The sequence below is a fragment of the Babylonia areolata genome, chromosome 29 (genome assembly GCF_041734735.1).
Source record: "Babylonia areolata isolate BAREFJ2019XMU chromosome 29, ASM4173473v1, whole genome shotgun sequence".
NCBI lineage: Eukaryota > Metazoa > Mollusca > Gastropoda > Neogastropoda > Buccinidae > Babylonia > Babylonia areolata.
The window spans coordinates 32338970-32405062 of NC_134904.1; the positions used below are offsets into that span (position 1 = coordinate 32338970).

General features: G+C 41.6%; 3 protein-coding genes across 3 annotated transcripts; 1 reads left to right on the forward strand and 2 right to left on the reverse strand.

The window, feature by feature from the left end:
• Positions 1-12547: 12547 nt before the first annotated feature.
• Positions 12548-20696, reverse strand: LOC143274648 (uncharacterized). The gene is made up of 7 exons (XM_076578521.1): positions 20539-20696; positions 19219-19259; positions 17395-18257; positions 16733-16831; positions 14914-15065; positions 13455-13500; positions 12548-12736 (listed from the first exon to the last, which is right to left on the reverse strand). Exons 1-7 carry the CDS (start codon positions 20694-20696, stop codon positions 12548-12550), a joined length of 1548 nt encoding a protein of 515 aa, XP_076434636.1.
• A 286-nt stretch (positions 20697-20982) lies between these two features.
• LOC143274803 (uncharacterized) lies at positions 20983-26783 on the forward strand. Its single transcript, XM_076578731.1, has 4 exons — positions 20983-21369; positions 23315-23468; positions 24238-24324; positions 25905-26783. Exons 1-4 carry the CDS (start codon positions 21207-21209, stop codon positions 26416-26418), a joined length of 918 nt encoding a protein of 305 aa, XP_076434846.1. The 5' UTR covers positions 20983-21206; the 3' UTR covers positions 26419-26783.
• Positions 26784-28652: 1869 nt separating this feature from the next.
• LOC143274649 (phosphorylase b kinase gamma catalytic chain, liver/testis isoform-like) lies at positions 28653-60720 on the reverse strand. The gene is made up of 10 exons (XM_076578522.1): positions 60685-60720; positions 56558-56595; positions 54275-54364; positions 42597-42669; positions 41431-41518; positions 38311-38398; positions 34798-34921; positions 33553-33630; positions 30704-30810; positions 28653-28656 (listed from the first exon to the last, which is right to left on the reverse strand). Exons 1-10 carry the CDS (start codon positions 60718-60720, stop codon positions 28653-28655), a joined length of 726 nt encoding a protein of 241 aa, XP_076434637.1.
• Positions 60721-66093: the final 5373 nt, after the last annotated feature.

The window sequence follows — 66093 nt, forward strand, 5'->3', positions numbered from 1 at the left end:
AGAATACCTGGCCACAGCTCAACTGAAGCCCTCATCATGAGCTACGGCATGGACACCCATGACAAATGATGAGATGAAAACATTTCTCTTTTTGATGGGGATTGTAAAAAAGCCAGACATCACCAGTTTCTGGAGTCAGGATCCTCTGATCCGTACACCAGCTTTTCCTGCTGCCATGCCACGTGACAGATTTCTGCTGCTGTTGAAATTCTGGCACATGGCTGATAACGATGATCTGCCCACCAGGAAACGCACCCAACAGAGAGACATGCTGTTCAAACTGCGGCCTGTATTGGATCACCTATTCGAACAGTTCCAAACTGTGTTTGAGCCAGGCAGAGATATTGACATCGATGAGTCTTTGCTTCTGTGGAAAGGTTGCTTGGTGTTGAGTCTTTGCTTCTGTGGAAAGGTCGCTTGGTGTTCAAGCAGTTCACCCCACTGAAGTGGTCACATTTTGGCATAAAAATCTTCCTGTTGTGTGACAGCACCGGCTACACCTACAGGTTCAGGGTGTATGCAGGGAAGGATGAGAGCACAGCAGAGATCGACCGCCAGTTGCCACCTGAAGCAGCCAGCCTGGGACGTAGAATAACCTGAACCTGAACTCTGGTGAACCTCCATATAGTGCTGCTGTTGCACAAACTGTAGAATATTCTGAGAACTTAACTCATTGTGACAATACTTTTACCTTTGTTTTATTATTTCCCCTTCATTATTATAACTCTTGTAGCCAAGCGCTTAACTGGCTACAAATAAACTTAGTACTTAATTGGCTACAAATAACCTTAGTTCAATTCACAGCGCAAGCCGAAAGCTGAGCTGTAGCAGACGCCATTTTTGTAGTCACAGCGTACCTGCTGTCTTTCAATGACTCAGGCATAAAGCACGACGCCATTCCAAATTTGAATAACCCATGCCCATTCTAAACTGCTCTGAACATGTATTAATTTGAGTGTAGGTATCGTTTACTGTAATGTTATATTTGTTGTGCTTACACACACCCTCAAAGCAGTTAGATGCGTGTTTGATTTCAGTTAATCGTTCGTCAGTCTAAAGATTTCAGCTGACGCTAAGCTTACGTCATTCTGTCCTTCTCACCATACACTCGTCGTTCGACCAGTGTCATGGTACGCTATTGGCTGAGCTGAAATCTGTGTTTCTGCACCACGGTATTTAATTAATATATCTTTTGTCGGATCAGTAAACTACAAGTATTATATACTGGCAGAATCGTCGCGATTCCATCTTTAAGTCTATTCCATTTGTGTTTGCCTACGTTAAACTGATTTAACGCAGTTTGTAATTTTCAGCGACGAGCTCACTGAGAAGTTCCGGCATTATCTCCTAGGTGCCCCCTTTGTTGTCCTCACCGACAACAACCCATTAGTTCACTTCAAGACTGCAGCCCTTGGCGCCTTGGAACAAAGATGGGCATCCCAGCTAGCCCAATTCAACTTTGAGGTGAAGTACCGGCCAGGTAGAGCCAACCCTGCCGACGCCCTGTCCCGATTGCCTTTTGTTTCCCATCCCCCATCCATATCCACTCCGATGCCCCCGGAAGTTGCACTTACAGAAAGTGCCCATTGCAACCGCCAGAGCATCAGCACAGCAGTTGTCATACCCCCTGATGGTGACGTGCCACCAGCTCCGTCCCCAACTCAGGAGACTCTGCTGCCACGACTAAGCAGACACGAACTACAACAGCTCCAGCTGGAAGATGTCATCATTGGACCCATGCTGACAGCCTGGCCATCCAAGCCAAAGTCCAGCCAAGACCGTCAGGTACGCACACTGTTACAGCAGCATGCCAGACTGGTCTGCGAAGACGGCGTCCTGCTCAGGCAGATAATGGATCCCAAACTTGAATTTTATGTAACCAAGCGCTATGCTTGCTTCAAAACTTGATTCACACACAAGCTGTATTAGCAGACGACAGTTTTCGCAACTAACCCGCGCGCAAAATATGTGTGACGCCACTCCCGGTTTGAATGCAAAGCCGCTTACGTCATTTTGTCCTCCTCGCCAGACAGCCCCTGTAGTGTGTTTGTTTTGTTCTCCTTTTTAATAATAAGCCGGAATCTGGGCTTCCGGTTTTTCGAACTAGGCAAAATGGAGTCTGTGTATCTTTCCACGTCTGTTCAAGAATCCCTTTAGATCTTACCTGTCTCAGTCCATCCGACACAATAGATGGTGTCAGAACCTAAAGGACTCTATTCCACATCATGGCAGGCCATTTCTACGTTCGATCGCCCAACTCATTTAGCGTTGGCGGCGGTAATCCCAGTGCAGCATGGGAAAAGTGGAAGTTGTGGTTTGATATTTTCCTACAAGCCATAGGAGCAGCAGAGAAGATGGACAGTATCAAGGTAGGCCTATTGCTTCATCATGCTGGCGATGACGGCCTCGAAATATACTCTAACTTTGTTTTCTTGGGAGAGAGACCCAACCTGGATGATGCTGACAATCCTCTACCGGCAGAGGACAGGTCAAACTATACAACAGTGCTGAGCAAATTCAACCAGTATTTCAACCAGCGAGATCCCCAGCTGATGCTCAGGGAGCTCAGGTAACGTCGTCAAGAAGTGCGCACGATGTGTGAAACGAGGCGCGCCTGCCCACAAAGCACCGATGCAAACCATCACCACCAGCTACCCCCTTGAGCTGCTCAGCATAAATTTTCTCACCATCGAGTCCAAGGGGAAGAAGCAGGACATTTTAGTGATTCTAGACCACTTCACTAAGTTTGCCAGTGCCATCCCCACACCCAATCAGTCAGCAAAGCAAGTTGCCAGAGTGCTCTGGGAAAAGTTCTTCTTAATCTACAGATTCCCCAGTCGCATCCTCTCAGACCAGGGACGGGATTTTGAGGCAAATCTGATCCAAGAGCTCTGCAAAGTAGCAGGGATCACGAAATGTCGCACTACCCCATACCATCCGGCTGGAAATCCCGTAGAACGGTGGAACAGGACCCTTTTGAATATGCTGAGGAGTCTGGATGGAGCGGCAAAGGAAAACTGGAGAGCCCACCTCCCGTCGGTAGTCCATGCATACAACTGCTGTGTGCACTCAAGCACGGGCTACAGCCCATACTATTTGTTCTTTGGCCGCCACCCTCGCCTCCCCATTGATATCGCGTTCGGCCTAGATCGTGATGGAAAGGAGACGCCTGTGAAATACGTGAGGAATCTCAAGTCAGGCCTGAAGACAGCCTATGAACAAGCGAGGAAGAACATGGACACCAGGGCAAGCAGGAACAAGGCCCGCTATGACCCCTCAGCCCACGCTGCAGAGTTGGAGGTTGGTGACCAGGTTCTGGTACGACGTCTAGGACATCGAGTGGCAGGGAAACTTTCTGGTAAGTGGGAGGAAGAGGTCTATACTGTCACGGCCAAGAACCCCAGTGTACCAGTTTACACTGTTGCAGATAGAGAAGGGAGGACTCGCACGCTCCACAGGAATCTGCTGTTGCCTGTTGGGTTCTTGAGTAGTGAAGAGGACGTCAGACCGGCCAAGGACAAAGCAAGGGAGAAAGCGCCCAAAACCACTGTAGCAGAGGAAGAGGATCACACACCGCCGACATTCACCCTTATTTTGCCGGGTGACACTGACAGGAAGAAACCAGGACAGCCTGTGCCCGACTGCAACGATAGGGAAGAAGAATCCTCAGAGGACGAAGATGAGGATGAGGCTGCTGAAGTAGGAAAGGCAGTAGAGACTGCTGAAGAAGCAGAGGTCTCCGGTGTAGAACCGGAAGAAGAAAATGAGACCCCAGATGTAGGGGACTCGGATGGGGAAGAAGAGGGTGCCCCAGGCGTTGAGCTCCAGCCACAGCTTGATGCAGGACACCAAGCCCCAAGACCTCCCATACACTCGCCGGAGCCTCCTCCTCCTCACAACGATACCCCAGAGCCGGTGGTATCCATCTCCCCAAATTCTTCTCCTGTATGAACCCCTCCTGTTCCAGCACACCGGAGATCTTTAAGGCAAAGACGGCCAGTAGACAGGCTCAACCTGGCACTGATGGCAGACCCAGTATGGGTGTAGGTAGTAGTAGAGATCACTGTTTTCTAGAAGCCCAACAATTTACACACATTAGGATCAACCAGCTGTTAACCCTCAGGGAACTAATAGTATTTTAGACATAGTGCTAGTTCAGGGGTGCTCAGTGCAACTGGGGGCTTTAAACACCTCACCACACAGAGTTTTAGACACTTTTCAGGGTAATCTGGGGCTACTTGGTAATAAGTTGGTCTGTGTGGACAGAGACAAGGCAAAAGCTGGCTCTCGGGAAACTCTAGTAGTAGGCATATATATTTACCTAATTCTCAGGAGGCCATCTTTTGGCATCACATACGGGTATATTGGTTACCTGATGACTTTGTCTTGTAAGCATTGTCGTATTATTGGACAGGCATGAAGCCTCATTTTTTCTACTCAGTACGGTATGTCTCAGATTTTTTATCATTTTTTGTTGTTGTCACTTTTGTGTAAAATAGCCTCATAGCCAAAATTTTTGGTTGACATGTATATATACTTTTCTTTTTTTGCTCATGTATGTTTGCACATTAAAAAAAAAAAAAAAAAAAAAAAAATCCCAAATTAAGTTCAGAGATGAACCAAGTGGGTTAATTCCAGCTATTTTTTTGTTCTGCCTGGAGAACAATAGGGCTGGGGCTGATTCTTGAAATGGTTTCTGCTGGGAAGCAGCTAATTCATTTTGTTGCTGGTGCTCAGACCAACAAGTAAAATGCAAGTGTTCATTATTACAAAATGTGGGGAAATGTTTCAAATATTTTGGACAATATTGGTGGAAACATTTGTCTTTGAGGGGGTAAATGTAGCATCGTGCATGTTAATGCTACTATATTGGAGCAAGTTGGGTAGGGTAAACCCTGTTTGACTACCAGCCTTGTTATGGTTCTTTTTCATTGTGCTGTTAATGAAAAGTATATGATTATCATGCAATGTGTGTAGAGTTTGTTCGTAAAGACTAAAAGAGGATGCTTGAATGTGTAAAGATGAAATGTCAGGGGTGAAGTCACAGTGCATTCGTTGTCCTAGATTTCAACAGACCCAATCTTCTGTCTTATGCTCTCTCTCTCTCTCTCTTTCCCTCCATCTACACCTCTCTGCGGGAGGGTCTTTATGACCGGTTCCCTTTCCACCTAGGCCTACTTTTAGAACGCCAGTGCCAACATGGCATTCTGGAACCATACTGGCAGGCAGGCAGGACCGCATCTCTTTCCATATACTAGCGCTAGGGAAATAGTCCCTGAAATAAATAAAGTAATCTAGCAGTATTCTATGGGTTTCGGTAACAATTATTTTTGCATATATTTAGTTAAGTCGAAGTTAAAATAAGTCCAGTTGTGCAGCCTAGTGGTGTAAAACTAAAGACGTAGTTTATTGTTCTGGATGGCGTAGTACCACACTGTAGCAGTAGCTAGGTTGTGCACAGATCATGATTTGCGCCACTTTCAGCAGAACTTTGTTGGGATGCAGACGTAACATTTAATCACTCTCTATTAGATCCATTGTGACTTGTGCCCCTACGAACTCGAAATGTAAAAGGTATGTTGTAGGGCTGTGGGATGATTGAATGGAGATTTTGCAATTTGATTTGATTGATTTCTCTGTTGATGTTTTTTTCCTTTTTGTCGCTGTTCTACGTGGAGGATTCTTGTGGACTTCTCGACTGCTTCTCGAACTATAAGTGTTATGTGAACTGTACAGGATTCTTTGGACTTTCTCAACTGCTCTTCGGACTAAAGGTACTTGCTGTTGTGTGAGTGATAGACGGTGTATCCTTCTAATAACTGTTAAATTGTGAAGACTGTGAATAAAAGAAAAACAGTTAGAATAAATCTGTAAATTAATGTGAGTATTATGACATGAACCAATTTGTATTATCAGTATTTTTATGTGTTAATAAAAATTGGTGGCAGATAACAGGAGTTAGATCTATTATATTTGTGTAAAGTCCCTGGTTAAGAACGCGCGAGTCTGAGCGAGAATTGTGTTATATTGTGTGTTGTCACATAGCCTTTTCTCCCTCAACTATCTCTTCACAGCCCCCCAACTTTTGCAGCCCTGTCTGACTGGAAAGACTCAGAATTCTAATGAGTCTTTCCATTCCATGGTGTGGAGGACATGTCTGAAGGAGCGGTGGGCTGGCCTACGTACAGTCCACTCCGCTGTAGCGGTCTGCGTTCAGCGATATAACAAAGGATCTACCGCCCTTCTGGATGTGCTTGCTGAACTGGAACTTGTGGCTGGGAGCAATGCAGAGGTGTTTGTAGAGAAATCTGACTTGCTCAAGGTCAAAACAGCAACCAGAAAACCCACAGCCATCTACCTCCGGTGCCGCCCACCCAGACACAGGAGCAGGCATGGGGAGACTTGAGGCCAGGCAGTCACTGGCCTGCTGACATTCCACCCAACAAGGAGCAGCAGACCAGGAAAACACAGAGAGGGTGCAAGGTGTGTTACGCCAAACTGAAAGCACAAGCTTTCAACAATTGAAAAAAAGATGTCAAAAAATCCACCACAATTATGTGGAAACAGTGTAAAGTGCCCCTCTGTGCTGGTCTATGCTTTGAAGTGTTTCACATAGTCAAGGGCTGCAGCAAGTAATGATTTCACTGCAGCAGAATTGTGTAAATAGGTTTTTTTCTTCTTTTCTTCAAGTGATGAATTGGCAGAGTTTTGCATTTTCTGTCTTTTCAGTGTTGTGATCTTTAATTTTTTAAAAATTTTTTAACAGTTTGTTGTGCAACATATGACTTCAAACTGATTCATGAGAATCAGGGAACCTTACTGTGTGAAAAAAATCATCTTATTCTTCTGTGTCAATTAGCTGATGGATATGACGTGCCTGGTGAGTACAGTATACCTTTCAATTTTTTCAGTTTTTCTCAGTATTTAGTGACACATTAAAAAAAAAAAAAAAAAAAAAAAAAATCATTTAGCAGCATATAATGAGAAAACTGGCTTAAAATGTTAAAAAAAGAGATAGTAAACTTTCTAGTGATATATAATTTGTATGTCTTTGTTTCTGTGTGAAAGTGTGTTGAATTTTTCAAATATGACCAAAATAGTCTGTCGCAGCCAAACCTCATGAACTATTTCACTACGTCTCCATAGAGTTAACATTGATTCCAGCCTCGGTTCAGTCGAGAAGCTCCATTTTGCCCGGGCCAAGATTGACCAGATCCGACAACCTGGACACTTTAACTCTGAGGCCAATGACATCCTGCCCTTGGTGTTGGCTGAGTACTCAAAGAGTTAAAATCTTCACCAGCAGGAGCAAGCAGACAGTAATCAACATAAAACCCAGCGCAAACCACCAATGCAGTGTTTTTCACCCTATTTGTGTCACTGCCAAAAGGTGGGCACATTGATGGTTGTGTATTTTCAATGTCAATAAAATCACATCCGTTTATGCTGTGTTTGTTTTACTTTGCAAGAATGTTGAAAAATGCCCAAAGACACACTAGAGACAATATAATCCACCAGACCCTACCCATTTTAAAGTAATTTGATCAAAACAGCGGTCGAAGCCCTCTAAGACGGGCTGCCGAAAATGGACAGTTGCAGACGTATGAAGAACGTCAATGGTTTTCCACTACAACGTGCCCGGGAAACAAATCCAAATTATTACAGATGATTTCTTTTATATAATCCAACCAACAAGAAACTACAATTATCTTTTTAACGATCACAATCCCGCATTGATTTTCGTGATGACGAGCATCATCCGTTGTGTAAAATTTCTACGAAAACGAAAATTCCTTGTGCATCGTCTGCTTCGCTTTCTTTGTTCCAAAAATAGATATCATTCGTTTGATTGAAAATTGTTCCACGAGAAAAGATCAAGTGAGATTCAAAAAACAGTTAACTGCGGTTTTTATAAAGCTATTTCTGAATGCTCTGATTTCGCTGGTAAACAATGATGTTCATAATCAAACCTCACCAAAAACAATTTATCAACTTTTTAAAAACTTTGACATCATCCATACTTCTGGACAACCGAGTTATACTTCCTGTGTCAATCGATCGACTGAGAGGGAACACTGCGGCGTGCTACACAAGCGAAAAGGTATGGTGTAAACATTCTATCTGAAATGATCTTTCGTCATCAAATGATGTTCATCATCAGTTTTGCTTGTTGTTTTTTTTTTACAATTATTCGCTCTATTAACATGGTAGAATGTTATTTTCTTTGCATGTAGCATGATTCGAATGTATTTGTTGTTGCTTTCACCAGTACGGCATTGCCGTGAATGTGTTCTTTCTTTCTTTGGAGGTGATTTTCAACAGAATTTACACCATGCTACTGTTGAGTAAAAATGAGTTCGTCATCAGGGCCATTGTGTAAAACTGATGTTCACAATCATCTGAATGATTAAATAGCACAAGTTGCAAAATGAACTTGAGTTTTGTTCCCTGGATCTTTTTTTTTTCAAATATATTTATTGAATTGAAGAAAATCCATTGTTTTCAAGGTATTTGATAATCTGGAGACAATGCTAACAATATTTATATCCCAAAGTAATGACGCACATCAGTTTTACAGTGACCAAAGAACAGGACATGGAAAGTTATATGAATAAGCCAAGATTTCTTTAAGAAACAAAAAATAGGGTATATTTCATTATTTGTTTTGAAAAAAGTTTGTTTTTGTTGTTGTTGTTGTTGTTGTTGTTTTTTGTGTGTGTGTTGTGTGTTTTGTTTGTATTGTTTATAAATAAGAACCTTTTTTTCATACAGCTGTAAAAATGTTAATAATAGAAAGTTTTTTTTGTAAAACTTGTAAAGTTGTAGTTAAAGAATGAACTGACTGACTTATTTCTCTCTCTGAAGCTCTCTCTTTTTCCCTTCCGCACACACACACACATTCTTCATGTATGCATGCACATATTTTCATATTCTAGAAAGAATTCATTCTCTTTATACCCTTCAATTTAATGTTAAGTGCAATTAGTTTGGGTTTCACTACCAGTGTGGATTTAAAAGATGTTAAAATGAAGAGATAGGAATCATACACAGTGGTTTACTTTCATTGTTTTGAAATGTTTTGCCCCATAATTCAAAGCATGCTCTCTCTCTCTCTCTCTGATTGTGTGTGTATGCAGTGCAAAGAAAAAGGCTGAAGAAGCAGCATTGGGTGGGCCACCAGCGCGGGAGACGCGACTTGACAAAGCAAAAGCCGGTAAGAGATGAGAGTACATCAGGCTGGACGTCCAAAAACATCGTGATGCTCAGCATCCAAATAAGAAAAGGCGTGTAAAATAGAAAAGACGTGAATATTATTATAAAAAAAAAAAAAAAAAGGCAGAAAAGGAGCAAGTTTTAAGGGCTAGGAGAGAGAAGTCCACTCAAGTGGAGGAAGTACTAGAACAGTCTAGTTCTGCTCCACAGGTAGACTTAGAGTTGGAGAGTTCTCCAACTTTAATTCTTCGCACACATGTGCAGAACATTTCTAAGAAAAGAGACAAGGAGACTCTTTCACACAAGAGATATTTAAGAGAAATATTTCAGAACACTCCACATGCAGGTGACATTGCGTTCTCAAACAAGTATTTGAAAAACTCCCAAGAAAAGTGTGTGTATCATACATCCCCAGGAAACAGATTAAGAGATTGGGGATTGGGGATTTCTATAATGCTCATGCAGCTGAGGTCCCCTGTAAGTCTGCCAGATATAAAAAACATCTGACAAAGCCCATCAGTGAACTCTATCAGGAGTTCAAGGCAAAAAATGAGGAAATCAAGGTTTCACTGAGAACATTCTATCATCTCAAACCAAAATACATACAATCAGTGACAAAATTAAAGTTTCGTCAATGCCTTTGCAAACTTTGTCACAATCCAAAAGAAAAACTGAAGAAACTTAACCTTTTCTTGTTGAGGAAGCGTGAGAGTGTTAACTCATTGTTAGAGGAAAGTGTGTGTGGGTTCGAGGGTGAATTTCCGAGGAACAATTGCTTGGATATGCAGTGTTTTCACTGCGGGATTGAGCAATTGCATGCCAGACTTAAAGAAGAGGTGGGAAATTTGTTGACAGAACAGGTAAAATGGGAGAGGTGGGAACTAGTGAGAATGGGCACTTATTCAAGGATGGAAAAAGTGAGCAAATGTGGCAGCGTGAATGAGTGTCTGGGAGAGCTGATGAAAGAGCTTGGACCTCTGTACAGGCACAAGTTTAATGCAGAGTGGCAGAGAATCAGCTCTACCATTTAAAAAGAAATCTGCCAGAAGATTGGGTAATTATTGTGATGGATTTCGCAGAAAATTTTCTCTGCAAATTCCAGGATGAACCCCAGAGTGCCCACTGGGCCTACAGACAGGTCACTGTGTTTCCTGCTGTTGTTCACAGTAGATGCTCGTGTGGAGAGCTGAGGCGAGACAATCTGGTCTTTCTTTCAGATGACCTTCGTCATTGTGCCGGGCGGATAGTCGCTCCGGTTCGATATTTTGATGTATCGCGCATGCGCACAGCCTCGGCTCGCACTCTTCCGCTGGCGCTCAAGAACACAGGTCACTTGTTGAATACACTGGATCACAAAAGCAACCATTCTTGTGTTTGTGTGTTGTTGTAGTGTCTACCTACATGTTCGGTCACGCCACAGTCATGATGCCTGTATCACACAGGTTTTCATTGAAAATATCTTGGAATATGTTTCCAAGCTCAGGAACATGAAGAAAGTTCTGCTGGTGAGTGATGGCTGTGCTGCACAGTTTAAATCAAAACTGCCGTTTCTTTTCCTTGCTCACAGCACACTGCCACACTCAAAAGGGGCATCCATTGAAAAGGTTTTTTTTGGTGCACGCCATGGCAAGAATGACTGAGACTGGTGTGGTGGGGCAGTGAAAAGGAATGTGACATGTGACATTGCCTCTGGGGCTGTCACTGTCAATGGGGCTCGGGACATGTTTGATCATTGTTCACGTACGATGAGCCATTCAGAGGGCCCTGGAGAGTGCCTTCACAAAGTTCAACGCTTTTTCCTCGTTGAATCAGACCAGGTAGACAGGAAAATAAATTCAAGCATGGTGAAGACCATTCATGGCTCTAGAAAGCTCCACCATGTGCGAGTGCAGGCAGAAGATGAGCTGGCAATCAGGACACTGTTGTGCTTTTGTAAACCATTTATGTCTGAGGACTATGCACACTGTCTGTCTGCTGCCCATGTTCCTGGTTGGCAAACTGCCAAAATGATCGTCTGCATGCACCAGTGAGTTTGAGGACTATTCAGCGGAGAAATTAGGTCTTATATTAGAAGAAATGTCAAAATATGATGCGAATGAAGAGTGTGAAGAATCAGAAGAAGATTCTGATGTGCATTTAGGTTCCGATCAAGGAGAAGAAAGTGGTGAAAGTGATCCTGAGGACAATGTGCCACTCGCCGCTCTGCAAACCACGTGGCGACCGGCTACTCAGCCTACCAACGTGGCCACATTCCAGCAGCCGACAGGCCCTGCACATTCACTGCCAAGCACTGCCACCCCTCTGGATTTTTTTTGTTTTTGTTTATACCCATCACATTTTGTCAAGTTGCAGCAGAAGAGACCAACAGATATGCCCAACAAAAACAAGCAACCCGGGGCACACCTGACACCCTATGGTTCTAAACAACACCTGACGAAATGCGGGCTTATCTCTCTGTGCTGATTGCAGGACAGCAAAGGGACGAGGGGTAGAAACATCGTATATGTGTTCTTTCTGTCAGGTACCTCTCTGCTTCCACAGGAATGACTGTTTCCGTGATTACCATGGACAGAATGTGCCTCAACATTAGGACAAGCTAGCTTGTTTTTGTTTATGTGTGTGTGTGAAGACATTCAACAGTGAAGTAACAGTGGTGGCGGTCAGTGCTGATCCACCCCTCACAGAGGAGAAGGAAGACAGCAGTACTAAGCACACAGGGCAAGCTGAGCAGGGAGGTGAACCACACGCCCCTGCCTCACAGCAAGCAGAGCACAGCGGCAGCCAGCAGTGGAACTAGCTGATGTTCCAACACGACACTGCCGCTCATGGCACAAAGAACTGAGAGAAGGGAGAGGACTCCCCATCTCCTAGAGATAAGGAGCAAGAAAAAAAAAAAAGACAAAAAAAAAGACCCAGTTACCGAGTGTGTGTGGCGACACCCACACACTAGCTGAACAGAACTGTGAATCAGACCAAGTTGAGATGAAAGTGGCCGACTCCTGGCGGATGCTTTCAACACACTGGACTGATATCACCTCCGCCACCCCTCACTTCATCAAACAAACAGTTATGGACAGTGAAATTAGCAACATTACTTCTCGTGACCAATGGCAAACAACACTCTTAGCATTGGAGATCCCATGGACAAAGCCCACTCTTTTTTCTTGCATACACAACATAATACTGAAACAATACCAACAATTTTGTTGTGATCACCAGAACAGATATATAAATCCATGCACTAGACAAGCAGAACCTGCAAAACAATATGCAGATACAAACGTAAACACACACACTCCTTCCATATCGTACATCCGCCCACATATATACCCACTCATGTTTGTGACCGCAGAACAATCTCCACGTCCGACACATCATAGGAAGGCTCCTCTGCCTGAGACCAGGTGCTGGGTGGAAGCTGCCTCAACAGCTGAGCAGGGAACCAGTGTATGCTCAAATCGTTGAAGACATCAGTGTGGGTGAAGCTGTTCTCCACCTGCTCCTCCACCATGTGACCCTGTATCTGATCACACAGTGAAGGAAACACCCAGTGGGCGCAAGGACATCAAAAGAAACAGTCCATCCCTAAGTTCATACGCATTTTTATCATAAGATTGTAAAAAACCTATAATTAAACAAACAATTTTGTTATGAATCTGCCTAAGCTAGATATACTGGATTAAGCAATACCACATCTGCAAAGCACATGCCTCACCAACAGCATAACCCAACACTACTGACTTACTGAGGACTTCAGGGGAAATAAAATTGGATCAAGAAAAAAATAGGACTAACAAATAGACAAGAAGCAACAGAAGCATCACAACGAATGATGAATGACAAATGTCCAAATGGGACAGTTAATTTTTTTTTCAATCTTTTTGGAGTGACACAGACTTGAAGTGAGATCAGTGGATGAAGATTCTTAAAAGGCGAGATGTCCATAACACATATGACAGGGAAGGGGTTATCATTTTCATGTGTTACCATGAAGTGCGCAATGTGTGATGAGAAAAGAAGATATGATAAAAAGACAGGGAAAAAGCCAGAAACACGGAAAGCAATAGAAAAGGGGTCATTTCCAGCGTTTCTGGAATATCCAGGAGCTGTGGAAGTGACGGATACTTTTCATAACTAGAGATACTATTCATTTTTATAAATGAGAGAGCTAACATCCTCACAGTGAACACAACTGAAAGGTGATGCCAGAGTACTCCCACACATATGTAAACAAAGGATACCTTGGCAATGAAACCGATGTGCTGATTCCACAACCGACTTGGTATGCTGGGAAACAGAACAAACAAAAAAAATTAGACCACAGAATATCCCACAGCATTTATCTATGATCATTCTTTTAATCAAACTCACTGCTCATTTTTTAGTTCCTAAATCCACAATCTAACACAAGTAATCAAATCATGTTTGCAATAGCCCACACGACAAGACTGAGCAGCTGTGCATTTCTATTTTTGAAGTGCACAAATACTACAACAAAAACAATCCCATGGTTTTAACAAGTCCTAAAGAGAAGTTGACATTGTAAATACTACCACACTGGCAAAGGTTGAGCTAAAACTGAATAGCTAAAAAAAGTGAAATATTAGGATAAACAGATATCTCAATGAAATCTCTACACCTATCCCTAGTATTATGTGCCCAGGTATGTATTCACTCACACACATAGGTAGCTTTGTCAACTGTTAGACTGCTCATCTTTATCAAATAAACGATGCAAAATGGCACAAGCAATGGGACAACACCAATAACAAACTTTGCAACCCACCAAAAAGATTCGGTTTATCACGGCAGACTACAGAGAATCAAACCCAAGCATTCGTTTATTTATTTACAGTCTGTTCATCTAAGATGATGATATTAGAATGAAAATAAAAGATATTATTAACATTATTATTATTTGGATTATTTTCCATCATCATCATGATGGTTGTTATTATCAATTAGATATCATCACTTCTGTATATTCAAATGAAAATGGGGGCGGTTGTGGTGGAGGGGATGTGGGGGTGGGGGGGGTTGGGGACTAAGAAAGGAAAAAAGAGAGAGAGAGAGAGAGAGAGAGAGAGAGAGAGAGAGAGAGAGAAACAGAATGTGGAAAAGAAAAGAGTACAAAATGTAAAATGGAGAGGGTGAGTGTCAGTGGTTGGAGAAAGAAAAAAAACATAATATTGGAAGGGTGTGTGTGAGAGGGGGTATGGGGTAAGCGGGATTAGGACAAAAAATTAATCAATAATGAAATATTGTATGCACTACTTCTGTAGATTATCATTTGAAAAGAGGTTGATGTGAGAACCTACAATAAAAAACCAACTGGACTATTTAACACATAACTAGCTAACTTTAATAAAGAACATTTTGAAACATATAACTTTTTCCAAAAAAATTTAACATTTAAAACTGGTAACACGTGCTCAGTAATTTCTGGAGGCAAAAAAGGTTTCATTTCAGTTCTTTTAGCATTTAAGAAGGCAGAGGTGTTAACTTCTAAGACAGAAAGGAATTGAGCATATTTCTTTCAACCAATATTACACATTTCAGATGACGATAAACGATGAGGAAGTTCAATTGCATTTGAAATGTTTTTAGCTCACAAGTTTTGCAAGATGATCTGCATGTTCATTAGAAATATGCCCCTAAACACATTGTTTCAAAGCGCCAAACTGTCACATCCCTCCTCACCTGTCCAGCATGGCAGAGAAGCTGTTGCCAAGGACTACCAGGTGCGGCAGCCGCCACGGGGACCAGTTGGCCCACAAGAGGTTGTTGAACAGGGCCTTCCCGCAGTGTGGCATCATCACCACTGTTGCTTCCTGGACCTGCCGCTTGCCTTCCTGCACGCATTCAAAGCAATTCATTTTCAAACCACTGCTGAAGCGGTGGTCTGGTGGTAAGGCACCTGACTAGGCAGTGAGTGTCCACAAGTTCCAATCCAATTTACAGACTTATTTAAGTTATTACCCCCCCCCACCCCCCCCTTCCACTCATACTTTTGTGCTGGTCTGGGTGATAGTCTTTTGAATGAGATGATAAACTGAGGTGCCGTTCTGTATGCAACATTCAATTAACACATGTTAAAAAACCCACTGCAACAGAATGATTGTTCAAGGCAAAACAGTAGTAGCGGTACTTGGTGACACACTCTCCCCTGGGGAGAGAAGCCAAATTTTTACACAAAGAAATCTGTTGCAACAAAAATTATACAAATGCAAAATACTTCATTTCAACCACACATATGCAACTGAAAATGTATATACTGCAATGCAGTCTACCACTTTGTATCAATGTATGTGTATGCTTTAATCTCTCCACTCAAGATCTCTTTCTTTATGTTTATAAATTATAGACAGTGATAAAAACTAGAAACAGCAGATGTTACACTAACTATGACAGAGACTCACAGAGTAGTTTCAATCAATCATTGTTTCCTCACTCTCAGTCTCAACTTTCAAACTGCAGAGATCCAGGCTTTGAGCTGACACACGACTGACAAATCTGATGAACAGTTCTTCTGTGCCAAGCCTCAATAGTTGACTCTTCTGAGATAAAAAAAAAAAAAAAAAAAAAGGGAGAAGATGATTTTTCAACATGTTCAAATAAAGGAAAAAAAAAAAAAAAAACAAAAAAAAACCAGAAGAAAAATAACCCATGTAACCCAATGACACAATCACACAAGTTTTGTAATGAGTCAGAAATATACAAAACTGATCATTTTTAAAATAAATTGATACAGTTCACTGAAGCCGATTCTTCAAATCTAATTTTCACAGTCTTATAAATATGAGTCAAAACAGTCCCAGGCAGAGCTGTTTCCCAAAACTTACAGTACTTTCCCTTCTGTTCTGTACAGTCATCAAAGGCAGCCTGAAATTCCAGTGGACACTCCCTGTCCATCTCAAATTCAAAGTTTTTTGTCACCAAAAAACCACCACCATCCACAGCCACAGAAAATTCTCCTGGTTCACTTTTGTTTGTAACATTCGGGTCAAGTGTCAAACAACCTTCTCAGGTGCTATCCCTGACGGGCTATCCATCCTAACAAAGAGGGGTCAGTGGACCATATAAATATAATGCACTGACACCATCAGAACCATACCATACTAAAAAGGGCAGTGAGAATGCCAGTTTTTATGGTGCTCATCTCTGACTTCTTCAATCAATGACAGGTTGGTTTTTTTTTTATACACTAGTTTGGTTCATATCTCATACAGAAAAGATGTCTTGATCTGGTGGTTTCACTTCTAGTTCTAATCTAGATAATCTTGACTTCACCAGAACATCTCTGTAGGAAATTACAAATGTTGTCATAATAGAAAATTTTCTATCTAAAATTACGTTTAAATAACATACTTACCGTGACCCAACTAGTGCAGACTCCGGCAGGGGTCTGACATTCCTGCCTGTGCAAACTACTATCCGCCTATGCGGAGAAAACGAAACTATGTCAACTTTACATAGTTACAATCTCAACTCCACTCTCAAACACGGAAGCAGCACTCACCTCATTGTCATCAATGACAGTAAAGCCCAGGTCTGCCAGGATCTGTTTTTCTACACCTGTATACTTGGGGTCATACGTCTCACTGCAACCAGGTCGGACCTGTCAAAATCACCCAGCTTACTCTGAATATATTCTGCTGTCAGTATATATATATATATATATATATATATATATATATATATATATATATATATATATCCCCCAAACTACCAGCAAATATGGTATAAATCCTTCACTGCAAATGGAACATGAACACATAACTTCAAGGTACATAATCAGGATAGTTTCTATCATTTGACAAGAGTTCAGGAGTTTGAGTCCAGTCATATTGACACACATGAAAGATATTGGAAAAAAACACAACAAAAAACAAAAACAAAACAGATGGCTTGTTTGGGAATAAAGTAAAGTTCTAAAAAACAGAGTTTTATATTAAACAACAAAGAAACAAACACTATTTGCAATGCCTCATTTAGAACTGGGTTTCTGCTTCATTTGTGGGCTGCAATTCTATGTTCACTCGTATACAATGGGCTTATTTACATGTATTCATGACCGTTTTAACCCCCAACACGCAGGCAGCCACACTGTTTTTCGGGGGAAGAACTGGGCTGAATCAGCACCTGCCTCTTTTTCTGTACATTACATACAGAAATACTGACCTTGAGGTGTTGCCTGAGAGCCAAGGCCAGTGCCAGCTGGTAGCGAGCGATGAGACAGGAGGCAAAGTTCCCCAACCCATAGACCACCAAGCCGACACCTGAACAGGTGTCCCTCATGCACACTGTCTCCTCTCCAGTCTCTTTCCTACCTTGGTTACTTTCGTTAGTGTTGTGGTCAGTACTGAGGAGCTCACCACCATCAGCTATGTGCTGTTTCATCTCGCCGTTTTTCCTGATGTTATCTGGACCCCTGGTCAAGTCTTTCTCCTCTAATTTCTTGATGTCATTCATGCTTGTTTCGCAGCACTCTTCTGCCTCTTCTTCTGTCTTGTGTGTGCTTGCATCTGAATCCTTTACCAAAACATCGGTTTGTTTGTTCCTCACACCCAAAACTTCTATTGTTTCAGACTGTTTGTCTTGTGGACAACAAGTTGCACTGAATTGTCCAACTGCTTCCCTTGGACTGTCTTCTGTCCCATGAGTGGCTGCCTCCAAGCTCTCTACCCCTTGTTCTGATGAGTCTTCTACACTTCTTGATACAACACAGAGATCTGCCGCCTTTTTGTTTGCGTCCTTTGAACATTTGACAATCCCACGTAAACTTCTCTCATTCTGAATATTTGCTGAACACAGACTGACATCTGTGATTTCAGTGTTGTGCATGTCGCTGCCACATGCCCTGACATGGTCTGGCTCTTTGTCAGTGCCTAATTCTGTTCCTTTCAGTGATTCTGGCATGGCTGTGTCTCCAGTCCCTCTACTGTGGTACTGACTCTTCTCTGCACTGACACATCCTGACTGGGTGTCCTGCGCTGCCTGGGTATCTGCACATAAAGCTGCTTGCACAGCCTCGTCCAGATTTTCTGAAAAGTCAAAGCAGTATTTATCAAAACTTATCTTTAATGGGTTTTTTTGGTTTTTTTTGTTTTGTTTTTATAGTTTTATATTCATGTTTTCATTGAATGAATAATGTACAAAATTTGACAAACTAATTTACATAAACAATTACAATACCGTTATTGAAAATTATGTTAATTTTTTATATTGAATTATACTATAGTATACACGGTAACACCACACAACTAAATTACACATTTATGTGACATCATATATAAACAATATTAACTGAAGTTCAGAGTCTGACTGTTCACAACTGACCCCTGAAACCAAGTTAAGGCTTAAATCAGTTTGTCTGGTCTCAAAGTCAAACTCATGACAAAAAGAATCATGCTTTATCACTGATCAGGCATAGAATGATAGATACTGAAGTATCTACTGAAGACAAAAGACATAACAAATAAATTATAATGCAAAATACATAAATCACTTTTTTTTTTTAATTTTTTTTTTTACTATAACAGTATAAGTAGTATAACATATGCTTAAGCTTCCTCATAAAACACACACACACACACACACACACACACACAAGCTTTTAAAGTAACCTACATTCACCTCTTTTCCCCATTTCCATTATTCCAACCAGAGACCACAAGTTCTAAAATTTACTGAGTCCCACCTTTACATCATCTTCATCCACTTTAAGTCCATGTCTACTGGAACAAGTTTACTGACACTGTGACATCATATAAATTATGTTCAAACAATGACTGAACACAAGGGGTCAGTTCAAGACTCCATTTTCATAAAAGTAGTTATAAAAAGTTTAATTAGAAATAAACTTTATGCTATAAACTAAATCATGGATTGTAACACTTCATATCCAGATCAGTCAGAAGAAGATAAATATCATCTTATGATTTCTGAGTTCTAAAACTAACTCAACATAATTATGGACACAGAAAACAAACCCTTGACACTTACTTTTAACAGCTGCATAGAACTGGCTTTCCCAAAGCTCCTTGCTGGAAAACACACAAGATCACAAATCTAACATCACTCAATCTTTTGTTCTCATGGTCACAAATGTAAGGTCACACAAACTTAAAGTTTAACAGGATGTATGTTTAGTGAACTTGTGCACAACCACAACCGCAAATGTGCTCACACTCACAGTCACACACAAGCATGCACATGCGTGTGTACACATGCACACACACACACAAACACATGCACCAGTTTGCTGTCTCACTGACACACAGGCCAAACCCTCCACTGCCATATCATAGGGTAGGCTGGCCATATTGCAAACGATCCAGTCGAAGCGGACAGTTCAACATGTGTATTATATAGATAACAGTTTGTACGATGTGTCAAATGTAGCTCTTCTGTTTTTGAAGGCTTTCTCAGATTCGTTGCACCAGGAAATGTTCATCTGCTTCTTCTTTTCAATGTTTTTTCAAAGGTTGAAATAGCAGGTGTGCCTGAGGGTAAATGCGAACATGCAAGTCCAATTGTGAACGATGGGTTTGAGTACAAGCAGGTCTTGAACTCATGAGACATATTACTGGAACATGAAACCAGACTCACTGTTGTTAGTTTTGATCACACAAGCACACACACACATTTAAGCACACACACACCCCACAACATTTTGAGCGCTCAGTAACTGTGCAGCATCCTTCGCAAATACTGAAACAGAGATGGTAAAAATAACCTATGGTCTACTTGCAAACGACACTATATTGGAGATTCCTGTCAAAACTGATGTTCTGATCTGTCACCAACATGGCATTGGTAATGCACTCAACATATCAAATCAAATCAGCTATTTTAAACTGTCTCAAAGTTCAATTGCTGCTACCTCTTTCCTTGATTTTTGGATTTTTAGAACACGTTTGTGAACTTGGTTGGCAGTGGCACGCGATGAGAAGAAAGAGTGTGAAAATAGCCAGACATATTTGATGTTTAACTGGTTCTTGGAAATGGACATTCGTTTAGGTATCAGAACGAGGTGAAGCAGATGTTAAAGACTTAAATTACACTGTAAAATGTGTGTCACGTGTTGAGAACGCTTCGAACTTAAGTTTAACTCGCATTACTAAAGTTACAATGCAAGGATAAATAGTTGTATGGAAAAAGCAACCCTCGAAAAACTTAGTAAAAAAAAAACATCGGTAGAGTATTGAATTTTAGTATTTTTACCAGTGTTCGTTGAGTGATGGCTCAAATGAGTCAATGCATAGGCCTACATATTCAGAATCAAAAGGGCACGCTATCTTTTAGTTTTACCGAAATTCTTACCAGCATTGTTGAATCCTTCGATGCAGACTCTCGGTGTCAACATATGCGTCCTTGTTACATGCAGCTGGACATGTTGATAAATCAGCAGCAACCACTATTTGCTTTGACCGCCGTTTCCCTCGGCTGCGTCGCACAATTTGAAACCCGTCGTCTTCCATCTCTCGGTGGGCACAGCATCACCGTACATTTGGCGTTGGCCGTCAGGGCCCGTAACTGGCTTTTCTTTTCGTTTCAATAACTACTTTCCACGATTTTGTGATTTGATTATATGCATGCCAAGTTCTGAATACTTAGTTTAGTCTGTTTTTTTCTGTACTATATATCCGAATCTTATTCAACAGAAAATTAGAAACTAAACGCATGTGGAAAGCAAAATTTAATGCTTTTTTTCTTCTTATTCCCCCCTCTAACAAGAGTGACTTCCCTTCGTTTAAAAAACGAAACGGCACAGACACGACACGAATCGGGCAAAAAGTAAAACTTATCAACTGAATCCCTCAATACAACACGAAACGGCACCGATATCAGCACTTGTACTGGTACGAAACGTGGTTTCGGTATATGGAGGTATTCATGCTGTTTCGTCTGTGTTTCGTCCACTAAATGAAGAAGACCTGACTTAAGGTCACGCTCGTGCGAGCGTATTTCCCGCAATTTATTTTTACAACATGCCGGCTGCTCAAGACAGACGTGTAATAGAATCGCTGGTTGAATTGGTCAGGAGCAATCCTGTGCTATATGACACTTCAATGATGGAGCACAGAGATGCTCAACTTCGTCAGAACATATGGACCAGCATCGCAGATGCAATGGGCAACCCCAGTGTCAATGGTAATTTGCTTTTTTTTTCTTTTTTTTTTTTTTCCTAATTCATAGTTTGCTGATATTTAATGGTGTTCTGTCTTTATCTGTATCTTTATAAAATTTCCACGTTGCTTGTGAGTGTGTGTGTGTGTGTGTGTGTGTGTGTGTGTGTGTGTGTCACTGTGGATGTATGTGTTACTATCACTGTGTGTGTGTGTGTGTGCCACTGTGGATGTGTTACTATCACTTTGTGTGTGTGTGTGTGTGTGTGCCACTGTGGATGTATGTGTTACTATCACTTTGTGTGTGTGTGTGTGTGTGTGCCACTGTGGATGTATGTGTTACTATCACTTTGTGTGTGTGTGTGTGTGTGTGCCACTGTGGATGTATGTGTTACTATCACTTTGTGTGTGTGTGTGTGTGTGTGTGTGCCACTGTGGATGTATGTGTTACTATCACTTTGTGTGTGTGTGTGTGTGTGTGTGTGTGTGTGTGTGTGTGTGTGTGTGTGTGTGTGTGTGTGTGTGTGTGTGTGCCACTGTGGATGTATGTGTTACTATCACTTTGTGTGTGTGTGTTTGTGTGTGTGTGTGTGTGTGTGTGTGTGTGTGTGTGTGTGTGCCACTGTGGATGTATGTGTTACTATCACTTTGTGTGTGTGTGTGTGTGTGTGCCACTGTGGATGTATGTGTTACTATCACTTTGTGTGTGTGTGTTTGCCTGTCACTGTGTTCGTTCTTTAGTTTAGTGTCTTTTCACTATCGGTGATATTAGACGTTAAAAAAAAGGGGGGGTGGGGGTGGGAAGAGGAAAACAGAAAAAAGGTAAACTAGAAAACAAACTACCGTAAAATGTATAACTAACATGCAATTACCTTTAACAGTAACAATTCAATAATAATAATGATAATAATCAGAAACCATTAACATAATTCTGAAGTGCATGTGGGTTGGTGTGAGTGTTCGAGTCTAAGTCAATAAGTGTGTGTGTGTTTGCATGTCATTGTGTGTTTGCATGTCACCTTTTTTTTTTTTTCTCAAGGCCTGACTAAGCGCGTTGGGTTATGCTGCTGGTCAGGCATCTGCTTGGCAGATGTGGTGTAGCGTATATGGATTTGTCTGAACGCAGTGACGCCTCCTTGAGCTACTGAAACTGAAACTCTGTGTGTGTGTGTGTGTATGTGTGTGTGTGCACCCACGTGTGTGTGTTGGGGTGGGGGGTGGGGGTGGGGGGGGATTTGCATTTCATTCTGTGTCTGTGTATGTGTGTGTTTGCATGTCACTGTGAATGTTTGTGTCATGTGGCAATGACATGCTCATGTGTGTCAAAATGTGTTATAAGTATAACTTAGTAATACATGTGTCTATGTGGGCAATATCCACATTTTTTTTCCCCTTTTAGGTTGAATGGGTAGTGTTCACAACATCATTGACATTATTCACTCTGCCGAGCATGGAGAAGAGTGGAGGGAAAGAAATGTGGATATACATGTGGAGTGATGGCCTAGAGGCAAAGCGTCCGCATAGGAAGCGAGAGAATCTGAGCGCGCTGGTTTGAATCATGGCCTCAGCCGCTGATATTTTCTCCCCCTCCACTAGACCTTGAGTGGTGGTCTGGACGCTAGTCATTCAGATGAGATGATAAACCGAGGTCCCGTGTGCAGCACGCACTTAGCACAGGTAAAGGAACCCACGGCAACAAAAGGGTTGTTCCTGGCAAAATTCTGTAGAAAAATCCATGTCAATAAGAAAAACAAATAAAACTGCACGCAGGATAAAAAAAAAAAAAAAAAAAAGGGTGGCACTGTAGTATTGCAGCCCGAATTTCACACAGATAAGTCTGTTGTGATAAAAAGAAATACAAAATACAAAATACATAGCCTGCATGTGCTTGTACAGGTCTGTGTGTGTGTGTGTGTGTGTGTGCGTGAAGAGGGTGCAAGGTCCCATGTATGTTTTTATACCTCTTCCAGGAGAAGGGTGGAAGAAGAAGTGGACCGGGCTCAGAGACACCTACATGAAGAGAAAGAAGAAGAAGCCCAAAAGCGGCCAGGCTGACTCAAACAAAAAGCCTTGGGTGTTCTTCAGTGTCATGACATTTCTGGATGACTTCATTGAACGGAAGAGGTAAGAGTATTGATTACCATGATCTTACCAAAGACTGGAGTTATAGAAAAGAGACTGGACTGTATACTTGTATCCATATGTGTGTGCGTGTGCACCCCCCCCCCACACACACACACATATATATACACAGTATACATTTGTATGTGTGTGCAAGTAATGTGTATAAAGTAATCAGTATGTTGATTGTGGCTGTATACAAACATGATGATGAATCATAAAGTGATAAACCAGCATCATGTACCTTTCATGTACGCCTTGTACATTTGCATGCATATTTAAGATTGTTATTGTGTTTATGTATTTGTTTTATGCCTTTTACACCACAGATTGATTTGCGATTTAGAGATGAAAAGGTATTATGTATTTTTAACAAGGCAAGTTAACTTTTGAAGCACACTATCCACATGACAGTGCCATCATTCAATAGGAATAGGAACACAGAGGTATCTTGTTTTTCAATATCAGTATTCAAAATTTTACTTGGAGAAATAATTCTATATCCTTCTGAATTCAGAACCATGGAATATTTTTTTGGTGGTGGTGGTTTTTTTTTTGTTTTTTTTTTTTTTTTTTTTGTTTTGTTTTTTTGTTTTTTGTTTGATTTGGCCAACATAGAACTTGAAATACTCATTGTTTTACAACATTGTACAGTTTTTATCACTTGATATTAAATCCATGGACAGGCTACTTATATATAGACAAAATCCTTAAAAAAATTTTTTTTTTTTTTTAATCTCAAGAATTTTTCTCTCCTGACTTTGTCTTTCAGCACGGATGGCAACTTAGGTCCCTTTTCATCCCAGGAGGATGATGAGAGTGAGGAAGGCTTCTTGAAAACTTTGTCGGATGACGAAAGGTGAGTTCTCAGATACTGTAAAGAGGAAGGTGGCAGAATGATTAACTAAGATGCTTATCTGCCAGTATATTGTCCTAGAGAGTTTGGGTTCGAATTCCGGTCTAGCACATTCTCCCAAGTCTCATTCTTGTCATTCGGATAAGAAAATAAACCAAGGTCCCGTCTGCAGCATGCACTTGGTGCATTGAAAAAGAACATATGGCAACACAAGTGTTGTCCTCTGACAAAGTCTGTAGAAGAAACCAGTGATAGGTGCAAAAATATATGCATGTACTCGAGGCCAGACTAGCATGCTAAGTTATGTTGCTGGTCAGGCATCTGCTTACCAGATGTAATGTAGTATAACTGATATGGGTTTCTCTGAACACAGTGATGCCTCCTAGAGAAACTGAAACTTGTATACCTCAGCACCCCCGAAAATGGAGTATGGCTGCCTACATGGCGGGGTAAAAACGGTCATACACGTAAAAGCCCACTCATGTGCATATGAGCGAACGTGGGAGTTGCAGCCCACGAACACAGAAGAAGAAGAAGTATACCTCATCTTCAGTTTTTACTTTTACCCTTAGTTGTAGGTCCTATTCTGTAGAATAAGAATACGAATAAGAATAACCTTATTATCTCCAACTGGAGAAATTTGGTCAGATGCATTATCACAACATAGACAAGTAAACAACATGGGGACCATAACTGTAAAAGTCAACTACAGGTTTTACGAATATTACGAAGACACACACACACACACACACACACACACAAAAATCACATACACCGTTTCATACATACATCCACACACTGCAGGTAATAACTAGTATTCTTAATGTAAAAACAGAAAGAATTAACAAACATTATTTTGAATATAATTATAAGCATAGCCTACTATATTGCACATTGATTATAATAGACAGATAAGATGAGAATAAAGATGAATTGCGGAAAACCACAACCAGATAATCAGCACACACCCGCATCCACCCACCCCCCATCCACCGCACTCATGCGGATTACTTGATTAAACAGGAGTAATAAACATATGTTCTCAAATTAAAACATTTCACATACTCGCTTTTAAAATATTGCAGTTAATTACTACATCGTAATTATTAACAGAAATATATTTAGAATATGGACGTTAGCATTAGACATATTCCATTGTACATTCATCCTGCATATTGCACATTATTCATCCTACATATTGCACATTCATAATAACCAATTGTCACGTTTTTAAGCTCAGTAAACACACACACACACACACACACACACACACACAACTAGAACAAGGTACAACCTATCATGCACGGACTTCAACACGTCTCACATGAGAGCTGAAGGTCAGGGATCTGAATTTTTCTCTGGCTCCAAGGAATCTAAAAAAAAAAAAAAAAAAAGAACTCAAACTGAAACAAAACTCAAACAAAACTGAAGGTCATGTGAAACATTACGTGTCACACTGGGTGTCCAGAAATAATGCTGCACTTTCGCATGTTTGCACAGCAGCTTAGGTGACAGTGAGGTTGGGAAGAAAACTTTTAAGACATTCCATGCGATTATATAAGCGTGACACTTTCTTTTTCCAGATCAAGTTTGGTTTCCAACTACAGTCACAGGACCAAGGAAGAGCAGAAAAGCGGGTCACCGTGCTCAGTCACATACTCAGCTCTCATCCGACAGAGACCTTCCCACACTCCACCCTGCCCTCACCCCAAAAAGAGGCAAAGAGGGGCAGGGCCAGATGCTGACGTTGCAATCCAGAATCTTAACAGCGATTCAAAAAGGAGTAGGAGTGTGACTGAAAATGAAACGGCTGACGACGATCCTGACGGAGATGAGGCCTTCTTTCTTAGCTGTAGCCGCAGAATTAGGAAATTCCCGGCACAAGCAAGGTCATTTCTAAAACTGCAAATTTCTCAGCTTTTCTTCAATGCAGAGAACCCGACACTGCCTCCCTTGCCCATCACCCCTCTTCCTCCTGCCCCAACTGCTCAACCCAGCACAACCACATGCACAGAAACAGGTGTCCATTGTCAGCATGCAAGTGACACAACTACCAATGTGTCAGACACGTCAGACACTGGTGACTGTAATGACTAATGAGGAGGAAGATGGCAGAATGGTTAACTCTCCATACGAACGGCGAAAGAGACGACGTTAACAGCTTTCGCCCCAATTACCATCATCAAAATATTGCAAGAGGAAGGCTCTTATACTGAAGAGGTGAATGTTGACAAAGAATACCACAATTCTGACGACGGAAGCTAAAGGTTGGGTCATTCAGACACCCACTGGACATCCGAGGGGTCTGTGTAGAGGAGAAGAGAGGACTGGCCGTACTGAGTGAGTTAAGACACTTCATCTGCCAATACAGTGTTTGTGAGGATGTTGGTTCGATTCCGGTTCTCGCCCATTTTCCAAAGTTTGACTGGGAAATCAAATTGCACGTCAAATCATTCAGATGATTCGACGGCGGCCAACAGTGGAGTGTTTGAATCTGGGTATGCGTAAACATAGTGGATCCGAAGTCGATCGCAGAGAGCGAGATGGAGTGTAGAGGTGAACTTGAGGCAGCCACAGAGAAAGGAAGGGGCAGATTTGTGAATACATTTATAACAGAGCACTGATCTTGTTGTTTATTCTTTGTGAGGCAGGGAGCCAATGGAGATGTTGCAAAAGAGGAGTGATGTGGTCAGGTCTTTTCTTTCTGAAGATGAGTCGGGCAGCAGAGTTTTGTATGCGCTGAGGGGACTGAATGGATGAAGCAGGCAAACCAGACAATAGAGTTACAGTAGTCAAGAGAGAATGAGAGAAACGACAAGTCTAGATGTTGCGTCGGTGGACAGATATTTCCGAACGGAACTGATGCGATGCAATTGACAGTGGCAGGATTGACATGTCTGACTGATAATTCTTTGCATGGGCAGTGTGTTGTCAAGGTCAACGCCGAGGTTCCTGACTGAACTGGAAAGAGGGGTTGATGTACTGCCAAGTTTGACTGTGTCAGTTGTGATGGAAGAGAGTTTTGTTTAGTTCCTCTGATCATTGCTTCAGTTTTGTCTGCGTTCAATTGTAACTTTTAGCAATAGAGCCGTGATTAAGATAATTTATCTCCATCTAAACATGCTTGGTACGAATCTGCTCTCAAGCCTTTTTTTCATGTCTTTTTTCTAACCAGAAGCTTTAGAACAATTCCCAACAGCTTATCCCTTTCCAGTATGAACTAAAATGACAATTAGTGAGTGAGTGAGTTTGAGAGTTTTAGAATTTCTTGGCTGTATTTTTGATTGTGTGCGAATTATAATTGTGTGCTATGACGTGTGTGTGCGTGCTTGTGTGTGTTGTGTATATATTTGGGTGTGTGTGTGGGAGGCTGGTTGAATGATCCAATAATGTTTGGTATCTTGTGCTAATTTTTTTTTTCCTTTTTGATACTGATTTACGTGTGCGTTCTGTTTGTAAAACCCCTAGGGCTTATTTTCAGGATAAGGCATAAATGCTTATGATGATGATGATGATTATGATAATAATAATAATAATATAATAATAAAGAAAATTATAATGAAAATAACAACAAATACAGAACACATTATTTTTAGCGAGTTAAAAATTTCATTTCATTTTATTTGTTTTAAGTGTGTGTCACAAGTGTCTTGAAGGCCTTGCCTCTCTTGTATACTTTATTCTTGAGGAAGGTAGCAGAATGGTTAAGACGCTTTATCTGTCGGTACAGTGTCCTAGAGGGTCTGGTTTCGAATCCTGGTCTCGCCCTTTCATACCAAGTCTGACAGGAAAATCAAACTGAGCGTCTTTTGTCATTTGGATGAGGCGGCAGACTGGGGTCCCATGTGAGGTATTCGTTTGGCGCACTGAAAATGATCCCATGGCAATACAAATGTTGTCGTCTGACAGAATTTTGTGGAATAAATCCTCTCTGATAGGTACACACACACACACACACACACACACACACACACACACACATGTGTTCATGCATTCAAGGACTAAGCACACTGGGTTGTGTTGCCTGTTAGGCATCTGCCTAGCAGATGTGGTGTAGCGTATATGGATTTGTCAGAAGAAACTTAAACTTAATGTCAATAATGATGATAAAGATTTTTTTTTTGAAAACATTTACCCTCAAAGATCCATAGATGCTACACAATAAATTCATGGAATCAAAATCATAAACAAAAAGATTATAATAATTATTATATTGTTTACTGAACACATACCATACACATAGTAGAGGGACCGAGCATTTGTTAGTTTTCATCACTTTTTTTGTGTGTCTCCAAGAAAGTGCATAGGTATATATCTACCCACCCATAACTTCACCTGCCCACCAAAACATATAAGCACAATTTAACACGGGTGAGCGCGCGCGCGCGCTCACACACACACACACATGCTCAAACAGATTGTATTGTCTTACTCTTTGTTACAACAGTGCATTGTCTTACTCTTTGTTACAACAGATTTATCTGTGTGAAATTTGCACTGCGCTTCACGGTGAGAGTGCGTCGCTACAGGGCAGCAACCACCCCACCCCCTTTTTTCTGCATTAGTGTGTGTATTTCTTTTCCGCTATCCAAGTGGATTTTTCTGCAGAATTTTGTCAGGAACAGACCTTTTGTTGCCGTGGATTCTTCTATGTGCACCGTCTGAGTGCATGTTGCACATGGGACCCCAGTTTATCGCCACATCAACACGGTCAGCTTCCAGACCGCCACTCAAGGTCTTTTAGAGGGGGAGAAAATACTGGCGGGAGAGTGCTTCAATCCTGTGCGTTCAGATTAGTTCACTAGGGTGCATAGCCACTGGGTCCTCACTTCACATGTATGCACACACTTACACGCGCGCACTCTCTCTCTCTGTCTCTCTCTCTCCGGTCACACACATATATACCCACATGACGACAGGCCTGCATAACATCATAAATTTATTATGTAGTTGTCACAGAACTATGCAAAATTGAGTTCACACACACACACACACACACACACACACACACACACACACACACTTTGTGATCTCCAGACAATGTCAGAGATAGAAGTTATATTGTCGAGAAGGAAAAAGCTCTCTTAAATGCTTAGAAAAGGTGATTAGATATATTTTTTTGTGACCACCTTTTGTCAAATGATATTGGTACAAATTTGCTATGAAGAAAAAGGAAGTAACTGGTGAATATTAACCTCTGATTATTCTGATCAGTGTGAAAACATAGCCATCTAAAGATGTAACCATGTCTGGATAGCCATTTGCAGGTATTTTCTGTTCCTGTTACAGACCTGAGTTACTCCAGACTTTAAAAGAAAATTTACAAAACCAGTCTTTCCTGAGCAGTCTTTCATGACGTCTGACGTCTGAAGTGTAACGTGACGTCCTACCAGCCTTCCTAGACGACTGACCAATCTTCGTTGATGTCTGACAAGTCTTTCTTCATGACGTCTGAAGTGTTTCATTCACGTCCTACCATCCTTCCTAGACGACTGACCAATCTTCGTTGATGTCTGACAAGTCTTTCTTCATGACGTCTGAAGTGTTTCATGACGTCCTACCATCCTTCCTAGACGAATGACCGATCTTCGTTGATGTCTGACAAGTCTTTCTTCATGACGTCTGAAGTGTTTCATTCACGTCCTACCATCCTTCCTAGACGACTGACCAATCTTCGTTGATGTCTGACAAGTCTTTCTTCATGACGTCTGAAGTGTTTCATGACGTCCTACCATCCTTCCTAGACGACTGACCAATCTTCGTTGATGTCTGACAAGTCTTTCTTCATGACGTCTGAAGTGTTTCATTCACGTCCTACCATCCTTCCTAGACGACTGACTAATCTTCGTTGATGTCTGACAAGTCTTTCTTCATGACGTCTGAAGTGTTTCATTCACGTCCTACCATCCTTCCTAGACGAATGACCAATCTTCGTTGATGTCTGACAAGTCTTTCTTCATGACGTCTGAAGTGTTTCATTCACGTCCTACCATCCTTCCTAGACGAATGACCAGTATTCCTTCACGTCTGACCACTTCGTGTGTCCAGACATCTTCATCTTCTTCTTCCGCGTTCCCTGGCCACGCTAGATTTTCAGTCCGGTCAGGACAGCGAAGTCTGCGGTCCGTCGCAGAGACCCCCACCGGTCCCCCCAGTTTCTCTTGGAGCTCCACCGGGCTGGGCCATGCCTGGCGTGTCCAAACATCTAACTTGCAGTCTTACTGGACATCTGACCGATCTTCCTAGTTGTCTGACCCGCGGCGGTCTTGGCAAAGACGTCTGAACAGTCTGCCAGGCTAGATGTTTGGACAGTGTGCAGTATTTTAGTGGACTTGTGACTTCGTTTTGTTTGATACACTTTTTTGCCAGTTAGACTTCTGACCAGAGACGGTGGGGAAATTCCCTCACTCCCTCTTCTTCTCCAGGTGGTGGAGCTCGTGAAGACTGTCGCTTCAGCCTGACCAGGAACAGCACGGCAGTTGCTGCAGACTGGAACAAACATGAAAATAATAATAATAGTATTACTAATAAACGAATGAAATAGCGAAAACATGTATATGCATGAATTATTATCGACAAAAACAGGAAACTTGAGTACATGTATAATTATAGTTACCTCCTACTTCTTCCTGCTCTTCTTCACACACACACACACACACACACACACACACACACACACAGGTTTGAGAAGGGTGAGATTTTCAAGTCAATAATTAGTTCAAGTTCAGAACCGGAGCTCAAACGGAAACAGTGTATCTTGTGAAGTTGAGGAGGACGGATATCTCAGCGGAGTAGGACACTGCACAGCGGGATGCCTTGCAGCAGCTGTAATACAGACTGCTGGTGCTTTGCAGTTTCAAGCAAGGGGAAATGAACTCAAACAAAACAATACAGCGACATTCTGAAGAGGTCAGTGACTGCTTACAAAAACAAACAAACAAACAAAAAAACCGTGACCTGCTCCCTCCCTTCACACACACACACACACATACACACACACACACACACACTGATACACGGCACACACACACACACACACACACACTCACACGCACGCACGCACTGATGCACGGCACACACACACACACACACACACACACACACACACACTGTACATGATTTATTTCCGCTTCCATGCAGCGAGGAGAAAAGGAGAAAAAAACAAACAAAAACCCAACTTACTTTGAAAACATTTCGTGTAGTTGAAGTTTTCTCTGGCACTACCTGAAATAAAGTGTAACACATTCAAAGATGGATTCTTCGGTGATCATACAATGGAAACAAAAAAATCTTTTGTCACTCACAGTTATATATATATATATATATATATATATATATATATATATATATATATATATATATATATATATATATCATAATGAGCACTGATTGCTTGAAAAAATGTTTGACACAACTTGAAGATTTAGAATGGAAGAGATAATACAACGTAAATGCTACAACTGCAGTTCATATTGGGGGGAAACAAAAAAAAAATATTATGATATATATTACAGAGAGACAGACAGAGATTCAGATGATTCATTCATGTTCGGCCACTGTCCTTGGTGAAATGACGCAATGTGCAACAATGTCATTATGCAACTACACAGAAAAGAAGAAACAGTGGTCATCGGGAAGATATTATGATAGACGATGAACTCAAAACTTAACTGAATCCACACTGATACATCTTACGGCAGTTATTTGACACCCAGTTTCTTTTCTCTTTTGTACTCGCCTCCCTTCTGTACTGAGGCTTCATTATAGTCCAATATTGTAAAAATTCAATCAATAACTAAAACAACAAATTACGGAGTCTATGGGATTTGAATATTCAGGATATTAGTGTCAAAGATTCAAAGAAATCTCATTCCTTTTGCCCCTGACAGGGCATGAAGGCTACGCTTACAATATATTATGACAGTCATATCCGACAACGACCATCAGAACAGCAAAAGAGGCAACTGCTGTGCCGACTATCTGATTATAGTGTAGAGAATCTTGCCCAGCTTACATCCCCTAACTGTGAGCTCATGCCAGTCTCCGATAATTACAAGCAATACACATAGTGATATACATTAACTCTATCCATACGAACGGCGAAAGATACGACGTTAACAGCGTTTCACCCCAATTACCATCATCAAAATATTGCAAGCGGAAGGCTCTCATATTGAAGAGGTGAATGTTGACAAAGAATACCACAATTCTAGCGACAGAAGCTAAAGGTTGGGTCATTCAGACACCCACTGGACATCCGAGGGGTGTGTGTAGAGAAGAGAGGACTGGCCGTACTGAGTGAGTTAAATGACAACTTTTAGTTCAACAATGTCACACACCCTCTCAACTGAATGCTTGGATTTTTCAATTCCTAGACTGAATTTCGTCAACGCAAAGTATGGGAAGGCCTACCTTTTCACTGAGACACTTTGCCACATCATGGTCTCTTGTTGTTTCTGCACCTTGCTGTACAACGGCATGAAGCTGGAAATCAAAAAAAGGAGAAAAGAATAAAACCAAACTGCTATTAATTAAAGCGCACAATTAACACACAAGGCAACGCTTTCAGCTTCACCGGCTGGGAAGATTAATACATAACAGCAAAAAACAACAACAAAAAACAAAAAAAAGAACCGTGAACATCGCAGAAAATGATTCATGTAATTAAGCTTACCGGCTGGGTAGATTAATACATAACAGCAAAGAAAGTGAACATCGTAGAAAATTGTTAATGTAAGTATCAATAAACATTAGCAGCAGGCATGTCATGATTATCATACATTCCACAGAGAGACAGAGACAGAGAGAGAGAGAGAGAGAGAGAGAGAGAGAGAGAGAGAGAGATGCAGGCAGATAACAGGGATACTGACTTTCAATTTTCAAACCTGAAGACACCAACTATATCACCAGATGAAATATAGGTATTTTATTTTCTGCTTCAAGAGAGGCGTCAACTGATACACACACACCACACCACAAAAATGCACAAAACAACAGCAAGAAACGGGTAGCGACAGCGCATAGGACAAAATAAGGCATGAACACACTTCTGTCAGATGGAGTAATGAACATCATTTACAGAATCATACATAAACTGATGGGAGAGGTCACTGTCATAGTATAAACCACACACACACACACACACTACAACTTGCTCACATTATAGACAACCATTACCACCATCACAAATAATGCATGGCAAATGGATGACTCAGTCACGTAAACACTTACTTCTTCGAAAAAAGGATGCTTGATAGCTTCCTCTGCTGTTAAGCGAGCTTTTGGGTCCAACACCAGCAGCTTCAAGATCTGTCATAAGTACAAAACAAAACAATAAAAGATCTACTGAGTTTAGATTCCAGAATGAGTTGTGTCAAAGACAGTCAGCCACAGGCACTATCTCAAGAACTTTCCCTGCCATTAGTTGAATTCAGAGTCGAAGCAGTACCTTTCGTTTATTAGTTTATAGTCTGTTCATCTAAAGTGATGATGATATTAGACTGTAAGCAGTATCTTGAATGACAGGGTAACAATGTCTTGCCCATGACAATGCCATAAACAAGAGCGTAACCAGTGCTAACACAGATTATGGTGATTTGAAGAAGAAGAGCACTTTGTAGTTCAGTACAGTAAAAAGATGAATGAAAGCGCGGAAACGAAAACACCTACGCATGCTGTCAGCACTACGCTGCACCTACTCCAGCTGCTGTGCGGATAAGTACAACAGAGCTAGAATGCCAAAGAGAAACGAAACAATGCCCTATGTCCAGTCACACAGCAGGTAATGCATGACACACAACAGCAGAATATTTTCACACTGGAAATACCGTTTCACAATGATGATGATCATCATCATCATCACCGGAAATTATGCAAATAATGAGGCCAGGAAGTGTCTGGGTTTGTTCCAATGTACCTTTTATTTACCTGTGTGCTAGCTGAATCGGTAGCGTAAGCATCACTGACTTGAAGTTGTGTACCTTGTGTAATGGAGAGAGTTACCACCCTTTACTATTTGATCATCATCACCATAATATTGACAGTTATGATAATAATGCTACTGATTATGATGACTCTAGGCATGGAATTTCAGGACAGGACGAGGGCAGATGAACTTTCACGAAATCAGAGCTAAACGAATCAAGGAACTTTTTATTAAGCATTAAACAGCGAACAAGTAGTTTTCATACTTTTTGTTCACATAGTCACTTTCATTCCCACAAGGGAAATCAACTTCAAGCCGTCGTTGCATCAGTCGCCTTTTCACACAGACACTGAATCAGAATGGTGATATCAACCCTGTCAAATATCCCCTACCCCTCACCCCCATAGCGATATTTCTTAATCTCTGGTTATACAAACTTTGCACACACACACAACACACACACACACACGGAGTTAATGATCGCTTCAGCAAAGCAGGTAGAATTTAAAAAAAAAATATATATATATATATATATTAAGAGAAAATCATACCAGGTCTTTGGCGGATTCTGAAATGCCTTCCCATTTCAGTGGATCGGCAGAGTTAATCCCACTCCTGATCATCTGGGTGAGCTTCCCTTGTCTTCTGTGGTGAAAAGGGTAATCACCATACAACCTGCAACGTCACAAACACTAACACTGTACACACAAACCGTAAAGGAATCACATTTGAGAAAAGTTAAACACAAATTATTCTTCTTCTTATTCGTTCGTGGGCTAGCAACTCCCACGTTCACTCGTATGTACACGAGTGGGCTTTTACGTGTATGACCGTTTGTATCCCACCATTTAGGCAGCCATACTCCGTTTTCAGGGGTGTGCATACTGTGTATGTTCTTGTTTCCATAACCCACCGAACGCTGACATGGATTACGGGATCTTTAACGTGCGTATTTGATCTTCTGCTTGCGTATACACACGAAGGGGGTTCAGGCACAAGCAGTTTTGCTCGTATGTTGACCTGGGAGATCGGAAAAATCTGCACCCTTTACCCACCAGGCGGCGTTACCGAGATTCGAACCTGGGACCCTCAGATTGAATGTCCAACGCTTTAACCACTCGGCTATTGCGCCCGTCTAAACACAAATGAAATACTGTATACCCACTTACATTAGTATGCTAAAGGGGTATTAAAATGATATTCGTTGCCCCTCGGTCTGAGCTTTAAATAAATATACCGAAATCTGACACCTGATGTTGAAGTCTACATCCAACAGACTGTTTTCTATCAGTGGGAAAAAGAAATCAAAACAAAGTTAAATTTGGTGATGAATTTAAATACTTTATGGTCAGAATCATGGTGTCATTATGCACTGTCATGTGGAGTGATGGCCTAGAGGTAACACGTCCGCCTAGGGAAGTGAGAGAATCTGAGCGCGCTGGTTCGAATCACGTCTCAGCTGCTGATATTTTCTCCCCCCTCCACTAGACTTTGAGTGGTGGTCTGGACGCTAGTCATTCGGATGAGACGATAAATCGAGGTCCCATGTGCAGCATGTACTTAGCGCACGTAAAAGAACCCACGGCAACAAAAGGGTTGTTCCTGGCAAAATTCTGTAGAAAAATCCACTTCGATAGGAAAAAAACAAATTAAAAAGAATCTGCATGCAGGAAAAGAGAGAGAGAGAGAGAGAGAGAGAGAGAGAGAAAAGAAGAAGAAGAAAAAAAAATGTGGCGCTGTAGTGTAGCGACGCGCTCTCCCTGCGGAGAGCAGCCCGAATTTCACACAGAGAAATCTGTTGTGACAAAAAGAGAAATACAATACAATGCAATACAGTACAATACAATACAATACAAAATAACTAGCATTAGCACGGGGTATTAAAACGACATCCGATTCCCCTCGTCCAGAACTTTACATAAACCCAAATCTGATACCTTGAAGTTCAAGTCGAAATCCAACCGAGTGATTTCGAGCTATGGAAAAAACAACAACAACAAAAAAAACAAACAAAAAACAACAACAGCCAAAACCCAAAACCAGAGAGAAGACAAAACACAGATATAACTAATAAGTATGATGATTAAATAATCAGCATTAGCAGCGTCAGCAATAATGTAGCAGCAGCTGGAAAAAAGACCAAGGAAAGAAAGGTATTCAGGTTCAATTCTAAGCAAAACACTTGACCAACAGAGCCACATCTTTAACATTCACAATATCATACACACATACACAAGAGCATAGTTCTTCCTGTTTCACCACGTTGCACCCAACCTATCTATATGTGAATACCCATCGGACCAGCTTTTCTACCTGGTAAGCAGGGTAAGATACTAAGTATGTATACCTAATGACACCACTAGACCAGAACAGACTACTTACAGCGATTTCATGACACTACATAACCATATCCAGTACCCACCTGGCCAGCTTATCGTATACCTGAAGAACCGCAGTTAAGCAGGTTACTTACAACGTGTACATAATGACACCATGATTTTGACCATAACCTATTCCCACCAGGCCAGTTATCTACCTTCACAACCCATAGAAAACAGGATACTTACAGCGAATACATGATGACTCCGCAAGACCATCTGAAACGACACAAATAAGCATGCTTAGTGTCAGAAAAAGAAAAAGAAAAAAAACCAAAACAAACAAACAAACAAACAACAACAACAAAAAACACGGGGGAAAAAATCAAACACTTTATATACACTCAAAGAGAGAGAACGCTGAACAATGAAATGTTTAATGTCATTAGCTGAAAAGCTCTGGTGACATTGTAGGTACTAATCAGAACAAAATGGTGCAAAATAGATAAAATGGAACAGAAAGGAAAAAACAAACAAACAGTATTGAAACAACATAAACTAATAAGAGATTTGTGACATTTTGGCACTTTGTCATTGGCTTAAAGTACACACGGAGAGAGAGAGAGAGAGAGAGAGAGAGAGATTTTCCGTCTGTGTTCACTTTGTTTTCATATCCTTGTCTCAAAAGATTTGTTCTCAATATATTGCATACAGCATGTGGACAAAAACAAAATTCACATACTAAGCAGACCTAAAAAATCTAACTACCTACCGCACGTCAGTACAATTCCATACTTTTGCAAAAGAACGATTCACTTTTGCATGCTAAGCTCAGCTAACAGAATCAACTGACTACCGCACACAAGTACGAATCCTTGTTAATGCAAAAGAAATACCAGTCAGTTTCACACGCTGAGATAATATCAACCTTCAGATCTAACTAATAACGACCGCCAGCACAATTCCATATCTATGTGTGAAAAGAAAAAAGAAAATAGAAAAAAAGAAAAAAAAGATTCACTTTCGCACGCTGAGTGCAAATTACAAATCCAGCCAGCTACACAACTAACCACACTAGCACAATTCGATATTTTATACAAAAGAAAAATTCTCTTTCGCACGCTGGGCTGAAATCACAGACAGATCCAACTAACTACCTCACGCCACGCTGAGCTCAGCTTACAGATTCAGCTAACTATCACTTCATGCCAGCACAATTCCATATTTTGTGCAAAAGAAATACCAGTTTCACAATCAACTCACAGACCCATACCAGTTTCACAATCAGCTTACAGACCCATACCAGTTTCACAATCAACTTACAGTTCCATACCAGTTTCACCAATCAACTTACAGTTCCATACCAGTTTCACAATCAACTCACAGACCCATACCAGTTTCACAATCAGCTTACAGACCCATACCAGTTTCACAATCAACTTACAGTTCCATACCAGTTTCACAATCAGCTCACAAATCCATACCAGTTTCACAATCAGCTTACATACCCTTACCAGTTTCACAATCAACTTACAGTTCCATACCAGTTTCACAATCAGCTCACAAATCTATACCAGTTTCACGATCGACTTACAGATCCATACCAGTTTCACCAATCAACTTACAGTTCCAGACCAGTTTCACAATCAACTTACAGTTCCAGACCAGTTTCACAATCAACTTACAGACCCATACCAGTTACACAATCAACTTACAAATCCATACCAGTTTCACCAAACAACTTACAGATCCACTTCCTTGCCGTACTTGGCGTTCGGGTTGTACATAGCTGTTACCACCTCTGGTGCCATGTAGACCAGAGTACCCAAGGCTCCTGTCAATAGGAATGAATGCAGAGCTCTTAAAAAAACATGTCACAATGTCTGTCAGACGAGAGAGAGAGAGGGGGGGTGGGGGGTGGGGGAAGAGACAGACAGACAGACAGACAGAGAGAGAGAGAGAGAGAGAGTGTGTGTGAGTGTGTGTGCGTGCTTGCGTGCGTGTTCTTTCTTTTATTTTCACGCCTGTCCACAATTGTGATTTCAGGCAAAGTTCCATCACCTTCCAGACCCCACCCATGCCCGGCTTAAATCCTCACTAGTTTCCCTGTTCCTCTCTCCTGAATCAGTATTAAAAAAAAGAAAAAGAAAAGAATATTCAAACAAAATAAAACAAACTAACTAGTCAACCAGTAAACTTACAACAAAGAGCCAATGGGGCGCTTACTTTTACTCTGAACTATTTCAAACACTAGTTGATTGTCACTGATATAAAACGTTTTCTAATGGAAGCAGACGGAACTGCAGATTTTGCAAATGAAAGAGGTAACTAACTGTTCACACTCGTGTTTGTGTGTGTGTGTGTGTGTGTGTGTGTGTGTGTGTGTGTGTGTGTGTGTGTGTGTGTGTGTGTGTGTGTGTGTGTGAGAGAGAGAGAGAGAGAGAGAGAGAGAGAGAGAGAGAGAGAGAGAGAGAGAGAGAGAGAGAGAGCAAGGAGTGGTGTCGAGAAAGACGAGGGGAGGGGTTGGTTGTTTGGTTGTGAGTGTGGTTGGTTCATGTATTGTTTGAAATGTTTGTTCACTGCTCTCATAGAAAAATCTTTTTGTTGAAAGAAAAAAAGGGATGATGAAAAGTACTGGGCAGTGGCTCTGGTGGTATGCGTGGGCTGGGGAATGAGAAAAGACGAATAATGTTGTGCGTGACAAGGCAGGCTATGATACTATGGAACAAAAGGCTGTATTTTTCCTGTAGATTGATTAACACGATACAATGGCTGATTTCAAACAGCAAGTACCTTATTGATATTCCTCGTTCAAAAGTTATGTCAGTACTGGAGAAAAAAAAAAAAAAAAAAAAAAAAAAAAGAAGAAAGAAAGAAAAAAAAGAAAAAAAAGAAAAAAAAAAGTATCGTATTCACTATTGCACCGATGGAAAGCGTGTCGAGCTTTGAGTGTATATTCTTGCCCAATAGCGTTCTTTAGTTCAACACTCGTTACTTACTTATTGACTAAACAACTTGACATGAGATGGGAATGAAGACAAATAGAAGTAAATAATAATTGACGGGCGCAATAGCTGAATGGTTAAAGCGTTGGACTTTCAATCTGAGGGTCCCGGGTTCGAATCACAGTGACGGCGCCTGGCGGGTAAAGGGTGGAGATTTTTACGATCTCCCAGGTCAACATATGTGCCGACTTGCTAGTGCCTGAACCCCTTTCGTGTGTATACGCAAGCAGAAGATCAAATACGCACGATAAAGATCCTGTAATCCATGTCAGCGTTCGGTGGGTTATGGAAACAAGAACATACCCAGAATGCACAGCCCCGAAAGCGGAATATGGCTGCCTACATGGCGGGTTAAAAACGGTCATACACGTAAAAGCCCACTCGCGTATATACGAGTGAACGTGGGAGATGCAGCCCACGAACGCAAAAGAAAGAAAAAGAAAGAAAGAAAGAAGTAAATATATTTCTTTCCCAGTGAAAATGACTGCTATACTAAAAGCGTAACAAAACATGGGCAAAGACATATGCTGTTCTCTCTCTCTCTCTCTCTCTCTCCCTCTCTGTGTCTCTGTGTGCATGCTTTTACGCGTCGGATGCACGCGCGAGTGTGTGCATTTAAGGTATGCAGCCCTAATTGCGAACAGCGTGTAATTGCGAACGGTTCATGTACCGTCCCACTTCGAAGCGTTCTCACCAGACACATTTCACAATTCAACGTCTGTTTCGACCTCGTTCTCTGATTCCTTAATGAATCTTCATGTCCAAGAAGAACCAGTCAAACATCAGCTATTTCTGGCTATTTCCGCGCTCTTTCTTTGCTTCGCGCACCACTGCCGACAACGTTCACAGACATGCTCTCACAATCAAGGGAAGCAAGCAAGTAGGACTTGAACTTTGACACAGCTTAAAGTGGCTGATTTGAGTGGAAATGACAGTGAATTGTGCATTACCAGTGCTGGGAGAATTAAGAAAACGTGTTGATGACAGATTAAAACGCCAGGAATCTCCAAAAACAGAGTCGTTGGCAATGAGGCCATAGATTATTTTGACGCGAGCGTATTTGCGAACGATGTTGCGCAGTAACTTAGCGCTCTCAAAAGGGTGTGTTTGTGTGCGATGTTGGTTATGTGTGTTTAAATGTGTGTTTGTGTGTGTGTGCACATGTGTGATCAATATATTATGTGTAATTTATTCAGAATTAAAAGGTTATGCCAGTCTTGAATGAAAGCTAATTTCTTGTCCTTGCTGCTTTGTGCACATGTCAAATGATCGGTATAGGGACAAGCCCGGAGCTTCCGTTTTTGTAAAGTGTCTGGGTTTGTTCCAATGTACCATGTATTTACCCGTGTGCTAGCTGAATCGGTATCATAAGCAGCATTGACTCGAAGTTGTGTACCTTGTGAATGGATGAGTTGCTGCTCTTTACTATTCGTTGAATAAACGTTGAAAAGAATGAACAGACGAAAATTTCCTGGTGCAACCAATCGGAGAAAGCCTTCAAAAACAGAAGAGCGACATTTGACGATCGTATGACCTGTTGCCTGTACAATACACACATTGAGCTGGTCGATTCGACCGGATCGTTCGCAATCAGGCCTACGTACCCCCCCTCTCTGTGTGTGTGTGTGTGTGTGTGTGTGTGTGTGTGTGTGTGTGTGTGTGTGTGCGTGCGCGCGCGCGCGCGTGGATGAGTACGTGTGCGTGCGAGTGTATGTTTGTGAGAAAGGATAATTATAATCTTTCATTACGTCAAAATATATATATTGAAATACATTCCACTTCTCTGCCTTTCGCCCCGTGGCAACCAGTCCTACAGCCTTTACCACGAGGATTGTTATTCCACAATGAATATCATACTTACCACTCAGCTGTCCGTTGGTCAAAGCTTTGGCCAGCCCGAAATCGGACACCTTCACGTTGATGTCGTCGTCGAGTAAAATATTCTCGAGCTGTAGAGAGTGAGAGGAAAAAAACCCAACATTTGTAATGACCATGGAAGAACTGGCATTAAAAGTAGCTGAGAGAAATGGCGTATTAGCAGCGAGCTGGAAAACAAACCAAGAAAGCTAGCCAGAAAAACAAAGAAGTCATTCATTCACTGCTTTCAGAAATATCAATGGTACGCTCTACTCACTTTGGACAGTTAACACGACTTAACACCACACCACACACATCGAATGACTGACAGAAACTGAAAGAGAAAGATAGAGACGCAGAGAGAGAAAGATAGGGGAGCCTGAGACACAGACACAGAGACGGAGCTGAATTGATGGAGTCATACAAATGGGGAGAACTTGAGAGGTAACGATTCAAAGAGAGACAGACAGACAGACAGACAGACAGACAAACAGATGGTAGCCAGAGACAAAGAGAAACAAGAGAGGCAAGGCCTTCAAGACTCACTTGTGATACACTTTAAAAAAAAAATCCAAGCTTTTTATGTATACTCATGTATTGAGTATAATTTCAAAATGTAATGTTTAAGATGAGAAAGATCAGTTTAAAGCAAATTAAGTCCCCTAGCATTAATTACAGATTAATTTCCCTTCTTTTTACCATCTGCACCAAAACGTTTGCAAATAAATAAAACTTCCATGCTAGCAAAAGAAGTTCCTATTTGAACAAAAAAATGATAATGACTGCTTTTGTTGTTGGGTCAGAATCAGATCAGTACCAAGTTTAGGGAATACAAAAAATATAACAGTAAATGCAGTTTGCATATAATTAGGCTTCTTTTTTGTGCCCATCCCAGAGGTACAACATTGTTTTAAACAAGATGACTGGAAAGAACTAAATTTTTCCTGTTTTCATGCCTAATTTGGTGTCAACTGACAAAATATTTACAGAGAAAATGTTAAAGTTTACCACGAACACACACAGACAACTGAACACTTGTTTATACAAGTGAGTCAAAAAGGAGAAGAAAATAAAAATAAAGCCCACGTTTCTGTATACACACACACACACACAATAAATACACACACTAAACACCCAACACACATATACTAAATACACACAACCACATACCTTGAGGTCTCTGTGCACGATATTTTTGCTGTGGAGAAACTGCACTGCCTGGAGCAGCTGGAACATGACAGCTCTGCAAGAGAAGAGAAAACCCAAGCATACCGCTGTTGTCAATGTCAGTCGAGCGGTGGTGGCCGATTGACCCAAAAAGACAGTGTTCATGGCTTCGCGTCCCATGTGTGTAGACTGGGATACAACAGCCCGATCCCTGCTTCCACTACATCTCGTGTGGTATTTTAAGTGTTCGTCCTTTGGATGTGTCCCGGATGAAGATGGACGCCATTACTTTTACTCAGCAGATTGTCTGGTGACGTCTACAACTACTTCAGCAGGGACAACCTGCTGAAATATATATATATATATATATATATATATATATATATATATATATATATATATATATATATAATCTGCGGCATCGGGTGTGGTTGGATGTCCCTCCAAATTTACCGGAGCATTCAACATTGATGGTTCGAATGGTCGGGAATGACGCCCAGCATAACGAAAACATTTCTGAAGTAGATACTAATCTTTCCATAAACCGTGTAGCTTATATTCAGGTAAACCAAATTTCGGTTGTAACCTCATTTTTGCATCTCACGTGTTATACAAAAAAAAGAAGAAGGTTATTTTGACTGAATTTTCGACAGTGGGTTTTCGCAGGACAATGACTCTTAACTTACAATCGTCCGAAACGACGTTAACCACTTAGTCGCTGCAACTGGTTATGACAAAGTTGTTCAATAAAAGTGAAAGACGATAATGAGATTTATGTAAGTTGACTTTATCAAGATTTTGCGCCTTATAGATATTATTAGTATTTTTTTTTATGTCTTTGCCTATTATTTTATTTATTTATTTATTAATTTAATTAATTTATTTTTTTGTTATTTTATTTTATTTTATTTTTCTCAAGGCCTGACTAAGCGCGTTGGGGGTACGCTGCTGGTCAGGCATCTGCTCGGCAGATGTGGTGTAGTGTATATGGATTTGACCGAACGCAGTGACGCCTCCTTGAGCTACTGATACTGATACTATGTAATGTAGCGGAAATCTATTTTTGTGTGTCGTGTCATACCTGATCAGTAATACACAGGATAATCGCTACAACAGACATCAGTGCAACGATTCCTATTTATAGGAAATGATAAATATAGCATTAACACCATACATATTTATCAACGAGCCTGTGAAACGCGGAGGAGAAAAAGTGCAATGGCAGAGAGTCCATTGTATCTGTCAAGTTCGTCTGGGTGATAGCATTAAAAAAAAAAAAAAAAAAAAAAAAAATATATATATATATGCTTTTTGTATTCAATTTGTCTGTACCCATTTTAACTCACTCCGTACGGCCAGTCCTCTCTTCTCCTTTACACAGACCCCTCGGATGTCCAGTGAGTGTCTGAATGACCCAACCTTTAGCTTCCGTCGTCAGAATTGTGGTATGTTTTGTCAACATTCACGTCTTCAGTATAAGAGTCTTCCGCTTGCAATATTTTGATGATGGTAATTGGGGTGAAACGCTGTTAACGTCGTCTCTTTCGCCGTTCGTATGGAAAGAGTTAAATACATAAACACAGTCAGTAGTATGACTGTGTAGGACAGCAAGGTTGCTTTCATAACTATTTCCAAACACCGTACCGTCTCACCAGGCTGTAGAAATGAATGTTTCTCTCGTATTATTTCAAAACAGAGTTTAGGAAAGAAGCGCGAAAAGCAAAACAAAATAAAACAAAAGACAACGGCAACAGTATCAGTATCAGTATCAGTAGCTCAAGGAGGCGTCACTGCGTTCGGTCAAATCCATATACGCTACACCACATCTGCCAAGCAGATGCCTGACCAGCAGCGTAACCCAACGCGCTTAGTCAGGCCTTGAGAAAAAAAAAAAAAAAAAAAGAAAAGAAAAAAAGGCGAACAAATGATTTTTGTCCCCCCCAGGCTAGCCACCCAGCCGTTGCCACAGAGTGGTGGGTGTCGGCGTGCGGCCAGCTCCTGAGACCGGACACTGACCCTACCAGCTGGCCAGTCACCCGTGGCTGGTATCAAGGGGTCGGTTGTCTCCCCTCCCAGAGAGCGTGTTGTGGTTCACGCTGCTGGTCAGGGACGGATCTGCTTTGCAGATGTGGTGTAGCATATAGATATGGATTTGTCCGAACGCCTCATTGGGTAACTTAACCGAACTGAACTTTGTTGGTATATATTACAATATTTTGTATGCAAACTGAGGAGAGCGGAACACACTGAGGAAAATATTGATCAACGCACGCACACACGCGCGCCACACACACCGCACACACACACACGCACACACACACACACAACGCACGCACGCACACTGACACACACGCACACACTTATAAATGTTGTTCTGCATAGCTATGTCGTTAAACAGTAGTGAGGGAATTACATCTCTTTTGTAGATCTGTCCAAGTAGAATTAATGCTGATATAATTATATTCGCAACACTTCCTTGTGACTGTGCTTGTTCACGTGACAGAGTTCGGGTCCCAACCCGTCTGACCTGGCCATATTTGCCAACTCACATTTTTTACCGCCCTTATATCGTTGTGGTTTCCTAAGCGTACCACGCCAAAACAAAACAAAACCAAAAAAAAAAATTTCAGTTCATACTTGGCTTCCCCCCCCTTTTTTGTTTAAAAACAACAACATAATTCTCAATCTTGTTTTCTTCCCCTTTTTTTTTTAACTCACTCAGTACGGCCAGTCCTCTCTTCTCCTCTACACAGACCCCTCGGATGTCCAGTGGGTGTCTGAATGACTCAACCTTTAACTTCCGTCGTCAGAATTATGGTATTCTTTGTCAACATTCACCTCTTCAGTATAAGAGCCTTCCGCTTGCAATATTTTGATGATGGTAATTGGGGTGAAACGTTGTTAACGTCGTCTCTTTCGCCGTTCGTATGGAGAGAGTTAAACCAAATTTGGTGAGCAGTTTTGGTAAGTAGCTTTATTGTACTTTATCTCTCTTTCAATTGAGAAATACCGCACGCTCAAGTGTGAGTAGTGTGTATCTGGTCGTTATTTCCAGCTGGACAATTCTCAAACATTTTTTTTTTTTTTTTTTTAAAGATAAAAATTCGTTTTATTTTTAGGCATTTATGTAAGTGTAAGACAAAGACATTAACTCAATGGCAATCAATGTTGAATGTTGTGTTCTAATTGCTGAAGACAGGATTAATATGGGAAGACAGATGTCCAATGCCAGGAACATGTATGACAAAATACAATTAAAAAAAGAATAAAAAAGAAAAAAAGATCAACTTGGTCAAGGTGGACACATTTTCATCATGTGTAACAATGCAGTTTTATAACATATAATAGACATTATTCCTAGCATTAGCACAGAGTTATGGACATCTTTGACATTGAGGGCTAAAGCCAATATGTTGTTAAACTCATCACTGAATTCTTTTTCTTTTCTCTACTGACCCATTTTTCACATATACATGCATCGGACAAACGTACATCTTTTCAAACGACACACAATGACAAAAGCTACAGCCTGATATATTACCTTGTTTCTTTCTCCGACAGCTTGTTGTTACTCTTCCAGTAATCGAAGAGTTCTTTTTTGCATCTGTCAACAAAGGAACGTCAGTTCAAATCCATTATTGCTAAACAGTGCTAGTTCATCGGTTACTCTTCCAGTAATAGATTTTTTTTTGTGTGTGTGCATCTGTCAACAAAGGAACGTACAAACCCATCAGTTCATCGGTTACTCTTAGAGTAATCGAAAGTTTTTATTCTATTTTTTTTTTATTCATTTATTTTTTTTGCATCTGTCAACAAATGCATCAGTTTGCATCAGTTCAAATCCATTATTGCTAAACAATGTTAAACAGCTCATCGGTTACTCTTCCAGTAATCGAAAAGGTTGTTTTTTGCTGGTTTTCTTTTCTTTGTTTGTTTTTGCATTTGTCAACACAGGAACGTCAGTTCAAATCCATTATTGCTAAGCAATGTTAGACAGCTCATCGGTTACTCTTCCAGTAATCGAAAAGGTTGTTTTTTGTTGGTTTTTGTTTGTTTGTTTGTTTGTTTTTGCATTTGTCAACATAGGAACGTCACTGCAAATCCATCACTACTTAGCAATGTTAGACAGCTTGTCGTTACTCTAGCAGTGATAAAAGAGTTCACTTTTTTTCATCTGTCAACAAAGGAACGTAAGTTCAAATCCATCACTACTAAGCAATGTTAGACAGCTTGTCGTTACTCTTCCAGTAAAAGAATTTTTTTTTTTTTTTTACATCTGTCAACAAAGGAACGTCGGTTCAAATCCATTATTGCTAAGCAATGTTAGATAGCTCATCGGTTACTCTTCCAGTAATCGAAAAGTTTGTTTTTTTCTCATGTGTCAACAAAGGAACGTCAGTTCAAATCCATCACTACTAAGTAATGTGTTAGACAGCTTGTCGTTACTCTAACAGTAATAAAATAGTTCACGCCTTTCTTTTGCATCTGTTAAAAAAGGAACGTCAATTGAAATCCATCGCAATAAAGTAACGTTAATTTTGGTACTATTCTATAAACAAACATGTGGTTTGTACTTTGGTTTTACTATTGCCACCAAAAATTGTTTGAAAGTCTGTGCAAATTGCACACACACACACACACACACACACACACACACACACACACACACATATATATATATATATATATATATATATATATATATATATATATCTGTGTGTGTATGTATGTTGTGAATTATATCGTACCCGAAAAACCCTGAGCTTTTTTCGTTAAAATATTTTTCTCGAATTATCAGTCAGACCATAAAAATAGTTCAGTGATATCAATGACACTGCATATACAAAGCTCAAGAACATCTCTTCTCTCTTTCTCTCTCACGCACACAAAGTAACTTACAGCTCGAGAATGAAAAACGTTTTGGTGTCCGTATGGATGATCTCATACAGCTGGACTGAAACAGACAATTACAAACTATTTACTAAGCAGATACATAGATAATACCACAGGTATTGTGGAAACAGGAATGCCTCCTGCTGAAGGCAAACATCATATTACTGAAACATACAAGAACATATTTTTCAATACATATAATATCCCTACTGAAATAGACAGACATTGCTGAAAATACAGATGTTTTAGGTACATACATAAATACTGATGAACAAGGACCACACACACACACACACACACACACACACACACACACACGAGAACTGGCATAAAAAAATCATACGTCACGTATTTAGTTTTAATTAGCTGTTTCGGGAAAACAACAACAAAACAACAAGAACAACAACAAACAACGTCTCGGTGTGAGCGTATTGCTACTGAACTGTGATGATAAATTCTGTCCCCCCTTTTTTTTGTAATCATCTCCCATACAGCCTATTCGTCAGCCTCTATAAACAGGTCAGCAGCAACACTGTCAAAGAATGTGAAAAAAATCTTTTCGTACTAGTTTGCTAAAACATTTTCCTGATATATATATATATATATATATATATATATATATATATATATATATATATATATTAAAGATTACAACTTTGTTAATTTTTTCTTGGTCACTGTGATTATTACTCGGTAAATGCTACAGAAAGCTTTTAGATTATGGTTTTATCTCCATGAACGATGAGGTTTAGTGGTTTAAAAAAAAATATATATATATATATATAGTAAACACGTTCTAAGCAGGAACCACTTGTGTTCAGCATGGGGTGACATCTGTCTGGTGGTCAGAAATATCCTCTCTTCCCCTACATTCCTGGAATAGTTGTCCCAATTACCTGTATCGCCACAGATAGCTGTCGATTGAAACTGAACGCATGTGTGAATGTATGCATGATAGAACTTTGTGTTCGACAATGACCATCACAGCAGCAGAACAGGCAACTGCTGTCCAGACTATCTAGGATAAAAATTGATAATGCTGGAGGGTGTCTTGCTCAAGTTACATCCCCAATCTCTCGGGACAACAGGGTATCAGGACAGTCAGCGGAGGGATGGTCTTCCAAAGGCCAACTAGCCCCCAAGGTTGCGGCACTAAGAGCCAGCTAGTGCAAACTTGTCTCCTAGTTGAGTTATCGCCATACACAAGACTAAACTGTTAATAGATTCCCATTGCAGTTGAGTAACTTAACCTTGTTATAAGACCAACACCAAACAACTGCAGTACAAACACTAACAGAGCCAGCTGCAGAGACTCATCAATAATTTCTTAAACACCACCCGTACAAACTATCACGGTTTCAAAAAACATACACGCATCAAGTCTACCAGACACAACGAACAAGCGTGTGCAAACTCAAACACGCAAATAAACACACCCATAAACGAACAGACAAGCGTTGTCCTTTTCTACCGTTTAGTCCGCGGGGATAAACCAGACACAGCATGGACCACGGACATCGCCGGCGGCCAGAACACAGCAAGGACCCTCCTCGAGCAAGACCACAGGACCAACGCCTTGAGCACATCACACCCCCATGGATAAGACCACAACCACGAACAGCTTGAGCGGCATATTGCCGATAGGTTGTTAAACTTTACCAGGGAATAAACCAAAGGTAACTCACCGACGTTTGGGTGACCGGCGCACAATGCCAAGACAGCAGCCTCGTGTTCCACCTCTGTCTTTATATCGTTTTGTTCACCTGGGTGGTCGCTTTCCAGATCGACAATTTTCGCTGCATATTCTTGCAGCGTTGTCCTGTGCACAGCTCGCCTCACGGTGCTGCTGAGACCCCTTGAAAGGAAAAAGATAAGTCAGTTATTTCAGTGTGTGTGTGTGTGTGTGTGTGTGTGTGTGTGTTTTAATACAAAAAATGCATTTCTTCACTGGGGCGGTTGCTGATAACATTAACAATTTTCACACTGTGTGTGTGTGTGTGTGTGTGTGTGTTGGGGCTCATGTACGTTTATGTGTATTTGACTGTGCTTTCATATTTGTGAAACTGCATGTTTGGTGCATATCTGTTATGCATATGTGTGTGAATGTGTGTCTGCTTTTTTTTTTTAATAATATATTTATTTGCATATTTATCATCAGTTGTCTTTTTTATTATTTATTTATTTATTTATTTATCTTATTATTATTATTTATTAATTTATTTATTCATTTATTATTTAAATTTTATTTATTTATTTATTTATTTTATTTTGTTTTATTTTATTTTGTACGCTTATAGTTGACTTCATCAAGTTTTTGCGCCTTATACATATTATCATTATTAGTTTTTTTTTCTCTCAAGGCCTGACTAAGCACTTTGAGTTACGCTGCTGGTCAGGCATCTGCTTGGCAGATGTGGTGCAGCGTATATGGATTTGTCCGAACGCAGTGACACCTCCTTGAGCTACTGAAACTGAAACTGAAACTGCATGTTCTCGCAGTGTACTTTTGTTCACAACACGCCTCACGGTACAAACTGAGACCCCTTGATAATAAAAGAAAAACAAGAGAGGCAAGGCCTTCAAGACTCACTTGTGATACACTTTAAAAAAATCCAAGCTTTTTATGTATTGAGTATAATTTCAAATTGTAATGTTTAAGATGAAAAAGATCAGTTTAAAGCAAATTAAGTCCCCTAGCATTAATCACAGAGTAATTTCCCTTTTTTACTATCTGCACCAAAACGTTTGCAAAATAAATAAAACTTCCATGCTTAGCAAAAAAAATTCCTGTTTGAACAAAAAAAATGACTGCTCTCGTTGTTGGGTCAGAAATTCAGATCAAAGTGCCAAGTTTAGAGAATACAAAAATATAAATATAACAGTAAATGCAGTTTGCGTATAATTAGGCTTCATTTTTTATTTTTTTGGGCGCATCCCAGAGGTGCAATATTGTTTTAAACAATATGACAGGAAAGAACTGAATTTTTCCTATTTTTATGCCTAATTTGGTGTCAACTGACAAAGCATAAAATTTTGCAGAGAAAATGTCAATGTTAAAGTTTACCACGGACACACACACACACACACACACACACACACACACACAGACAACTGAACACCGGGTTAAAACATAGACTCACTTTGTTTACACAAGTGAGTCAAAAAAGATGTTCGTTGATAATTTTCACTGTGTGTTTCCGCAGTGTGAACGTGTTTACAACAACACGCCTCACGGTACAACTGAGTCCCCTTGACAGGAAAAGAAAAGTCAGTTATTTGACTGCGTGTTCTCGCAGTGTGCTTTTGTTCACAACACGCCTCACGGTACAAACTGAGACCCCTTGATAGTAACAGAAAAATAAGTTATTTCATATCATATGAAAAAAAAAAAAAATCATTTCTTCTCCGGGGCGGTAGTTGACAATTTTCACTGCGTCTTTCCGAAGTGTGCACATGTTTACAACACGCCTCATGGTATTACTAAGACCCCTTGACAAGAAGATTTTAAAAGAAGCTTGCATACTCATAGTATATCATAATTCATATACAAAAGATAAAAAAAAATCATCAGCGGGTGGTCGCTGATAACATTATCAAAATGTCACTGCGTATTCCTGCAGTGTACTTTTGTTAATGTGCAAGACTACGTACGACTGAGACCCCTCGACAAGAAAAGAATAATCAGTTATTGCATAGTACACAAAGTTAATTAAAATCAGTGTGAGTGAAACTCAGTCGATAAGAAAATACACTCATGTCATACCATCCGTACACTTTTCAAAACATCACAAATATTTCACACACACACACACACACACACACACACATATATATGTATATATGTATGTATATATATATATATGTATATATATATATATATGTATGTATCTATGTATGTATATATACATATGTATATGCATGTGTTCTTGTGTGTGTGTGTGTGTGTGTGTGAGTATGTGTCTATATATATCTATGTATCTCTCTCTACATATATTATGCGAGTCAAAACTCAATAATTTTTTCGAGGTTACACACATGCCGATATCATAATCAAATCTACCAAAAAATCACAAATATTTCACACTGATACACATATAAAAGAAAAAGTCAATGAAGGATTCTCAAATATGAACCTATATGCACAAGTCGACTCAGCTTGTAAGCTTTTCAAAAATTACAACAATGTCACAGAGATTAATATATGATATAAAGGTGTGGAAGGTTCAATAATCATGAAACTTCTCTTAGGTCGATACCATCTATAAATTTTTAAAAGACTTAGTTATTCAAAATGATCTCTCTCTCTCTCTCTCTCTCTCTCTCTATATATATATATATATATATATCTCTGTGTGTGTGTGTGTGTGTGTGTGTGTGTGTGTGTGTACAGCTCTGTCATGAAATACAAATCTACAATAGTTTTGGTTTGTTTCTTTTACAATCTTTTCATTCTATGTGTTTAGGTTAGCGGGTATTCGGTGATTTGTGCAACGTATCCGGTAGGTGTATTCATTTAGGTAACCTTTCATGCGTCCAAAGACACTAATATCTCATGCAGTGTGTGTTAGTGGCTATAAGGTGTGTCGTGCTGTGTCCGGATACAGATATAAGCCATTCTACCGGAGACTTCTTTGAGCAGAGCACTCTGATCAGAATTTTTGCATATCGCGATTCAGAAAATCAATAGCTGAAACCAGTTTTAACTTTACCTTGTTTCCCTAATTCACCATTGAACCCCCCCCCCCCCCCCCACACACACACACATTCTGCAACGTTTTAAGCAACTGAGTTCAAATACGATAAATTTATATCTTAACGAAAGGTGTACATGTTACCAGTTACCAGTATGTGTGAAACGGCACATAAAAACAAAATTCCTCCTTAATTCATAATAGTTAGGAGACTATACGCTCAAGCCAATTCCATCCCGCGGCCAAACTGACACCATCAATCGTTCCAGCACAACATCATCTGTGGTTTAATGTTCAGTTTCGTTAGGAAGGCTGCAGTCTTTCTGACTAGTGTTATCAGAAGCAAACGAGGCCGGTTTAAGTTAAACAATACAGTCGGTCGAAAGTCCAACGCGGACTCTCTGGCAACAATAGAAGCATCAGTCACTAGGACCGAACACTATGACAACCGTGGCACTATCACCAAGGCTTGGATCATCGTCAGGCGTTTGATAAGCTCTCCCCAAGCGTTTGATCCCTTTCCCCTCACCTAGATCCTTCTCTCTCCCCCCCTCCCCCCCCCCTCCCAAACCCCCCATCAAAACTCTCAACCCCGTCAGATAACTAATCAAGACAAAATGTTGAGTCGGACGGGCAGCGACCCATTTACGAACATGTGAACAAACTATCTAATCGTCTGGTGTTAACAAGGAAGCTGGAACGCAAAACAGTCTTAACATGTAACTTGAAGCCACCGTGTGCTTAATTTCGTTTGGTTTTTTGTTTTAGCTTTTTGAAAAAAACAACCTTATCACTATTTGATAAATCAAGTTTGTGTGAAGTGAAGAGGTTCTGCCCGAATTAGAAGATGCATCAATGAAACTGTACCTGAGCAGTTGTCCTGGAAATTTTGTGCTGATATTGTTTCATCTTCACAAAAAACCTGTGCAATATTTTTTTGCACTGTCCAGGCCCCATCCCCTCTTAAAAAAGAAAAGAAAAAAGGTGAAAGCCTCAAACTAGCCTCCGCTAAACTGTACCTAGCTGGGCTAGTCTCGAATGTTCTCCCGGAGTTATTTCTGGCTGGTCAAGATGAAACCCCCAACCACACCCCCCATCCTCACCCATCCGTCTTGTTGATTGCAAAATTGCACAGTTTTTACGGGTTTAATCAGTAATAAAATTAAACAAAGCACACACGCAAAAAACAACAACAACAAACAACAACAAAAACAAAACAAAAACACATACACAAAAAACCCGGGGGTCATTCTGGACAGGCCTTTACCGAACCCCTCTCCCACCCCAGACTGACTTGCTACCCTCTGCCCAGGGGGTAATTTCAAGCTAGCCTAGATTTACCCTAATATCCATCACAGAGAGGTGGGGGCAAAATCCAACTAGGAGGGCCCAGTCCTGACTTGACGAAAATTATTCTGGGGTAAAAACTAACGGAGGTGCGAACAGATTGGTGCTACGGGACGTGATGCACGCCAGTAAATGCTCTAAACGCTCAGTATCACGACGACCAACATGCTTTAGTTTTATAACACAGTGTCCGGCCCAGCTTCTGTTGTTATTTTTCTCTTTTTTTAATTTTATTTTTTAGATAATATATAATAAAATCTTTTTATTCTATTTCGTTGATATCGCTTGGTGAGTTATGATTCATTAGGAAGGATTACCTACTGTCTTGTGAATAATGTTTACGAAAAGATAATTAATTATCCGCACCGCTTTCTTTTGGGGTAATTCTGTTTCGTTTTGCGACTTGAGGAAATGTTCCCTAAAATTGGGAAATTTTCAATAAAATATATGTTACAATTTACTTAACCATAAGTGACCATCCGCTTTTATAGTATGTAAACGTATGCATGCACGCATGAAATACGCAACCACACTCACACACACTGGCACACACACACTGACGATGCAATAATTTCTTATAATGAAGTAGTAGCCGTCAACCTGTTTGAAACACGTACTCTCAAAGTTCCTATCACTATCAATAAATACAACTAAAACATCATCATCAATAAATACGAATAGTAACATTAATGCAGACTCCCTAACACACTCCAATCAAGTTTGAACTGTTACTGTCTTCACACCACGTACCTTCCGAGTTCCTCATACACCACATAGTGGTCTTGAAGTTCTGGGAATTCCGTTTCATTTGTAAGAACCATGGTGACTTCGGTGCGCGATCTGAAACCAGTCCAAATATATAATACACTTTAATTTGATCACAAGTTTCCTGCCAACAAGACTGATGGGTTCAATTCAGTTCAATCCATGTTTACAAGCCAGCCGACTACCGAAGACTATCTTAATGCATAAACGATCGCATTGCATAAAAACATGACAGTTTGTTAACAAAATATGAAAGCCAGCCTTAATATCCCTAAAAGATGAACTGCAGACAACTTTACTACAACACAAAGTGTATGATCATTCAATAAAAACACAAGTTCATAAAAGAAATTCATGTCAAAAAAGGGATAAGCTCCCACGTACAATACTTTCCAAGCCCAGGGAAGGGAAACGGTACATAAAAAAACCAAACCAAACCAAACCAAAACAACAACAACAAAAAAAAACCCACAAAAGAAAACCCACGCAAAAACAACCACAATTTACTATTAGCTGGGTAGAAAAAAAACACCCAAAACAAACAAACAAAAACCCCCCCACCCAAAACAACGGCAACAACAACAACGAAAGAAAGTTAAACACATTAATAGAAAATGATAATAATCATGGTAGACAAAAATGAAAAAAAAAAAAAAAAAAAATCATGGAGTTAACGCAGCATCGTTTAACAAAATCCATACCATGAAACCAACAGTATCTTCCACAATGCAATACAATGAGTAACGTTGCTAGAAACTTGCTTTAGACTCTAGCTGTTATACCGCCGCAACAATGAACAACCAATACACCACATTGTCAACAAAAAACAACAAAAAGAAACAAAACCAAAAAAATGATAAAAAATTCACCGGGGCGTGAGTTTGGGTGAGGAGGGTATTCTGAACGAGATTGGTAGTCTCTTTCGACAATCTGAAATAACTTTCAATCCCCATCAGTAGATTGTTGTTTTTTGTTTGCTTGTTTTTTTGTTGTTTGTTTTGGTTTTGTTTCGGCCCATTCTCCAACTGGAGTTCATGTGACTAAGAGCTCAAATAGGCATACTGGAAGTAAAAGCCATTAAAACGATGCAAACGATGGGTTGGAAAAAAAAAGAAAAGAAAAAGAGACGTCCACACAAGCAGTACGTAATACATCCCCTATTTCTGTTGGGACTGTAATCCACCCAAGAAAAAACAAACACAATTAAATGGAGCAGCGCTCAAGACACAATACCAACCTAGCTTTAGTTCAATTGTTGAAGCATTTTCAAACATCTATTCTCGGACTTACTTGGTTGCAACTGAAAAGCAGAATGGTATGGCTGATGAAAGCGTAAAGTTGAACTGTTCCCAGCGTCAAGTCACGTTGAAGAGTGTCGAGACCAGTCAGTAAAGTGACGGAAACGAAGCGTGCCAAAGTCAGCGGTGGAGTGTCGACAGCAATGTTGTCCACCACTATATATACAGCTGTGGGGTAGGTGATGCAACCAGGTCTGAGTCTTGGTCAGCTGATCTGCAAAGCCGGTTGGGATGGTATGGATTGTGGGAAAGGGGAGAGAGAGAGAGAGAGAGGGTTGAGAAAGGGCCAAAGGGCATCTCGGGTAGAGAGAGAGAGAGAGAGAGAGAGAGAGAGGAAGACAGAGAAAACCATGTGTGAAGGGTGGACAGTAGGAGTAGAGGAGAAAGGTCCAAAGGTCATCTCAAAGAGAGAGAGAGAGAGAGGCGAGGTGGTGGGAGGGTGGGGGGAGTCGACCGACGCAGTTTGATTGAACCAGAAAGTCACCCAATCAGAGAACTGACCAGCAAACAACACAACCCCCTTCAATTATTGAAGTATTTTCAAACCTCAGACTTACTTGGTTGTAACTGAAAAGCAGAATGGTATGGCTGATGAAAGCGTAAAGTTGAACTGTTCCCAGCGTCAAGTCACGTTGGAGAGTGTCGAGACCAGTCAGTAAAGTGACGGAAACGAAGCGTGCCAAAGTCAGCGGTGTAGTATCGACAGTAATGTTGTCCACCACTATATATACAGCAGCTGTGGGGTAGGTGACGCAACCAGGTCTGAGTCTTTGTTAGCTGATCTGCAAAGCCGGTTTGGGATAGTATGGAAGACAGAGAAAACCATGTGTGAAGGGTGGACAGTAGGACTAGAGGAGAAAGGTCCAAAGGTCAGCCCCCAGTCCCAACCACCCCAGCCACATCACCCTCTGCCTCCCCCCACTACACCCCCCCCCCACCAGACACCCTTTGGCTACTACCCTGTTCTCACAATTGTGCAGTCTCCTCTCCGCTGGTGATGACACCGCACTGAGACAGGCAATTGACACACAGAAGTTATTCATAGACAAGCATGTGACCCGCGGGAGGGGGTGGGGGGAGGGAGGGGGGTTAACATCACCGGCGCGACAAGGCATGGAACCAAGTCTTTGTGGACTGGGGTGACTCGGTCAGTCAATCAGTCAGTCGACAGTTTGAAAGATTTTCAGTGACGGCGGGTGATAGGTAACCACCTGTTCCTTTTGTACAGAGTCATCTTTACTTCTGTTTCTTGTTAACTTGAAGTGGCTCAGACCCAGCCACTGCTTTTGACTTGTGTGTGTGTGTGTGTGTGTGTGTGTGTGTGTGTGTGTGAAGGTGGAGAGGATGGCTTGGAAACCCTTTGTAGAGTCTGTTCAACTATCGCCCACAGCGTTGTTAGGTTGGACAAGGGAGCTCGAAACCCACAGAACGCTGACACGACTAACAGGATCTTTAATGTGTGTATTTGATTTTCTGCTTGCATATACACATGAAGGGGGTTCAGGCACTGGCAGGTCTGCACATATGTTGACCTGGGAGATTGAAAAAATCTCCACCCTTTACCCACTAGGTGCCATCACCTAGATTCGAACTCGGGACCCTCAGATTGAAAGTCCAATGCTTTAACCATTCAGCTATTGCACCCGTCATAGCTGTGGGGTAGGTGACACAGCCAGGTCTGAGTCTTTGTTAGCTGATCTGCAAAGCCGGTCTGGGATGATACAGCGTGGGAAAGTGGAGAGAGAGAGAGAGAGAGAGAGAGAGAGAGAGAGAGAGACACACACACACACGCACACACACAGCGGGGGATTGAGAAAGGGCCAAAGGGCATCTCAGGTAGAGAGAGAGAGAGAGAGAGAGAGAGAGAGAGAGAGACACACACACACACACGCACACACACAGCGGGGGATTGAGAAAGGGCCAAAGGGCATCTCAGGTGTAGAGAGAGAGAGAGAGAGAGAGAGAGAGGAAGAGAGAGAAAACCATGTTTGAAGGGTGGACAGTAGGACTAGAGGAGAAAGGTCCAAAGGTGATCTCAAAGAGAGAGAGAGAGAGGCGAGGTGGTGGGAGGGTGGGGGGAGTCGACCGACGCAGTTTGATTGAACCAGAAAGTCACCCAATCGGAGAACTGACCAGCAAACAACACCCCCCCCCTCTCCCCCCAAGGCCCCAGGCCCAACCACCCCAACCACATCACTCTCTTCCCCCCTCCCCACCCCCCCCCCAACCAAGCACCCTTTGGCTACTACCCTGTTCGGGGTGGAGGGAGGGGGGTTACATCACAGTCGCGACAAGACATGGAACCAACGATCAGTCTTTGTGGACTGGGGTGACTCGGTCAGTCAATCAGTCGACGGTTCGAAAGATTGTCAGTGGCGGCTGATAGGTAACCACCCGTTCCTTATGTACAGAGTCATCTTTACTTCTGCTTTTGTCAGCTTGAAGTGGCTCAGACACAGCCACCGCTTTCCACAAGGGAGCTCGAAACCCACCGAACGCTGACATGAATAAGAGGATCTTTAACGTTTGATTTTCTGCTTGCGTATACACATGAAGGGGGTTCAGGCACTAGGAGGTCTGCACATATGTTGACCTGGGAAATCGAAAAAATCTCCACCCTTTACCCACTAGGCACCGTCACCGAGATTCGAACCCAGAACCCTCAGATTGAAAGTTCAACGCTTTAACGACTCGGCTATTGCGCCCGTCATATACTGAACAAGATCGGTAGTATCCTTTGACAATCTGAAATAACCTTCAATCCCCATTGGAGCGGTGGGTTTGGGTTTTTGTTGTTGTTGTTGTTTGTTTTTTTGGCCTGTTCTCCAACCCAGAGTTCATGTGACTAAGAGCTCTGATAGGCATACCGGGATTAAAAGCCATTAAAACGATGCAGACAATGGGTAGAAAAAAAAGATGTCCACACAAGCAGCACTTATTACCTCCCCTGGTTGTGTTGGGACTGTAATCCACCCAAGTAAAAAAAAAAAATCTAAATGGAGCAGCTCTTAAGACACAATACAAACTTAGCTTTAGTTCAATTGTTGAAGTATTTTCAAACCTCTAATCTCAGACTTACTTGGTTGCAACTGAAAAGCAGAATGGTATGGCTGATGAAGGCGTAAAGTTGAGCTGTTCCCAGCGTCAAGTCACGTTGAAAAGTGTCGAGAGCGGTCAGTAGAAATGACAGAAACCATGCGCACCAAAGTCAGTGGTGGAGTGTCGACAGCAATGTTGTCCACCATTATATATACAGCTGTGGGGTAGGTGACGCAACCGGGTTTGGGTCTTGGTCAGCTGATCTGCAAATCCGGTTTGGGATGGTATGGATTGTGGGAAAGGAGAGAGAGAGAGAGAGAGAGGGTTGAGAAAGGGCCAAAGGGCATCTCAGGTAGAGAGAGAGAAAGAGGGAGAGAGAGAGAGAGAGAAAGAGGAAGACAGAGAAAACCACGTGTGAAGGGTGGACAGTAGGACTAGAGGAGAAAGGGCCAAAGGTCATCTCGAAGAGAGAGAGAGAGGCTGGGGGTAGGGGGTGTGGGGGGTAGGGGTGTGTGTGCTGGGGCAGGGTGTGTGTGTGGGGGGAGTTGACATCACAGGCGCGACATGGCATGGAACCAACGATCATTCTTTGTGGACTGGGGAGACTCAGTCAGTCAAACAGTCAGTTGACAGTTCAAAAGATTGTGTCAGTGACAGCCGATTGGCAACCACCCGTTCCTTTGGTATAGAGTCATCTTTACTTCTGTTTCTTGTCAGATTAGCCTCTGATCCAGCCACCGCTTTTGACGTGTGTGTGTGTGTGTGTGTGTGTGTGTGTGTGTGTGTGTGTGTGGAAAGGATGGATTGGAAGCCCTTTGTGGAGTCCGTTCCAACTATCGCCCACGGCGTTGTCAGGTTAAACAAGGGAGCTCGAAACTTGAAGTTATCGCTTGCGGGTTTGCTGATGTCATTTTGTGCGGAGCCTGGGGAGGTGGTGGTGGTTTGGGTTGAGGGATGGGGTGGTGTGTCGGAGGTGGAAGGGGTGGGTTGTAATGTCTTATCGAGTGTTGAACTGAAAGCCAGACCCACGGACAGATAGACAGGCCACTCACTGATACCTTAATTCCTGACACACACACACACACACACACTCTTATTGATGTTGTTCTCGTTGTTGTTGATGTTGTTCCCGTTGATGTTGGCCTACAGGTAACGCGTCCGCCTCACAGAGTGCCGTTCCAGATTAACAAGTTTGGACCATGATATGAGCTGCCAAGATTTTAGACTGTTAACCCGGGTAACCAACTGTGTGCGCCTCCTCCCCCCCACCCCGGGACCTCACTCCGCACCCCCCCTCCGACCCCCTCCCACCCCTCCACCCCTAGCCACCCCCTTTGGTCCAGCAATTGTCTCCTGTTGCCGATTAGGATAGTTGGGAATAGGAGGGTATGGGGGGGGGGGGGGGGGAGGGAGTGAGGAGGAACGGCGTGTGTGTGTGTCTGTCAGTTTGTGTATCTCCCACACATTCTCTTTCTCTGTGCATGTGTCTGTGTATCTGTGTGTGTGTGTGTGTGTGTGTGTGTGTGTGTGTCTGTGTCTGTGTCTGTGTATCTGTCTGTGTGTGTCTGTGTGTTGTGAAACGTTAGTAGCATGAGAAGCATGAAAGTTTTCACAGCAAGATGTGATCAAAGTCTCTCTCTCTCTGGTCTGGACCCTAGTCATTCAGGTGAGATGATAAACAGAGGTCCCGTGTGCAGCATGCACTTAGTGCACGTAAAAGAACCCACGGCAACAAAAGGGTTGTTCCTGACAAAATTATGTAGAAAAATCCACTTTGATAGGGAAAGCAAATAAAAAAACAAAAACAACTGGAGGTGGGAAAAATATACAAAAAAAGGGTGGCGCTGTAGTGTAGCGATGTGCTATCCTTGGGGAGAACAGCCTGAGTTCCGCACAGAGAAATCTGTTGTGATAAAAAGAAAGACAAGTACAAATACAAACGTGAACAGCTGGGCCAACATAGAAGTCAAAGAGAACCTCGGACGCACTCCTCGCTTGAAGTGAAGTTTGACGACCAAGTGTTAAAAAGAGCCGTAATAAAGTCTCTCTCTCTCTCACTCTCAAGTTGTTCATGGAGTGGGTCTTGTCCGTCATGCTTCAGTGTGGGTCACATTGCTCGAGAGGGCGAGCCATGCTTTCCTCACTGTTCACAATGCACGTGAAGGAGGAAGGTAGCAGACTGGTTAAATTAAGACGCTCGTCTGCCACTCGCACAGAGAGTCCGTGAGGGTCTGGGTTTGAATCCCGCTCTTGCTCTTTGTTCCAAGTTTGACTGGAAAATCGAACAAAGCGTCAAATCATTCAGATGAGACAACACGCCGACGCTCCGTGTGCAGCATGCGCTCGGTGCACTGAAAAAGTACCCATAGCACAGAGAATTTTGTCATCTGGCAAAATTGCTTTTCTATTTCTGTTTTATTTATTACTTTGACTTATCAGTTCATCAGTTTAAGTACTTATTATCATTTTTTATGTTCATGGATCTTATCTTACTTCATTTTATCCTCTTTTCTTTCTATCAAGGCCTGCTGATTCAGCGCGTTTGTGTTACGTTGCTAAAGGTGACGCATCGATCTGCTTAGAAGATGTGGTGTAGCGTATTAGTTATGGGTTTGTCCAAATGCAGTGATGCCTCCTTGAGTAACTGAACTGAGCTGAACTTTTTTTCTTCTTTTTTTTTCTTACCTCACAAACAAAAAAACTTTTCTTTCATGTGCCATAATTATCGCATGCGAGATTTAAAAAAACCCAAAAACATAATAATTTTCCTACAAGCCGACAAAGAAAAAAGTTATTGATGCTAAACAAACATATCACTGATGATAAGATTGGTTATTATGCAATCCAGCCTTTTAGTCCTGGGAGATAATTATCCCCAGTCTACTGTTCTTCGCTCTGTCAAAACGTCCGCCGTCTCTGTTGACCAAACCTCGCCCACTCTTTTTTTTTTTTTCCTCAAGGCCTGACTAAGCACGTTGGGTTACGCTGCTGGTCAGGCATCCGCTTGGCAGATGTGGTGTAGCGTATATGGATTTGTCCGAACGCAGTGACGCCTCCTTGAGCTACTGATACTGATACTGATACTCACCCACTCTCCTCTTTCCTCCTCACCCACTGGTCCCCTCTGTCACCACCACCACCCTACCCCTACCACCCACCACTTCCTCACTCACTCGTCTCCTCTGCCACCACCCCCACCCCCTACCCCCCACCACTTCTTCACCCACTCGTCTCATCTACCATCACCCCCCCCCCCCACCACCTCCTCACCCACAGGTCTCTTCTACCACCACCCCAACCCCACCCCACCCCCCACCCCTACCACTTCCTCACCCACTGGTCCCCTCTGCCACCACCCCCACCCTCCCACCCCCCACCACTTCCTCACCCACTGGTCTCCTCTACCACCATCCCTACCCCCCACCCCCCACCACTTCCTCACCCACTGGTCCCCTCTGCCACCACCCCCACCCTCCCAACCCCACCACTTCCTCACCCACTGGTTCCCTCTGTCACCACCCACCCCACCCCCCCACCCCTCACCACTTCCTCACCCACTGGTTCCCTCTGTCACAACCCCCACCCCCACCACCCACCACTTCCTCACCCACTGGTCCCCTCTGTCACCATCCCCACCCCCACCCCCACCCCACCCCCCACCACCTCCTCACCCACTGGTCCCCTCAGCCACCACCCCCACCTCCACCCCCCACCACTTCCTCACCCTCACATCCGTGCCCATTGCCTAACATTTGATTAGTAGTACACCGTTGTCAACAGGGTGTTAAGTGGGGGGAGGGAGGAGGGGGAGTAGAGGAGGGGGAGAGGGTTGAGGGGAAGGGGAGAAGGAGAAGGAGAGGGTCAGTGACGTCCACCTGCGAAACGGTCGAAAACTTTATCAGTAGCTTCGATCCACACCAAGCGTGTGTCTGTCTTCAATTAGACCTGTGTCATCAGTTTGGCTTCTGCACTTTCTTCTTCTACTTTTTTGGTTTGTTTCTTTCTTTCATTCTTTGTGTGTGTGTGTGTGTGTGTGTGTGTGGGTGGGGGTGGGGTGGGGGGGGGGGGGACTTACATCCTCTGTTTATCACGCGTCCCCCTTTTTATACTTTAGTTTGTTTCATTTTATTATTATTATTATTATTATTATTATTATTATCACTACCTTTTTTCATATTATAATTATTATTTTATTTCTTTATTTATCTATTTATGTATTTATTTACTTATTTATGTATGCTTTTAGTACAACAATTGCTGGACCAAAGGGGGTGGCTAGGGGTGGAGGGGTGGGAGGGGGTCGGAGGGGGGTGCGGAGGGAGGTCCGGGGATGGGGGGGGGGGGGGGGGGGGGCGCACACCGGGTTACCCGGGTTAACAGTCTAAAATCTTGGCAGCTCATATCATGGTCCAAACTTGTTAATCTGGAACGGCACTCCGTGAGACAGCACAACTATCTCCTTCAGTCTGACAACAACCACTCACCCGCCAAAAGCAAGAAGCTGTAGCCACTTATGATAATTATCTCCTCGAGGTCTTGTGACAGTTCATCCACCAGTTTGGAATGGAGAGCCACGATAGCGTGTAAGCCCTCTGTGTGGTCTGTTCAGCACAGCTTTATCGCCCACGGCTTAGTTTTGATAACTTCGGTCTTTCCAGCCTTTCACACACACACATACAGCAAATCCACAACACAGGAAAGCACGGACCATGTTACGAATCAGCGCCCATGATTTACAAATCGAACAGGGAAGATATAAAACACAAACACACACACACACACACACAAAAAAAAAAACACACCGAAAGAACAAAGACTGTGCGATACTTGTAACAGTTTAGAAGTTGAGATTCACCTTTTTGATAATTGTGTAAAGTACAATACTTATAGACACAGGTGTGTGTGTGTGTGTGTGTGTGTGTGTGTGTGTTGGCGCTCATGTATGTTTATGTGTATTTGATTGTGCTTTCATATCTGTGAAACTGCATGTTTGTTGCATATTTGTCTCCAAAATCAGTTTTTAATTTTTGTAATATGGTCAAAGGAGGCAAAAAAGTCATTTTAGCTATAAGTAAGATGATTAGACTTGCAAATGTTGCCTAGTTATACTTTTGGAGTTAAAAGACATTTATGTTTTCTCAACGTTTATGTGACATTGTTGTGTATTTGGAAATGTTTGTTCTGGGCATGAAAAGTTTATTTTTGCAGTAATCCGCCATACTCCAATAGGAGTGAAAGGATAATTAAAACTTGAAATGTGTGTGTGTGTGTGTGTGTGTGTGTGTGTGTGTGTGTGTGCGTGAAATCAGAAACGTGATTTTTTGTGGCCGCTCTATCAAAAATCAACACAAGACGATTTACTGTTTGTTCCATTGGACAAGTATTTTGGATTATGAAAGAATGTCAAATCCCAGGAAAATACTATTGACAATCTTGTCTTTTCCGCCGGACTAACTGATTACACCAACAAGAGATAATGTCGTTCCAATTTTTTTCTTTTTTGTTGTTGTTGTTGTTGTTGTATTACAGTTTCGGTATTTCAGATAAAATGCTTTCATAATACACTATCATAGATGTATATGTTTATGCGTATGTGTGTGAGTATGTGAGTACGCGTGCATATATATATATATATATATATATATATATATATATATGTGTGTGTGTGTGTGTGTGTGTGTGTGTGCGCGCGCGCGCGCGCGTGTGAAGAAAGGTATATGATTATCAAGCAGCACACTGAACCATAATCATGAAGATCTGCTGACAGAAAAAAAATAAAAGAAAACTGCACGTAACAAGATCCAATGGCTGTGCCAAAACAGCAATCCAAAGAACTGTTGAGGGAGGGGGGGAGGGGGGTGATGGAGGAGAAGACAGAAAACAAGACAAAACAAGACAAGACAAGACAAAACCAAACGATGGTCTGGCAACATCGCAGAGTGGACGGTGAAACCCATTTGTACAGACCGACCCAGGTTTTGACACACAACCAACAGACTCGAAAACAAATTTTGTGAACAGTTCCTCTGTGCGGCTCCCCATTGAGTCTTCACAAAGTTAAGAAGAAGAAGAAAGAACAGGAGCAGCAGCAGAAGAAGAAGAAGTAGAGGAAGAAGAAGTAGAAGAAGAAGAAGAAGAAGAAGCAGGAGGAGGAAGAAGAAGAAACAACAGTAGCAGCAGAAGCAGCAGAAGAAGAAGTAGCAGAAGAGGAGGAGGAGGAGGAAGAAGAAGAAGAAGAAGAAGAAGAAGAAGAGGAAGAAAAAGAAGCGGAAGCAGCAGCAGCAGAAAAAGAACAAGAACAAGAACAAGAAGAACAAGAAAAAAAAACCAACAAAAAAAAACAACACACACACACACAAAAAAAAAACACAACAAACAAAAAACAACAACAAAACAAAACAAAAAAACAACAACCAACAACAAGAAGAATGAATGAACTTGGGGTCTCCATTCCGCGACTGTCGTGTAAAATGCCTTTCCAAAGGACATACAAGACCATGTCCAAAACGGGGGGCCCCGCGACCTGAACCCAAGCTCGCATTTATGCACAGGCGTGGTAGAGGACCCATGTCACTGAAAGGTGACCGTTCATTGGTCCGTTATCCATGAACCTACTGCCCTTAATGTTCGGCGGTAGGACAGGCCATATTTTCCATACATCGCAGGGGGAATCCCCAGCTATTCTTAGCCACTGTCTTTTCTGTGTTTATACCACAAGGGAATTTTGTACTCTAAATTGACTGGCGGTGAAAGGGTTAAAGCTTATACTGTGCTCACAACGTTGTTGCACTTCAACATGACGGCTGAAGAACCATACTATCAGTTGTATCAAATAACATTCATAAACAGTAAGTAATGAAAATTAATAATGAAATAAAACAAATAAACAAAGAAATACATAATATAGGGAAATAATGCTAATATCAATATTAACATGAGATTAAAAAAAATTACTGTCATCCTCGGCTTCTTCATGACAGTACATGAGGTTCAAAGATTATTGTGATGCTGCAGTGGATCCCCGCATAAGTAAAATAAATTAAAAAAACAACAAAAAAAACCACACCAAAAAACAAAAAAAGAAGAACCCCCCCCCCTCCCTCACCCCTCCCCAAAAAACAACAACAACAACAACAAACACAAAATAGGCCTTACGCGTACGAGGAAGAATTGATGAGTGACTTTGTCAACTTATTAGGTGAAGAAACGTTGTCTCGTCAATCATGGTCTTGCCTTTGAAAACTTTTCCCCTCCATTGCATTGTACAGATTGTGACAGTGTGCGACTTTTGTGATGACCACCGTCTTTCTCATGCGCATTATTTCGTGTTCTTAACACTGCGCAACCACGACACAGTTTCCGATAGTCGTACTGAAGCGCAAGCATTTGAGAACACCAACTTCGATTTTAAGACGTCGAATTTTGTCAGGTCGCAGTGGAAAGTTTGAAACGATCTCGTTTCATGGA

Bases quoted from the DNA above. Each gene is read 5' to 3' on its own strand.
- LOC143274648 (XM_076578521.1), bottom strand. From the start codon at position 20,696: ATGGAAGACGACGGGTTTCAAATTGTGCGACGCAGCCGAGGGAAACGG. The intron at 19,260-20,538 runs GTAAGAATTTCG...TGTGTTTTCCAG, and splicing joins CGAAGGATTCAACAATGCTG to CAAGGAGCTTTGGGAAAGCC. The intron at 15,066-16,732 runs GTGAGTGCTGCT...GAATGCGTGCAG, and splicing joins CTGTCATTGATGACAATGAG to GAAGGCAAGCGGCAGGTCCA.
- LOC143274803 (XM_076578731.1), top strand. From the start codon at position 21,207: ATGCCGGCTGCTCAAGACAGACGTGTAATAGAATCGCTGGTTGAATTG. The intron at 23,469-24,237 runs GTAAGAGTATTG...TTTGTCTTTCAG, and splicing joins GACTTCATTGAACGGAAGAG to CACGGATGGCAACTTAGGTC. The intron at 24,325-25,904 runs GTGAGTTCTCAG...TTCTTTTTCCAG, and splicing joins ACTTTGTCGGATGACGAAAG to ATCAAGTTTGGTTTCCAACT.
- LOC143274649 (XM_076578522.1), bottom strand. From the start codon at position 60,720: ATGACGGACAAGACCCACTCCATGAACAACTTGAGA. The intron at 41,519-42,596 runs GTATGTGGTTGT...CACTCTCTACAG, and splicing joins TCGTGCACAGAGACCTCAAG to CTCGAGAATATTTTACTCGA. The intron at 34,922-38,310 runs GTAAGTTGTTTG...GTGACGTTGCAG, and splicing joins TACGGCAAGGAAGTGGATCT to GTTGTATGGTGATTACCCTT.